We start from the raw sequence: 72,089 nt of genomic DNA on the forward strand, positions 1-72,089 counted from the left end.
TCCATGCATCAAACTGTGTGGATGTGACTTTTAAAGGTAAAGAAACCCAGTAAAGTACTTTGTGCAAAATTAGTTGTAGTTTCAGTGTAACTCAACACGATATTTGGCATTAGACCATTTTAGACCTATTTGTGTAAGTCTAATTGTTAAATTATAACATTATTTACTCTAAAATATGCAGTTAATATAGTTATTAAATCAGAATAAATATGTACATAATACAGTCTGAGATATAATTGGGCAATTGACACAATAAGAAAGTAAATGATCAGCACCGAAGGCAGAGCTCTGATCAGTTCAGACCACTGTAAGACAGCACAATATATGTTAGTACATACGAATACTTTTTTTAGACAATAGCAATACATTATCTGTCTGTTTTATCAGTAAAACATAAGGTAATTCCAAATAAAATGAGAAAATATTAACCTTTTTTCTTTTTGAAACTTTTATATATTTTCTTATAGGAGTTACTTTAATACAATATCATTACATATAGCAGAATCCCATGGAGTCAGTAGTTCATAGATTAGTACTAAGCTAACTGCCCATGCGAGCCATTTTAAGCCTAGCCAATTATCCCTTGTGAGACGCAAACCCTACACCATGTGTTTGTAAGGCAAGCACCTTAACCATTAGGCCACCAACCAGTAGCAAAAATAAACAATGACAAAATCAGATATAAAATATGTAGCAATAGATATCTATTGTTTATACAGCTTGGTCTGTATTGTTGTTCGGACTCTTGTGTTTTTTTCAAAATTAGATATATTGAATGCATGTGTAAAATCCAATACAGAGAAATATCGTACTGTCTGTGCAGAAAGCAGCATCTTATTACAAGTTTCCAACTTTTATCAGATGACAGATGAATATATGACAAATAAGTAACTCCTTGCTTTATGACTCCTGTGTTATACATTAACATCATGCTAAACATATACCAAACATAAATAATATGCCTACATGTTTTAGTTGGGAGGTCTAGACATACCATATTTTATTCCTCAATCATGCTGACTTAGAATAAATCTTCTTGTAAATTATTCATACTAAGCGCTTTTACAACAATGGGCTATTCTCCTAAATGTATTCGATTTAACAGGAAACTGGAATATTTAATAAAGTGATGTGACAGGAATATGCACTGGACGTAAGTCAAATTGTATACAGGCATTTAAATATTCACTGAAAGAAAATGCAAATCTGACAGAATTTCTTTATTTGTTCTAAGTATTGTTGACTGTGTAGGTGAAATAGCAACTCTGAAACATTTCATGTGTCACAAGCTGATGTATCATTATAACAGCTTTTATATTTATTAGACTTTATGATTTTACTGCAATGGATCACTGTGCAACAAGTAACAAATTCAGTTACTCAAAAAATGTATAGATTTGTATCAATAAAACAAGGTCTTTGTCTTCATATTTGACTGAAGAAAATTTGTTGCGGTGTTTCCATATTTTGCAGTGCAGACATCAGTATCATATGTTTTAAGAGCCATGGTAGCAGTGCTGAGGCATGTCATGAAAGTTTTAATTTAGAAAATAGTAATATGCATTGGAGCTTTAGAATAGCCTCAGTACAAAACGTAGATAGGGATTAATTTTCTACAGAAATACCTTGTCCCTTTTGGTTTATGGAAATCAACAAATTACACTTTCTTTTAGTATGTGATTCAAGAGAAGGTGAAGTTAGTAAGAGAACCCCAGGAATGGTGGTAAGAGAACCCCATGAATTAGACCATTCCCCATAAGTATGTTCCTTTAGGGTTGTACAGAAAGAAAAAAGAAGAAAGATGAAAGGCAACTCAGTAATCCTGAATAAGTTCAACCAATACTGCTGTTCTTTATAAATACAGCAAACAGGTATCTGCTATTCAGATTAACAAGAAACATAATAACTACTAACTGTAGTAGTTAAAGGGCCATTTTAGGGAGGGACTAAAAGAATTTAGTTTATCTTGTCCTGGTGCTTGCCCTAGGCGTGAGTGCGTGCGTGTGTGTGTGCCTTCTGTGGAAGGTTGGGCGCTGGTCTGGCAACTCAACACTGTAAAACTCCACTGCCGATTATGAATGGACAGGTGATTCGCTGTGGCGACCCCTGACAGGGAAAAGCTGACAGAAGAAGAAGGTTAACTGTATTTTGTAACCATATATGTTCTCATGGGGTTTGCACATCTGTAAGTAATAATAAAGCCATAAATCCTTACTTTGTGAATATTTTTGTGACTCTGTTAAGTATAAATAATGTGAGAACTCAAAATACCTTGCTATGTATTTTACCTGGCAAGAAATTATCATAAATAGATTGATTAATGGAAATTATGTTTTACTTCTGTGAATGTTGGGATTCTATAATTATTACTTCACTTATAGTTTGAACAGGTAGAAGGGCAGACGTGTGATGCACAACTAACACAAGTGAATACTAAACTGCAACTCTGTTGTTACACACTTATTGTTATGCATGGATTCTGAGGGTACTGAATGTCATAGAATTCACTTAACTCAAGACAAAGTGATCATGATGTAAGAATACAGAACAGCAGAGTGTTGGGAGACAGGATCCCTGCATTGTGCCTATCAATAGACCTTGCTGGCTCCCAAAGTGTTGCATGTGTTTTCTGTGCTAAAATTGTGTGATATTGAGCTGTCATCTGTCTGTGTAGTCATTATTGACTTAGCTGGATGTGTGGCTTGTCTGCAGATGTGGTTCTTGTTAAATTGTTGGAACTGTTACATTTGTTTTGGAGACAGTGTGCTGGATGTGGCTGTTTTCTGCATTGCCAGCTATGCTAGATGCGATTGGTGGAGGCCTGACTTTTGTATGTGGAGTTGTCAGATTCGTTATGGAATTTTTCTGTTGGTCGGAGGGACCAACCTGGGACTTTGGTGTTGCAAGTAGTGCTGGAGATGCTGTTGTTGAGGAGATGCTGACAGTGTGGATGGTGAGGACTGTGGAGAGCTGTTGAGCTGGTAAGCCATTCGGGTTGTGCAGTTGTGCTGGTTGCAGATTCTGTTGATCGGAGGGAATCCAACTGGGAGTTTTTTTTTTTGCCGGTGTTGGAATGGAGTTGGAAGCGATGTGGAGGGATAGGATAAATTGTGCATGGAGAGGGAACTCGTGACTTCGGTTGTCGGTGTCGGACTCTGCTGTTTTTTTGTGCTCTTTTTTCTTGTTTATCTGTTTATGTTGTATATGTGGCACCTGTATGTTGTGTATGAGCTTATTATGTGTATGACAGCTTTGAGAAATGTGATTTAGTTCGCCGTGCAATTCTTGTGTACAATCTGAATGACAATAACATTTTACTGTTACTGTTACATCAGTGAATTTCAGGGTTGGCTTTTTTAACCAGTCAGACATATATATTTACAGATGTAAGTGGTAAAGATTAATTACAGACTAATAGTGTCACCCTTAGGAATAGAAAGCTCTCAATATAACATCTCTGCACTACCTGATATAAAACACTGCAGGATTACTGTCCAAAATAATAAAGTACCTGCTTATAAATCTTCCTTGAACACACAAATGTCAGTCTGTAACAAAACTTCAACAAGAAATGTCAGGTTTCTCTTGAACAATCTATTGTTATTTTTATTAAGTGCCATTTAAATCCCATAGATGAAAGGTAGAGAGGAAAAAAGAACATATAAATTTACCCAAATTATGATGACCCCTCTACACGGCAAAAAAAAAAAAAAAGAAAAACAAACAAAAAAAAAAAACAAATGAGATATGTCACTTGTTGGAAGCTTTTAGATGGTTAGTTCAACAAGTTAGCAACTCCTGATCCAGCCTGCCATTCACAAATTGTAATTTTTCCTTCAGTCATCTGGCATGAAACTTTTATAATCTGAACAAATTCAGTGATTTTCCAAACTACAACAGAGATGCACTTGGAACTTCAGCATAATGAAGGCTCTGGCCCAGATGACTTCTTCAGATTCAATTAATTTGCCTCCCCTCAGCAGTCCATGCTTTCATGAACAGGTAATGTACTTCCATACAAAAGCAAAATATAACTGTACTGTTTTGGACTTGGGCCTACTTTTCCTTTATATTTTAGCCAAATAAATATTCCCCTTGAACCCACTTCCTACAGAAATATCTCCCTCATGGACATGACCTACCTACTCTTTATGTTCATGTGGGCAGGCATTTTTCAACCTGTTTTTATTTTGTTTAATATGATAGTTTTTACTTTATCTACACAGACTGTGAACAAATACTCTGTTAAACTTAAATCACATTAATTATCTCAAATTCCAGCCACTATCTGGACACTGAAAAGGAGACTGACAAACTATACTGCTTTATCTATATTGACATTTGCATTACAGTGCAGTGGTAGAGCAGTAGCATTGTCACCTCACAATAAGAAGTTCTCCAGTTCAATTCTCGGTTGGGCTGCCTTGTGTGCAAGTCTGCATGTCCTCCCTGCATTCATGTGGATTTCCTTCAGGTGCTCCTGTTTCCTCCTATGTTACAAAGTTGGACTTTCCTGGTAAACAAATGTTAAATATAAATAAATTACCTAACATTCGCATTGACCTATACTATTTATTCAAAGTACACCATTTTGATCTGGCAATAATTCATTTACAAAGGGGTACATGCAAAGGTTTTCCCTTGTTGCCCATCTTATATCCCTAGCAATAAAGCCATTGCTGTATCACATCAGATTCCTATTGACATCAGACTGTGCCAGACCTTGGCGTAGCCGTTCATCCTGATGATATGCTTCTTAGTGCAAAACATTTGACATAAAACTTTCCTGGCTTCTGGACAACCATTTCTGGATTCCAGTCACTTTCTGGATGCTTTAATTTTTCTAAGCTCTCAGTTTTAGAGAATAATAAAGTCCAACTGTAAGATATTTAAACAAAACATTATTCTGATTGGGGGATGTAAATACATACTATCTTTTTGTGGGTACCATTTGTCTCATCACGTAGGACACGTATGAGGCAAATATAAATACTGTGAATATTTTTACAACTTGCTTATACAACTATACAGATATACCCACCAAATTTGCCTGAGAATTATGATTTCAATAATTGTTTATTTGTTTGTATGTATGTATGTATGTATATATATATATATATATATATATATATATATATATATATATATGTATATAAATAGATATACATATACATATACATATACATATACATATACATACATACACATGTTTCAAGCACGGGAATTAATGCCCTTCTAGCTTGCCAATATACCAAAACACTTGTTCCCACATTAAGTGACCAGGCTGTTCTTAAAAATATCTAAACTAGCTCTTGCTTTAATGTAATTTGGTATTCTGTTCCACGCATCAGCTGCTCTCTCAGAGAACCAGTTAGTACACTTCTCATTCCTATAGAACCTTCTACATAGGTTCACAAATCCAAGTGCAGGGCTGCTTTCAGTTGAGATAGGAACTCACGTTATATATAAAATAGTCACAGTCCAAACAAAGGCGTGATATTCCAGTGGCAATGAAATGAAAGTAAAAAGTTCCAAAAAGTCAGCTCATAAAACAAACATGAAATTTATTAAAACGAGTAAGCGCTTTCGCCAAAGGCTTCTTCAGACTCTTAAACAAAGACAAACACCATGAAAAACCTTTTTAAAAACATCCAATACTCATCATTGGTCAAGTCACATCACATGTTCTATTCACTTAAAGGTACAAGGACTGGCGTAATTATATCTACACTTGTGAATCTATTGCACTCATAAAATGGTAAAATATACATCAGGGTGTATAAACCAATACAATTCATGCATATACATGGTAGACGTCAAGACCCAATATGAAAATATAGTATACTGAACTATAAACAATATCTCCATACGATCCTGTATGAATTTAAACTCGGCGCTCTCAGAACATGTTTGTTTCATTAGAGTTGAAAAACAACAAATATGCACACATCGCACTGGCTCAATAGTTAGCAAATAACTGCCTTGGGTGAAATTTCAATGCCCCTAGAACATGCTCGTTTCATCAGGATTAAAAACATCATTGATGCAAGGATCGCACTTTCTCAACACTTTACATATACACTGGCTCAATAGTTAGCAGATAACTGCCTTAGATGAAGTTTCAATACCTTTACAACATGTTCGTTTCATCAGGATTAAAAACTACATTGGCGTAAAGATCACACTTTCTCAACACTTTACATAAAGCCTGGATCTCAAGTCTTTCATATACATAATGTTCATAACTTTATAACTGCTTTACATTTATAAACTTACTACTTAAAAGTCAAACTCACTGTGCACAATTCGCTTACTACGCGTGTTCACCTGACTGTGTGCAAAATGTTGGATGCGGTAGAACGCTGCTATGCGTGCATACGTATTAGTTGATTCGTAAGGAATCATAAAAACAAACAGTGATTAACTCGCCGTAAACTTACGGCCTTAAAATTGCCAAATCTATAAGAAATAGTTATTATAACAAATGCGTATCTATTAGAAGGTATCTCAAAAGTATTTCGTAAGTATGCAAATACAAAAAAGTAATAAAAATAAATAGAACTAAAATGCATAATTCAAAAAGCAATAACAGATAAAAATATGATAAAATACAGGCATTAGGACAGCAGCGCAAAGGGTTTTAGGGTCTAAATCCTTGATGAAAACAGTGCTTTAATACAATCATAATAAACCAAAATTCACTATAACATAGTGCGCTCTATGAACTAGACGACATCTACAAACAAAGTGTGCCCTATTATTATTATTATTATACAGTCTAGGGTCCTATTAATCATCTTAAGGAATTAAAGAGCTAAAAAATATATATATATATATCTCCCATACACAATGTATTGTAAAATCAAGTAGCGCATTGAAAAACTAATTTAGATAGTATTACCATAGTATTTAAATAATATTTATTAAGAATTTAACACCCATAATATAATAAAAGGTCCCCTAAGGGTATTTGAGGAGAAACATATCTCAAAACACTTAAATGATTAATACATTTTTATAAGTAACAGTATTCTTAATCAAGGAATAATAAATTAAAATATTTATTATATAAATGTTTATATCAAGTATCTAACTAAGCTTTATAGATTTATTAGTGTGAATTATAGGTCTGGGGTATTCACTGGTGGGTTCTCCAAAGCTCTTAAAAGCCAAGTATAGTCAGTGGGAACTCTCTTCATCTCCGTAACCTCCTGCTTTTTAAAAATGGCTTTAAATGTACTTTATCATTAAGGCCAGGTGGTCTGTCAGATCTCAACCTTATAATCCATCTTGTTTCTTGTTCTAAGGTTCTGTTTATTAAATCTCCACCCCTGAAGCCTTCAAATACACACTGAATAATACAAAATTTAAAGTTATGAGTGATGCCTGACAATCTTTTGTGCCTGGCTAAGGCATTGGTTTCAGTACCCACTCTGATGTGGTATATGTGTTCCCTGATCCTTTCTTTGAGTGATCTGTTAGTTTTCCCTATATAATAACTATTACATGCTGAACAAGTTGCTAGATATATCACGTTCTTGCTTTCACAGTTTGTATTAGTTTTAAAGTTATAAATACGTCCTGTGCTAGGGTGTTCAAAAGTAGTTTCTTTATTGATGTATATACATTGATTGCAATGACCACAAGGTACGGTGTTCCTATCATCTATTAACCTATCTTTTGATCGATATTTGGGTCTACATAGAATGCTTTTCAAGTTGGGAAGATTTTTATAGGCTATACTCGGTGCTGGGCCTACTATCTCACTGACTTCCCTATCTGACTTCAGAATTCCCCAGTGTCTATTCATAGAACTTTTCAACTGTAGATCCAACTTACTAAAAGTGAGGTTGGCTCTCACATCATTTACCGAGGATCTCACAGAATTTGTTGATGCTTCTTGTGCCATAAAATAGGGTTTCGCAGAACTTGGCCTTAGACTATCCACTAAATTGATAGTGTCTGATATTTCTTTTTCTTTGTATCCTCTCTCTAAAAATCTCTCCTTCATATCATTGATACCTGCAAAGTAATTCTCTTGCTGTGAATTTAATCTGGATACTCTCATAAATTGTCCTTTAAGGACATTTTGGAAAACATGTCCAGGGTGCATGCTCTGTCTATGTAATATATTATTCCTTTGGCAATCTTTCCTGTAGATCGTTGTGTTGATCAAGCCATTAGTCATCCTAAATACTTCTACATCCAAGTACGGTAGACTACTAACTGAAAAGTTCATGGTGAATTTAAGAAAGTCCATGGTATTATTCAGGTATGAAACAAAGTTTAATAAGGAGGACTCATCTCCCATCCATATAAAAAAGAGATCGTCCACGAAACGACAATACATTGCAACGTATTCTTTGTATGACGAATTCTCAAAAAGGTAAATGTCTTCCCATCTTGCCATAACCAAGTTGGCGTAGCTATTGGCACAGGATGTGCCCATAGCTACGCCATCCTTCTGTAAATATATGACTTCTTGAAATGCAAAGGCATTGTTAGTCAGAATGGTCTCAAGTAACAAAGCAGTTAGGTCAATCTTCCTGACCGAGAAATCTGAATGTTCTTTCAAGTATTCAGTAATTAGTCTTATACCAGTGTCATTGGGGATTACAGTAAACAAACTAACTACATCAAGTGTCACAAAAAAATAGTGCTGCTGTTCCCTCAAAGAATGTGTTTGGGAGTATAAATCCAAGAGAAATTGTTTACTATCTTTCAGGATTTTCTTATTTTCACTAACCAAGGGTCTTAGTACACTTTCTAAATAAATGGAAAGAGGTTCAGTTACCCACCCCTGACCTGCAACAATAGGCCTGAATGGTGGGTTTTTACTGTTCTTATGGACTTTAGGAAGTCCTTGTATGATCGGAATGGTGGGATTTTTCACCTTTAGGTATTCATAAAGTTCTTGTGTTATATCCTGTGACATCACTAAATCATCTAAAGTATTATAAACACTAAAAACCATCTCATTCAAAATATCTTTAGTCAGTTTGGTATATGTATTTCTATCCTCAAGCATCTGAAACATCTTGTCAGTATAGTATGTATAATCCATGATGACCACAGGGCCACCTTTATCTGCTGGCCTTATTACAATAGAATTATCATTTCTCAAAGATTGTACAGCTTGCCTTTGTTTATAATTCAAATTGCGTCCATGTTTCGATGGTAATTTCTCCTGGTAAGTTCTATATACATCTTCTTCTAATACATTCCCAAACACTTCAATAGTTGGATGTAGTTGAGGGACAAAGGTACTGTTTGGACGATGTCTATTCATTTCTATGCTGTTATCAAATTGACCAAAATCTAATCTGAGTTGTAAGTTGCGAATATACATTTTTGTTTCTATGATAGTATCTACTAAGTCACACCTTTTTGTGGGAATAAAACCCAAACCTTTACTCAGAACCTGCTCTTCATATTCATTTAGTACTCTTCCAGATAAATTCATAATTAACGATTTTGCCTCCCCCACATTTTCTTTATTGTGGGGCCTGTTAGCTCTTGCTCGTCTATTGACCCTTTCCTCTTCTGTCTCCCCCTGCTTGTCGACCTTCTTTTGTCCAAAAAATGATTTTGGGCTATAGGGAGGGGGGCAGGAAGTCTGCTTGAATTTAAAATCAGACTATTGGATTTTGGTCTGACCACAGCTGCACCTGATCTCTGTACATCGGTAATGCAGCCTGTTAGACTCTCCCCTAAATCAATGTGTATCTCCCTTCCATTACTTTGTGTGCGAGAGGGACTATTTGTCTCTGTCTCTAGAGTGTTAGGTTCTGTAGGCTGCTGTTCAGGCCCTACATTCTTATTTGAATCTAGCATACAGGAACTATCACTCTGTCTATTTTCTGAGATCAGATTATTAGATGGTCTGCTTTCTATATTGTTATTATGTAAATATCTATCAGAATTATTTATGGGTGTTGTTAATATAGCACTCCCATAACTTTTACCTGTTATGCCTAGAGGTCTCTGGGGCACTTTTGAATCATTGTTAGAATACAAATTTGGAGGTGTCTCCCTAGGCCAGGTGAAAACATTGTTGTTTTTAAAATCACGTAAATCCCTAACAATTTTCGCTTTTTTCTGGTCTAACATCCGTTTTTCTAAAAACAGTACATCCTCTATGACTTTCCTTAATTTATCCATGCATATTTCATTATCAACATGTTTACATTCAAAGTCTTTAAATAAATTGTTAACAGTCATTCTTAGTCTCTCCTCTTCAGGCAGGTGAAACTCGATTAAGAGCTTCATATAGCTGAAGCTCAGCTCTAAATTTAACTGCTGCCAACGGTACAAAAGGTCTGGCATTGAGGTGCCAGATGTAGGCATCTTTAATATTCGTAGCCCACGAGGTATAATTCGCTTGCTTAAACAAACTTCAAAATAATGTCTCTGAACCTGTAATTTAATTAATTTAGTAAAGACAGTCTCCAGGTCATGTAGGTCTTTGGAGATATCCAAGTTACTCACATCAAAATGGTTGTCAGTCTTTCCATCTACAACTGGATTAAAGTCCATTAGTAAATTTGTATTTCCAGAAACACATGTCTTAAACCTGTCCAGGACACTTGAAGTATGATCCAAAACGCGTGGTACATAAGGCAGTTCAATATTAACATTACTTTCATTCGCCATCCTCACCTCCTGCAGCGCTGACAAAACAAATAACAGTAACACAAATCCAAGTGCAGGGCTGCTTTCAGTTGAGATAGGAACTCACGTTATATATAAAATAGTCACAGTCCAAACAAAGGCGTGATATTCCAGTGGCAATGAAATGAAAGTAAAAAGTTCCAAAAAGTCAGCTCATAAAACAAACATGAAATTTATTAAAACGAGTAAGCGCTTTCGCCAAAGGCTTCTTCAGACTCTTAAAACAAAGACAAACACCATGAAAAACCTTTTTAAAACCATCCAATACTCATCATTGGTCTAGTCACATCACATGTTCTATTCACTTAAAGGTACAAGGGCTGGCGTAATTTAAATACACCAGTAAATCTAATGCACTCATAAAATAGTAAAATACACATCAGGGTGTATAAACCCATACAGTTCATGCATAAACATGGTAGGCGTCAAAACCCAATATGAAATTATAGTTTACTGAACTGTAAACAATATCTCCATACAATCCTGCATGAATTTAAACTCAATGCTCTCAGAAAATGTTTGTTTCATTAGGGTTGAAAAACAACAAATGTGCATACATCACACTGGCTCAACAGCTAGCAGATAACTGCCTTGGGTGAAATTTCAATGCCCTTAGAACATGCTCGTTACATCAGAATTAAAAACAACATTAATGCAGAGATCGCACTTTCTCAACACTTTACATATACACTGGCTCAATAGTTAGCAGATAACTGCCTTAGATGAAGTTTCAATACCTTTACAACATGTTCGTTTCATCAGGATTAAAAACTACATTGGCGTAAAGATCACACTTTCTCAACACTTTACATAAAGCCTGGATCTCAAGTCTTTCATATACATAATGTTCATAACTTTATAACTGCTTTACATTTATAAACTTACTACTTAAAAGTCAAACTCACTGTGCACAATTCGCTTACTACGCGTGTTCACCTGACTGTGTGCAAAATGTTGGATGCGGTAGAACGCTGCTATGCGTGCATACGTATTTGTTGATTCGTAAGGAATCATAAAAACATTCACGGATCAACTCGCCGTAAACTTACGGCCTTAAATTTGCCAGATCTATAAGAAATAATTATTATAACAAATGCATTATCTATTAGAAGGTATCTCAAAAGTATTTCGTAAGTATGCAAATACAAAAAAGTAATAAAAATAAATAGAACTAAAATGCATAATTCAAAAAGCAATAACAGATAAAAATATGATAAAATACAGGCATTAGGACAGCAGCGCAAAGGGTTTTAGGGTCTAAATCCTTGATGAAAACAGTGCTTTAATACAATCATAATAAACCAAAATTCACTATAACATAGTGCGCTCTATGAACTAGACGACATCTACAAACAAAGTGTGCCCTATTATTATTATTATTATACAGTCTAGGGGTCCTATTAATCATCTTAAGGAATTAAAGAGCTAAAAAATATATATATATATATATCTCCCATACACAATGTATCAGGGAACACATATACCACATCAGAGTGGGTACTGAAACCAATGCCTTAGCCAGGCACAAAAGATTGTCAGGCATCACTCATAACTTTAAATTTTGTATTATTCAGTGTGTATTTGAAGGCTTCAGGGGTGGAGATTTAATAAACAGAACCTTAGAACAAGAAACAAGATGGATTATAAGGTTGAGATCTGACAGACCACCTGGCCTTAATGATAAAGTACATTTAAAGCCATTTTTAAAAAGCAGGAGGTTACGGAGATGAAGAGAGTTCCCACTGACTATACTTGGCTTTTAAGAGCTTTGGAGAACCCACCAGTGAATACCCCAGACCTATAATTCACACTAATAAATCTATAAAGCTTAGTTAGATACTTGATATAAACATTTATATAATAAATATTTTAATTTATTATTCCTTGATTAAGAATACTGTTACTTATAAAAATGTATTAATCATTTAAGTGTTTTTGAGATATGTTTCTCCTCAAATACCCTTAGGGGACCTTTTATTATATTATGGGTGTTAAATTCTTAATAAATATTATTTAAATACTATGGTAATACTATCTAAATTAGTTTTTCAATGCGCTACTTGATTTTACAATACATTGTGTATGGGAGATATATATATATATATTTTTTAGCTCTTTAATTCCTTAAGATGATTAATAGGACCCCTAGACTGTATAATAATAATAATAATAGGGCACACTTTGTTTGTAGATGTCGTCTAGTTCATAGAGCGCACTATGTTATAGTGAATTTTGGTTTATTATGATTGTATTAAAGCACTGTTTTCATCAAGGATTTAGACCCTAAAACCCTTTGCGCTGCTGTCCTAATGCCTGTATTTTATCATATTTTTATCTGTTATTGCTTTTTGAATTATGCATTTTAGTTCTATTTATTTTTATTACTTTTTTGTATTTGCATACTTACGAAATACTTTTGAGATACCTTCTAATAGATACGCATTTGTTATAATAACTATTTCTTATAGATTTGGCAATTTTAAGGCCGTAAGTTTACGGCGAGTTAATCACTGTTTGTTTTTATGATTCCTTACGAATCAACTAATACGTATGCACGCATAGCAGCGTTCTACCGCATCCAACATTTTGCACACAGTCAGGTGAACACGCGTAGTGCTTAATTGTGTACAGTGAGTTTGACTTTTAAGTAGTAAGTTTATAAATGTAAAGCAGTTATAAAGTTATGAACATTATGTATATGAAAGACTTGAGATCCAGGCTTTATGTAAAGTGTTGAGAAAGTGTGATCTTTACGCCAATGTAGTTTTTAATCCTGATGAAACGAACATGTTGTAAAGGTATTGAAACTTCATCTAAGGCAGTTATCTGCTAACTATTGAGCCAGTGTATATGTAAAGTGTTGAGAAAGTGCGATCCTTGCATCAATGATGTTTTTAATCCTGATGAAACGAGCATGTTCTAGGGGCATTGAAATTTCACCCAAGGCAGTTATTTGCTAACTATTGAGCCAGTGCGATGTGTGCATATTTGTTGTTTTTCAACTCTAATGAAACAAACATGTTCTGAGAGCATTGAGTTTAAATTCATACAGGATCGTATGGAGATATTGTTTATAGTTCAGTATACTATATTTTCATATTGGGTCTTGACGTCTACCATGTATATGCATGAATTGTATTGGTTTATACACCCTGATGTATATTTTACCATTTTATGAGTGCAATAGATTCACAAGTGTAGATATAATTACGCCAGTCCTTGTACCTTTAAGTGAATAGAACATGTGATGTGACTTGACCAATGATGAGTATTGGATGTTTTTAAAAAGGTTTTTCATGGTGTTTGTCTTTGTTTAAGAGTCTGAAGAAGCCTTTGGCGAAAGCGCTTACTCGTTTTAATAAATTTCATGTTTGTTTTATGAGCTGACTTTTTGGAACTTTTTACTTTCATTTCATTGCCACTGGAATATCACGCCTTTGTTTGGACTCTGACTTCTACATAGGTTGTCTGATGATTCTCTAGTACTTTAATGTAATTTGGTAGTCTGTTCCATGCATCAGTTACTCTGTCACAGAACCAGTTAGTGCACTTCTCATTCCTATAGAACCTTCTACATTGGTTATCTGATGATTCTCTAGTACTTTAATGTAATTTGGTAGTCTGTTCCATGCATCAGTTACTCTGTCACAGAACCAGTTAGTGTACTTCTCATTCCTATAGAACCTTCTACATAGGTTGTCTGATGATTCTCTAGTACTTTAATGTAATTTGGTAGTCTGTTCCATGCATCAGTTACTCTATCAGAGAACCAGTTAGTGCACTTCTCATTCTTATAGAACCTTCTACATAGGTTATCTGATGATTCTCTAGTACTTTAATGTAATTTGGTGTCTGTTCCATGCATCAGTTACTCTGTCAGAGAACCAGTTAGTACACTTCTCATTCCTATAGAACCTTCTACATAGGTTGTCTGATGATTCTCTAGTACTTTAATGTAATTTGGTGTCTGTTCCATGCATCAGTTACTCTGTCAGAGAACCAGTTAGTGCACTTCTCATTCCTATAGAACCTTCTACATAGGTTGTCTGATGATTCTCTAGTACTTTAATGTAATTTGGTAGTCTGTTCCATGCATCAGTTACTCTGTCACAGAACCAGTTAGTGCACTTCTCATTCCTATAGAACCTTCTACATAGGTTATCTGATGATTCTCTAGTACTTTAATGTAATTTGGTAGTCTGTTCCATGCATCAGTTACTCTGTCACAGAACCAGTTAGTACACTTCTCATTCCTATAGAACCTTCTACATAGGTTGTCTGATGATTCTCTAGTACTTTAATGTAATTTGGTGTCTGTTCCATGCATCAGTTACTCTGTCACAGAACCAGTTAGTGCACTTCTCATTCCTATAGAACCTTCTACATAGGTTATCTGATGATTCTCTAGTACTTTAATGTAATTTGGTAGTCTGTTCCATGCATCAGTTACTCTGTCACAGAACCAGTTAGTGCACTTCTCATTCCTATAGAACCTTCTACATAGGTTATCTGATGATTCTCTAGTACTTTAATGTAATTTGGTAGTCTGTTCCATGCATCAGTTACTCTGTCACAGAACCAGTTAGTGCACTTCTCATTCCTATAGAACCTTCTACATAGGTTGTCTGATGATTCTCTAGTACTTTAATGTAATTTGGTGTCTGTTCCATGCATCAGTTACTCTGTCACAGAACCAGTTAGTGCACTTCTCATTCCTATAGAACCTTCTACACAGGTTGTCTGATGATTCTCTAGTACTTTAATGTAATTTGGTAGTCTGTTCCATGCAACAGTTACTCTGTCAGAGAACCAGTTAGTGCACTTCTCATTCCTATAGAACCTTCTACATAGGTTATCTGATGATTCTCTAGTACTTTAATGTAGTTTGGTGTCTGCTCCATGCATCAGTTACTCTGTCAGAACCAGTTAGTGCACTTCTCATTCCTATAGAACCTTCTACATAGGTTGTCTGATGATTCTCTAGAACTTTAATGTAATTTGGTAGTCTGTTCCATGCATCAGTTACTCTGTCACAGAACCAGTTAGTGCACTTCTCATTCCTATAGAACCTTCTACACAGGTTATCTGATGATTCTCTAGTACTTTAATGTAATTTGGTAGTCTGTTCCATGCATCAGTTACTCTGTCATAGAACCAGTTAGTGCACTTCTCATTCCTATAGAACCTTCTACATAGGTTGTCTGATGATTCTCTAGTACTTTAATGTAATTTGGTAGTCTGTTCCATACATCAGTTACTCTGTCAGAGAACCAGTTAGTGCACTTCTCATTCCTATAGAACCTTCTACATAGGTTGTCTGATGATTCTCTAGTACTTTAATGTAATTTGGTAGTCTGTTCCATGCATCAGTTACTCTGTCAGTGAACCAGTTAGTGCACTTCTCGTTCCTATAGAACCTTCTACATGGGTTGTCTGATGATTCTCTAGTACTTTAATGTAATTTGGTAGTCTGTTCCATGCATCAGTTACTCTGTCATAGAACCAGTTAGTACACTTCTCATTCCTATAGAATCTCCTACGTAGGTTATCTGATGATTCTCTAGTACTTTTTGTTAACCCCAAACATTCCCAGAGGTAGTTGTCCCTAAGTGCCCTATATACCTGAATAAGATATCCTTTTAGATATCTGTAAGAGACACTGTACAAGTTCAGATATTTTAGTCTTTCATAACAACTTAGATTTTCACATCCATGGATGCCCTTGGTATATTTCCTCTGTACTCTTTCCAGTTTATTCATGCATGTTTTCTTATAGGGTTTCCATATTGTTATTCCATACTCAAGTTTGGGTCTAATATAGCTAACAAACAATGACTTCATTATTTTTGATTTCCTAGACTTTATACATCTTTTTATACACCCTATAGTTCTATAACTATCATTACCCAATTGGTTGATACTTACCATGTCCTATTTGTAAGCCATGCAGCTATCCATCTTATCAACAGTACATCAATACAAGTTGTACTAATTTATTGATCAGTATTTTGTGTATGACCCTGTCAAATGCTGAAGTTAAATCTATATAAATCACATCCCAGCACAATTTTTCATTCATAGTTGTTATTATATTGTGTTAGAACATCATGTTACAGGTGGTAATAGATCTATTTTCAGCATATGCATGCTGATATATGGTTTCAAGTCCCAACCTATCCAGTTCTGACAATAACTTATCCAGTATTACCTTCTCCATTATTTTTCCACAACATGAAAGTAGACTTAGGGGTCTATAAGATTCTGGGTTTGTCCTACTCCCCTTTTCCTTAAAGACAGATTTAATAAGTGCATGTCTCCAATCTTGAGGAACCTCCCCATATTCATATGACCTAGTTAATAATAGATATAATGGTAGTGTAAGTTCTTGTTGAAGTATTCTCAGGTCATTGTTACTTATTCTGTCTCCTACCGGCACTTTGTTTGGATCTAGTTTGCACAGTTCTTTTTCAATATAATCTAATTTGATTCCAGTATCAGGGCTTACCTGGATGTCACTAGGACAACTTACCACCCCTTTTGTGGAGCCAAACTCTTTTGCATAAGATTTTGTAAATATATCTATAATCTTTTGATCAATCGATATTGTGTGTATCAATTTGTGTATTTTTATACATCTTTATATAGATATACATGCAATGTTTTTTCATACAATTTTAAAACAACCATACACAATGGCTAACCATTTTTTATATATTTGTGTGATTCCTTTTTGTGCATATCGTGTTTGTGCATATCCTATTTGCTCATATCTTATGTGTACATATCAGGTTTGTACATATGACGATTGCTCCTATCATGTCTGTGTATATCATGTTTGTACATATCCTGTTTGTACATATCTGATCTGTGCATATCCTGCTTATGAATAGAATGTTTGTGCATATCCTGTTTGTACATATCATGTTTGTACATATCTTGTTTGTGCATATCGTGTTTGTACATATTGTGTTTGTACATATCTTGTTTGTGCATATCCTGTTTGTACATATCATGTTTGTACATATCTTGTGTGTGCATTTCCTGTTTGTACATATTATGTTTGTACATATCTTGTTTGTGCATATCCTGTTTGCACATATCATGTTTGTGCATATCATGTTTGTGCATATCCTATTTGCTCATATCTTACGTGTACATATCAGGTTTGTACATATGATGATTGCTCCTGTCATGTCTGTGTATATCATGTTTGTACATATCCTGTTTGTACATATCTGATCTGTGCATATGCTGCTTATGAATAGAATGTTTGTGCATATCCTGTTTGTACATATCATGTTTGTACATATCTTGTTTGTGCATATCGTGTTTGTACATATCGTGTTTATACATATCTTATTTGTGCGTATCCTGTTTGTACATATCATGTTTGTACATATCTTGTGTGTGCATATCCTGTTTGTACATATTATGTTTGTACATATCTTATTTGTGCATATCCTGTTTGCACATATCATGTTTGTGCATATCATGTTTGTGCATATCCTATTTGCTCATATCTTACGTGTACATATCAGGTTTGTACATATGATGATTGCTCTTATCATGTCTGTGTATATCATGTTTGTGCATATCCTGTTTGTGCATATCTGACGTGTGCATATCAGGTTTGTACATATCTGACGTGTGCATATCCTGTTTGTACATATCATGTTTGTACATATCTTGTTTGTGCATATCCTGTTTGTACATATCATGTTTGTACATATCTTGTTTGTGCATATACTGTTTGTACATATCTTATGTGTGCGTGGGTTCATAGAAGGTTACTAGGATAATGCCCCTAGGGCTTTTACAAGACTATTCATGTAAAATCCTGCATACCCTTATTGACCATATTTAGATGGTCTCTGTTAGCTGAGTGATTCTTTGATCAGCACCAACTGCTCATGTCCATGAGGGATAAAGGTGCCACTCCTGGATGAATTTACAGTCACCCATCCAGTTGTCAAGGTTGCTCTTGAATAGGGTCATTGAGGAGCTCTGCTTCACATGGAGTGGGAGCTTATTCCAAAGGAGTGGTTATTGCCAGGAGATATATCTGTCTCTCAAGCATGCTCTGTTAATGTCACAGGTTAGGACGAGATCCCTGGAGTGAGTTATTTTCAACCCATTTGATTTGTGGATGTGCACCAATTTCATTAGGGCAGGGTATGAGACTGCTCTGCAGATGAGGAACAGGCCACCTCTCAGCAGCCTGTATGATGCAGAGTACAGTGACAGGACTTCCAGTCTTTCCATGTAAGTCATGTTATGGAGGCCCTGGATTCTGTTGGTAAGAAACCTATGTGGTGTCTCCAGTTGCTGCAGGTGTCTGGTGAGGTACATACAGAAGGAAGCATTGTACTCAATTAGTGGTTTGATAAGGGTCAAGTACAGTGGAGCAATAACCTCTCTGGTCTTGGAAGCAATGCCTTTATTTATGAGATGCACAATGTAGAATACTTTTCTTACCACTATGGACACATGGTGATCAAAGTTTAGATTGCTATCAACAAAACTAGTACCAAAGCTCAAACCGATAAACCAAAAACAAGGCAAAATGCAGCTGCTGGAAACTGTAGTCTGATGAAATGACCAATTTAGATTGCTATCAACCTGTGTTTCTAAGTCTTGCAACACTGCATTTTAGCTTAGAGGAGTGCTATCTATGTCATAATTAGCAGGGGCTACTTCTTTGCCAAAGGTGATGATGAGGCATTTTTTTGCATTAAGTTTTAGTCCGTGAGTTTGGCACCAATCATTTGTCTGTGTCAGCCCTTTCTGTAACATGTTAACATATCCGGGGACTCTATGATTGTGCCCAGTTTATAGTCATCTGCAAACTTGGTAAGCCACAGGCCATCTACTGTCACCTGGACTTCAGAGAACTAGATTCCAAACAGCAGTGGGCCCAACACAGATACTTGCGGTACCCCACTCGTAACTGGTCTACTGGTGGAGGTGGACTCTCTAACTATGACAGTGTGTGTTCTGTCGGTGAGCCAGCTGAATATCCATCTAGTAATGTATCGATTAATGCCCAGCTGGGGGAGTTTCTCTATGATACCTGAATGGGGAATTGTGACAAAAGTCTTGATTAAATCTAGATAGGCAGTATGTACTGATTTGCCCTCATCCAAGGCTTTTGTGACATTCTCAAATAAGTCCACCAGGTTTATTAAGCAAGATCTACCCTTGAGAAAGCCAAACTGAGTCAGGTCAAGAGTTTGAAGATTGCCTATGTCCTTGTGGATAAGGTCTATGATGATTCTTTCCATGGCCTTGCAGATAAGGCTGGTTAGGCTTATGGGTTGATAGTTCCTAGGGTCAGTTGATGGACCTTCTTTGTGCAATGGCTTACTGTTGCTCCTTTCCACTCTGATACAATAAAGCCAGTTTTCAGGCTATGTGTGGTTCTGCAAGGTCTTGTTTTAGATAGTAGCATCCTGGGATGTTATCTGATCCCATAGAGGCTGTGCTTTTGGCCTTGGACAGTGCTTGTATGACCTATTCTTTGGAGATACTCAGTACAGAACTGGTGTTGGGAATGCTTTGGGATTTGTCAGGTGGGAAAAGGTGAGTGAAGTTATTGCCAAATCTGTCAGCTAGTGGGTCAGCAATCGCCTCAAGTTCAGTGTGAGTGGTACCATTTGTTATAAGTTTGGCACACAGCTGGCCATTCCCTCCTAGGTTTCGGAGGTAGATAAAGAATGCCTTATGATTGTCTTTAGCTAGGGATGTTAACTTAGACTTGTAGCTAGCCTTAGAGAACTTCACAAGATATCCAATTTGCTTGTTCAAGCTGCGGAGGTTGTTCTTCATCTGCTGAGTTAGCTCACTCCTCTACCTAGATATCAGTCTCTTTCTTTTGTTGTATAAATTATTTATACTTACAGTCCACTAGGGTGGCTTTTTTTTTTTTTTTTTTTTTTTTTTTTGGGAAGACCTGGTTTTGTTCCTGTTAGGCACAGCCATTTCACTGCATTTGTTTAAGTGGCTATATAGGGCAATTGTGTATTCCTCTGCATAGGCGTCATTGTTGTCGATGTTGTCAGGGACCTTGAAACTTTTTATACCATTGCTCAGTAAGCAATAGTTTGCTTTGCAGAAATTTTAAATTTTTATTCTCCTGTACAGGTGTCAGGTTTGAGCTTTACTTCAAATGAGACAGATTTATGGTCTGACCTTACCAGGGAGGGCAAAACACAGGGGGTAGAGCAGTGACCCCTCACATTAGTGATCACTAGGTACAGGATATTTGAGCCCCTTGTGGGGATGTGAACCAACTGTTCCAGGGCATTTGAATTAACAAAGTCCAGGAACCTAGTAGCGATTGTGTTTGTGCTCATGTAAGTCACCTGATTGATAAAAGGATAGGTGAAATCTCTCATGAACAAGGTGTCTGGATGTATATTGAGCAACTCTAGTAAGTCCAGGTAGGCAGTGTGATCCACCTGGTTCATGGTCAGCATGAAAAGGTATTTTTCCTATAGTTAATTGGACCTGGAGTAGTTCAAGAGAGTCATACTGTTTCACCAGTCTTGAGGTGTACTTGGATTTAATAAAAATAGATACACCTCCAACTTTGGTTCTTTCATGCTTGTTTTGGGGTCTGAACATTTGAAAGGTACTGCAGTCTTGTACAGCTGAGGTGCACTCGGTGGCCTTAAGCCAAGTCTCAGTGACTGCACAAATGTCAGCATCTTCCAAGGTGAGGAGTGCTTCCAGGGAGTGCAGTTTATTGTTTATGCTCCTGGCATTAATCAGCGTGACCTGCACAAATGTCAGCATCTTCCAAGGTGTTGAGTGCTTCCAGGGAGTGCAGTTTACTGTTTATGCTCCTGGCATTAATCAGCGTGACCTGCACAAATGTCAGCATCTTCCACGGTGAGGAGGCTTCCAGGGAGTGCAGTTTACTGTTTATGCTCCTGGCATTAATCAGCGTGACCTGCACAAATGTCAGCATCTTCCACGGTGAGGAGGCTTCCAGGGAGTGCAGTTTACTGTTTATGCTCCTGGCATTAATCAGCGTGACCTGCACAAATGTCAGCATCTTTCAAGGTGAGGAGTGCTTCCAGGGAGGGCAGTTTACTGTTTATGCTCCTGGCATTAATCAGCCGGACACTCAGTTTGTCTTTAGTGGAGTTTTTACACTGGAAGTTTTGTTGTTTGGACATTGCCTAAAACGGCACTATGGGGGAGGCAAGCATTTTTGCCAGTATCTGAAAACCTTGAGGAGACAGGTGAAGGCCATCTCTGGCAAGGCAGCATGGACTGTTGATCATGTCTTCCCAGGCAGACAATTGCTAGACCCGGTGTGACACCAGAAGCTAATCCAATTATTGAAAATAATCATTTTGTCTGTATTGTGGCTGCATCCTCGGTGAAGGTAGAATGCTGCTTAGGGCTAGGGACATACCTACCTGTTACACATGATCTAAGAGTTTGATCATGTCTCTCTTCATATAGTCCAGAGAGGTACATTTCAAGTCATTCACTCCAACACGTACTATGACAGAGTCATAACGGTTCAATATCATATGAGTGAATCGCACAAATTGCGAATACTTATAATATTAAACATACTGGACCTCAAAGTGCTTTTTCTGAGATTGCGGTACAGCGAAAAATAGGATACTTGCCCTTTCTTCACTGTAGTGCAATCTTGGAGTTGGAATATATATATTTAGCAGGGGTATGGGGGCCCAGCCCCCCACAATAGGAAGTTTGAGGTCCAGTAATTTCAATACTGTGAGCATTTGCAATTTGTGCGATTCACTCATGCGATATAGACCCAGTCATAACAATACTTGCTGCTGAGGGACTTGAGTGTGTATGTGATTTTATGGATCCTAGCACCTGATAGGCAGCTGAACATGACCTTCTCTCTGTTCAGTCTGGTGAGGGGAACATCTGTGTGTCACTATATAGTCACCTACAACCAGAACATTTGGTTTTGAGAAATTTTGCTTTAGGGGCTTAATTGTTGAGACACTGATATTTGCGTTATGTGTAGTGGTGGATTCTGTTCATGTACCAGTATGTGTACGTTGTTTGCACTTCAGAGGTCTCTGGAATTTTTGGTAGACTCTTAGTGAGTACTTCTGCATATGTGGGTTTATGTGTCTTGACCTTCTCTTGTGTGAGAAGGGAAGGTGTGTGTGCTGACAACCTGTTGTATGTCTTTGTTATGTGAGAGGTCTGATTCTAATTTCATAGTATAGTTACACCTCTCACATACTATATCTTTTTGCTTTAGGAGCAAGTGGTTGTCAGTATACATGAGACAATTACTATATTGCCTCAGGATGCCCATGTCAATCAGGTTGGCTGGAGAAATGGTGGGGAACTGTCTGTCCATTATGGCAGGTATAAACTGTAGTGATTAGTGGGAATGAGCTATTGGTCCAGGATCTGCTTGTGAGACTAACAAGGGCAGGTATTCTGTGGAAGGCTAAGGGTGGAAGACTGCGTCAACACCTCAGAATGTGGAGTTGAGCTGCTCATCGGGTAGCAATATGAACTGCATTGTGCACAGTCAGGCAGTGGAGCTAAGGAGGGTTCTGTAGCAGTTGTGAAGGGAAAATTGTTATTTCTAAGCATTTGTGTCTATACACAGCAGTGGTAAGCCCCATTGCATGGTGTGCAACTTTGTACAAACACAGTGCTTAAATACAAGTGAAATTAAACAGTTTAAAGACAAACTAGTCAGTGGGAGAGCCCTACACTGAGCCTTATTCCAACAATCCCGACTCAGATGTGTCCTGGGCTGCACACATCTGCCACAAGGGTGCAGGAGGGCCTTCTTAATGTAGGATGGCTGGTTTCACTGTTCAATTTATGCCAAACAGCCTAGATTCAGCAGATCCAAATCTAGCCTCTGCTATGAACTACATAAGTACTAGGATTTCAAAGTGCAGAAAAAGCAGTCAAACCAGCAAAAACAGCAAAAAATGAAAGAGCAGTTGAGCAAAATAGTGTTCAAAAAGTGCAATGCAGCTTAAAATATACTTATTTTTTTCTGATCACAGAGGATGCCTTGCTTGTGCATTTTCTGTTTGTGCATATCCTGTTTGCACACATCTTATTTGTACATATCATGTCTCTGTTTATCATGTTTGTACATATCCTGTTTGTACAAATCTGATGTGTGCATATCCTGTTTGTGTATCTCTGATGTGTGCATATCCTGTTTGTGCATATCTGATCTGTGCGTATCATGTTTATAAATATCATGTCTGTGAATATCCTGTTTGTGCATATCTGATGTGTGCATATCTTGTTTGTGCATTATCTGATGTTTCATATCCTGTTTATGAATATCATATTTGTGCATATCTTGTTTGTGCACATTTTATTTGTACATATCATGTTTGTGCATATCCTGTTTATGGATATCATGTTTGTGCATATCTGATCTGTGCTTATCCTGTTTATGAATATCATGTTTGTGCATATCCTGTTTATGAATATAGTGTTTGTGCATATTCTGTTTGTACATATCTGATGTGTGCATATCCTGTTTGTACATAGCTGATGTGTGCATATTCTGTTTATAGGTTCATAGTTTCATAGGTTGGTACTGAGCTATCTGCCTGAAGGCATATATTAGCCCAGCCACATTGTGCGGTATTCACCGCCCCTTTAGTAGTTCCCTAGACCCTTGTACTAGCAGCTAGTACCCTTGGCCCCTATCTAGTAGTGCTGTTGGTGATCCCCAGTGTGAACTTTCTGTTACCCATCCACTCATCAAGGTTCCTCTTGAAGAGTGATAGTGAGGGGCTCTGTCTTATGTAGATCGGGACCCTGTTCCATAGTAAGGGAAGTCTCTGCGAAGGGAATCTATCCCTCCAGCATGTTTTATTCATTGTTGTGTTGAGGTTTATATCCCTAGAGTGTGTAGCTTGAGTAGATTTGGTTTTGCTAAGATGGAGCATGTTCAACAATTCTGGGTTGGACATCGCTCTATACGTTAGACAGAGACCGCCTCTGAGAAAGCAGTATGCAACAGAGAACAGTCTTAGCTTTTTCAATTGTGCTGCATAGGGCAACTGTTTGAGGCCAGTAATTCTCTTGGTTAGGTACCTCTGTGGTCTCTCCAGCTGCTGGAGATGTCTAGCCAGGTACATTCCAATTGGTGCATTGTACTCAATAATGGGTCTGATGAGGGAAGAGTAGAGGGGCACCATTACATCCTTAGATCTTGATGCGAACCCTTTCATGATCAGATGGGTCACATAGAAGGATTTTCTAGCCACTTTGGTAACATGGTTATCAAAGGAAAGCTGGCTATCTACTTGGGTCCCTAGATCCCTTATTTCTTCTTCAGATTTCAGGGGATTACCTCCTATGTTGTAGTTTGTGGGTACTCTGTTTTTTCCAAAGGGGATTACTACACATTTTTTTATTTAGCTTGAGACCATGGCTTTGACACCATGCATCAGTCTCATTTAGGCCCTTTTGGAAGATCTCCATGTCAGCCGGAGACTCTATTATAGCACCCAGTTTGCAGTTGTCCGCAAACATAGTCAGCCACAGCCCTTCAGTGCTTGCCTGTACTTCTGAGAAGTATATGCCAAACAGGAGGGGCCCCAGGACAGAGCCCTGAGGCACACCACTTGTTACTGGTCTGGATTTGGACATAGATCCCACTACTCTTACTTTATGGGATCTGTCTGAGAGCCAGTTTGTGATCCATCTTGTGATATAAGGGTTTATGCCCAGGCTGGTGAGCTTATCAATAATACCCGAATGGAGAATGGTGTCAAATACTTTAGTAAGGTCAAGTAAGCCATGTGTACCTCCTTTCCCTTATCTATAGCCTGAGTAACTGTCTCAAAGAAATCCACCAGGTTCAGGAGGCATGATCTGCCCTTGACGAAGCCGAACTGTGTGGGGTCCAGCGACTGGAGGTTCCCAATCTCTCCATTTATGAGTTCCATAATGATTTGCTCCATAGCCTTACAGATCAGACTGGTCAGGCTTATTGGTTGGTAGTTCCCAGGGTCAGTTGTGGCCCCACCCTTGTGTAGCGGGACCACCATTGCCGTGCGCTATTCTCTGGGCACATATCCTGTGGAGAGGCTGAGACTGAACAGGGTATTAAGATGTGGGGTTAATTCCTTTTGGAGCTTGCGTATGACACAGCCTGGGCCACCATCTGGTCCCATGGAGGCAGTGTTTTTAGCTTTAGATAGAGCCTTTTTAACCAACATATCAGTAATAATTAGACTTACACAATCCCCAGGAATGGTAATAAGCCCGGTAGGTGGTGAGGGGGGAGAGAAATTTGCACTGAGCCTGTCAGCCAAGATGTTGGCAATGTCAGAAGGGTCAGTGTATTTTGTTCCATTTTACATGTTTGTGCAAATCCTGTTTATGAATATCATGTTTGTGCATATCCTCTTTGTGCATATCTGACATGTGCATATCCTGTTTGTGCACATGTCATTTGTACATATCATGTTGCACATATCATGTCTCTGTATATCCTGTTTGTGCATATCTGATGTGTGCATATCCTGTTTATCCTGTTTATGAATATCATGCTTTTGCATATCATGTTTGTGCATATCTAATGTGTGCATATCCTGTTTGTGTATATCTGATCTGTGCATATCCTGTTTGTGCATATCTGATCTGTGCATATCCTGTTTGTATATATCTGATGTGTGCATATCCTGTTTGTGTAGATCTGATGTGTGCATATCCTGTTTGTGCATATCTGGTGTGTGCATATTCTGTTTGTACATATCTGATGTGTGCATATCCTGTTTGTACATATCTGACGTGTGCATATCCTGTTTATGAAAATCATGTCTGTGCATATCTGATGTGTGCATATCCTGCTTGTGCATATCCTGTTTGTGCATATGTGATGTGTGTGTATCCTGTTTATGAATATCATGTTTGCGCAAATCCTGTTTGTGCATATCTGATGTGTGCATATCCTGTTTGTGCACATCTTATTTGTACATATCATGTTGTGCATATCATGTCTCTGTATATCTTGTTTGTGCATATTTGATGTGTACATATCCTGTTTATTCAGTTTATGAATATCATGTCTGTGCATATCCTATTTGTGCATATCTGATGTGTGCATATCCTGTTTGTGTATATCTGATGTGAGCATATCTTGATTGTGCATATCTGATGTGTGCATATCCTGTTTATGAAAATCACATCTGTGCATATCTGATGTGTGCATATCCTGTTTGTACATATATCTGATGTGTGCATATCCTGTTTGTGCATATCTGATGTGTGCATATCCTGATTGTGCATATCTGATGTGGGCATATCCTGTTTATGAATATCATGTTTGCACATATCCTGTTTGTGCATATCTGACGTGTGCATATCCTGTTTGTTCACATCTTATTTGTACATATCATGTTGTGCATATCATGTCTCTGTATATCCTGTTTGTGCATATTTGATGTGTGCATATCCTGTTTATCCTGTTTATGAATATCATGTCTGTGCATATCCTATTTGTGCATATCTGATGTGTGCATATCCTGTTTTTGTATATCTAATGTGAGCATATCTTGTTTGTGCATATCTGTGTGCATATCCTGTTTGTGCATATCTGATGTGTGCATATCCTCTTTGTGCATATCTGATGTGTGCATAACCTCTTTGTGCATATCCTGTTTGTGCACATCTTATTTGTACATATCATGTTGTGCATATCATGTCTCTGTATATCCCGTTTGTGCATATCTTGTTTGTGCATATCTGATGTGTGCATATCCTGTTTATGAATATCATGTTTGTGCATATCCTGTTTGTGCATATCTGATGTGTGCATATCCTGTTTGTGCATATCTGATGTGTGCATATCCTGTTTGTGTATATCTGATGTGTACATATCCTGTGTGTGCATATCTGATGTGTGCGTATCCTGTTTATGAATATCATGTTTGTGTATATCTGATGTGTGCATATCCTGTTTATGAATATCATGTGTTTGCATATTTTGTTTGTACATATCATGTTCGTTAAACTGGGTTTAATATGTAGTTATGTTTCAAAGGTTTGGAATATGATTGCAGGCATGTGGAAATATTTTGCAGAACTGAATGCTTTACGGCAGCTTTTGGCCATATTAAGTGGTGACTATGATGATCTGCAACATGCAAAATTCAACTGAAATGGCAAAATGTACAGATTGTGCAGTTGACAGAATAGGGATAGAGCTAGGACTTATGCACATTCAGGGGTGTCCCCTTCAGTATTCATCTCTGGAATATCAGTGAATCAAAGTAAAGACAATTACATAATGTATGGCAGGAAAACCTAGAGGTACAAATTTCATAAAGTATTTAAAATAAGATTTTACATGGACTGAATAATGAATGTCAAGCATGACTAAGTAGGTAAATGTTATACATCTAAAAAAGTCCCCCTTTAAGATGTACATCGACAGTCCAGGCTTTCAGTGATGCCTGTTGGTGGTGTGAGAGTGAAGCAAGTTTGGTACAGTGATGTGATTTGGTACATTCATGAAGTACAGAGCTTATATCATGTTCTAGCAGACACGTTTATGAGGTCCACATGTGTCATCCTCTCCCCAATTGATGCTATGACATTTTGGCTATTCACTGTTACTGATATTAATTATAATTTGTGTATGACATTGTATGCTTTGGAGGAAGCAGTTACTGCTTTAACAAGACAAATCTCATTCAACAACCTTCACAAGGAGGTAAACTGCACCTGCATTAGGGACGGTTTTTAACCACTGAACTACCTGGATGTTAGCTTTCTGTCTTTCTTTGGCTGCCTCCAACTTTCAGTGTTTAATTACACCTAGTATGTATTACCTTTGTGTTACTTTTGTGCATATTGCACATTATATGCTAGCTGAATGCTGGTATAACAGGTAAGGACTTCTCCTCATGGGTGTAATATACAGGATAGGTAAGGACTTCTCCTCGCGGGTGTAATATACAGGACAGGTAAGGACTTCTCCTCACAGGTGTAATATACAGGACAGGTAAGGACTTCTCCTCGTGGGTGTAATATACAGGAAAGGTAAGGACTTCTCCTCGTGGGTGTAATATACAGGACAGGTAAGGACTTCTCCTCGCGGGTGTAATATACAGGACAGGTAAGGACTTCTCCTCGCGGGTGTAATATACAGGACAGGTAAGGACTTCTCCTTGCGGGTGTAATATACAGGACAGGTAAGGACTTCTCTTCACGGGTGTAATATACAGGACAGGTAAGGACTTCTCCTCCCGGGTGTAATATATACAGGATTTGATTCTCATCTTTGATAATTGAAATTGGCTTAACATGGCCCACAAGGACAGCTAGGCTAGTACTTACCTGTAGAGATTTACCTATAATATATTGTAGCAGTACTTTATTTTCAAACTTCTAACTGCTTTCTGCAAAATTTTCTGTATCTTATCTATTTTTCAAAAACAGATACCAAATAGTAAGTACATGGAATAAAAAGCATGCATTTTCACTTCCTGCTACTGATCTTTGGACTCATTTTCATAGTTACACTTGAAAGATTCATGCCCAGAGAAGTCGTAACTGGATGTAGATGCCCGCCATCACTTGTAATGTGTTTCCTTATATATATATATATATATATATATATATATATATATATATATATATATATATATATAGGGGTACTGAATGCCATAACTGGATGTAGCTGAATGACAAACACTGCCCGCCATCCCTTGTAATGTGTTTCCTTATATATACGGGTACTGAATGTCATAACTGGATGTAGATGTCCACCATCCCCTGTAATGTGTTTCCTTATATATGGGGGTACTGAATGTCGTAACTGGATGTAGATGCCCGCCATCCCTTGTAATGTGTTTCATTATATATAGGGGTACTGAAAGTTGTAACTGGATGTAGATGAATGACAAACACTGCCCACCATCCCTTGTAATGTGTTTCCTAATATATATATATATATATATATATATATATATATATATATATATATGTATATAGGAGCACTGAATGTTGTAACTGGATGTAGATGCCCGCCATCACTTGTAATGTGTTTCCTTATATATATATATATATATATATATATATATATATATATATATATATATATGTTGGTACTGAATGTCATAACTAGATGTAGATGAATGACGAACACTGCCCGCCATCCCCTGTAATGTGTTTCCTTATATATATAGGGGTACTGAATGTCGTAACTGGATGTAGATGCCCGCCATCCCCTGTAGTGTGTTTCCTTATATATCGGGGTACTGAATGTCGTAACTAGATGTAGATGCCCGCCATCCCCTGTAATGTGTTTCCTTATATATATAGGGGTACTGAATGTCATAACTGGATGTAGATGCCTGCCATCCCCTCTAATGTGTTTGCTTATATATAGGGGTACTGAGTGTTGTAACTGGATGTAGATGAATGACAAACACTGCCTGCCATCTGTTGTAATGTGTTTCCTAATATATATAGGGGTACTGAATGTCGTAACTGGATGTAGATGCCTGCCATCTCTTGTAATGTGTTTCCTTATATATGGGGGTACTGATTTTCGTAACTGTATGTAGATGCCCGCCATCCCCTGTAGTGTGTTTCCTTATATATGGGGGTACTGAATGTCATAACTGAATGTAGATGCCCGCCATCCCCTGTAATGTGTTTCCTTATATATTGGGGTACTGAATGTTGTAACTGGATGTAGATGCCCACCATCCCCTGTAATGTGTTTCCTTATATATATTGGGGTACTGAATGTCATAACTGGATGTAGATGCCCACCATCCCCTGTAATGTGTTTCCTTATATATGGGGGTACTGAATGTCGTAACTGTATGTAGATGCCCGCCATCCCTTGTAATGTCTTTCCTTATATATACGGGTACTGAATGTCGTAACTGGATGTAGATGCCCGCCATCCCCTGTAATGTGTTTCCTTATATATGGGGGTACTGAATGTCATAACTGGATGTAGATGCCCGCCATCCCCTGTAATGTGTTTCCTTATATATGTATGGGTACTGAATGTCGTAACTGGATGTAGATGCCCGCCATCCCCTGTAATGTGTTTCCTTATATATGTAGGGGTACTGAATGTCGTAACTGGATGTAGATGCCCGCCATCCCCTATAATGTGTTTCCTTATATATGTAGGGGTACTGAATGTCGTAACTGGATGTAGATGAATGACAAACACTGCCTGCCATCCGTTGTAATGTGTTTCCTAATATATATAGGGGTACTGAATGTCGTAACTGAATGTAGATGCCCGCCATCCCTTGTAATGTGTTTCCTTATATATGGGGGTACTGAATGTCGTAACTGGATGTAGATGCCCGCCATCCCCTGTAATGTGTTTCCTTATATACGGGGGTACTGAATGTCGTAACTGGATGTAGATGCCCGCCATCCCCTGTAATGTGTTTCCTTATATATGTAGTGGTTCTGAATGTCGTAACTGGATGTAGATGCCCGCTATCCCCTTTAATGTGTTTCCTAATATATAGGGGTACTGAATGTCGTAACTGGATGTAGATGCCCACCATCCCCTGTAATGTGTTTCCTTATATATATATATATATATATATATATATATATATATATATATATATAGGGGTACTGAATGTCGTAACTGGATGTAGATGCCCGCCATCCCTTGTAATGTGCCACAAACGATAACGTAACTCCAGGCGAGTAAAGTGTCCATTACCAGATAAGAAATAACAGTCCACAAGCTCATATACGGTAACTAAGACACAGGCAGGCTTCTTAAAACTCCAAAAATCAACAGCAAAAAGTTCTATTCGTAAAATAACTCAAAATTCCCAATTAAACTTAGATGAACGTTCTTTATTAGGTACAGTTAGCGCTTTCACTTCCTCGGCTTCATCAGACAGATGCCCGCCATCCCCAGTAATGTGTCTCCTTATATATTGGGGTACTGAATGTTGTAACTGGATGTAGATGCCCGTCATCCCTTGTAATGTGCTTCCTTATATATGGGGGTACTGAATGTCCTAACTGTATGTAGATGCCCGCCATCCCTTGTAATGTCTTTCCTTATATATACGGGTACTGAATGTCGTAACTGGATGTAGATGCCCGCCATCCCTTGTAATGTGTTTCCTTATATATGGGGGTACAGAATAAGAATGGGAGTGTCATTACCTATAATTATATATTGCATATATAACTGCTATGCTTTGTTCTTGTTGATGTAGATGTTTCAAATAAGAAATATTCTCATTTTGTTTTCACTGTATTGTTGTTCTTTTTTTATCCTTGGTTGATCAGGTTAGTCCTACTACAGGTGGTGGCATCTCTTCATAAGAGACCTGAGGCAGCATGTATACTGCTTGGGAAACTTTAGCCAGCACATTAGGGAACTCCAAGTACTCTTTCTGAGTTTTTTTTTTACATCCATAGGCACTACCACCAACTCATGCAGATGGAGTTTTGGTTTAACTGGTCATCTGAAGGATAACCCAACCTTTATGTTGTACTGCTGTATCAAAAATTGATCTGCCTTGTACAGGAAAAGAACGCACAGCCTTCTGCACCAAAGGTGAATGTCTTACCGTTTGTGCCACTGACAGCTGTTTTTTGGACATAGGCACTCCAACAGTTCTGATAAATTGCTGTACAATGCTTGCAGAAATGTGCCCTTTAAAATGTCAGAAAGAAACTGTGTTGTGTCATTTCCCTTCTAATTAAGAAAACACATCACAAGACTAACTCTGGAGTGTCTGCATCTTCCCCTAGAATCTGTAAAATCAAGCAATCAGAACCAGAATGAATGATGTCAGGAGGAAATAATATATTTATTTTAAATTAGATGACACTAATAATTTCTTTCTCATCACTGATAGGGAAACATTACACAGGCATGCTAGCTAAATACTTTGGTCCCTTCCCAATTATGCCCCAACACTTTACTCCCCTCACAATACGTATCATACCTCTGAACTGTCCAGATTTTCACAGAATGCCCAAATTCTTGCCTCATATTTTTCATGTATTCCTCATAAAATTTTAGTTTTTTTCACAACTCACTGGGATGATCTGAGCATTGAACTCACTAAATAATGACATACATTTAAGTTTCAGACTTCAAATCCTTCAGAAATTGTATGTTAAAACTAACCATATTACACTAACAACTTTCTAAGTTTATAACAGCAATATATAAAATACGTCCGTATTTTTAGGCCTTTGTCCCCCCATTTTTTTCAGACTTTGTACAGATTTCTTTCACTAAGAGGTCGAGAGGTATGAATCAGTTCCATACAGTGATCTCTGTTTTCCAGTTTTAAGACTCACAATCTGTGAGATAATAGTCTCTTCAGTATAAGATTTTATTTATTTTACATTTGTGGGAAAGTCCTACTGGACACAGGTCCATTTTCAGCGGAGGCCCAGGCAGAAAAGCTCCAAAATACAATACATGTGAGAAATATAAGGATACATATAAGCATACAGTAAAGTAGAGATTAACAAACTCGAAGTAAACATTGCAAAAAGTACATAAGTCAACATTGAAACAGCACTTGATTTTTTTTTTTTTTTGATAAAAACATGAAATTGCAGTTTAGGCATAGATGATATGAAGGGTAAAAGCAGGCCAGTAATAATGTTTATTGACATAAGATATTTGGTTGAGGCAATAGGTAATGTTTGCCAGTATTATAGAAGATATATATTAGTTCAGTAAAGTAAATATCAACAGTTTAACAAACTTTCCTGGGGAAAACTGGTGACCCTTATCAGGATCCTTGCAACAGTGGTATGGCTTAACCTGGGGGGGTACCATGAGCAAAGCCAGTTATTTAAATAGTTGGTTTTCAGGAGTGTTTTTAAATTGCACAGTAGAGGTAGTAGAAGTTATGTGAGATGTTATGTAAGATCTATATACTTTTTTATTTACGATTTGTTCACTGAGTAAGTGGGCATCTATTGACCCTTTTCAGTCATCACCCAAGCTCAAAGAGCAGAAAAATACATTGTAGTCTTTCCAATCAAAAGGGCGGCCACGGTGGTGTAGCAGTTAGTGTTGCTGCCTCACAGCAAGCGGTTCTCTGGTTCAATTCTCTGTGGGGGTGCCTTCTGTGCAGAGTCTGAATGTCCTCCCTGTGGTTGCATGGGTTTCCTTCAGATGCTCCAGTTTCCTCCCACATCCCTAAAAACATGTAGTAGGTGGATTGGACACTCTAAATTGGCCCTAGGTGTGAGTGCGTGCATGTGTGTGCCTTCTGTGGAAGGTTGGGTGCCGGGCTGGCAACTCGACACCATAAAACTCCACTGCCAATCATGAGTGGACAGATGATCCGCTGTGGTGACCCCTAACTGGGAAAAGCCGAAAGTAGAAGAAGTCTTTCCAATCAAAACTGAATGAGTACATAGCAGCATATAGAAAGGAAGATATATAGTCAGACTGCATTGACAGAAAAAAAAAATCAATGCAAGCTAAGAAATGCAAAGCAGTGCAATCATATATATATATATATATATATATAATACATAAACTCCTATAATCATATTGTATTAAAGATTTAAATTCAGTGTAGTGTAGCTGTTTCTCTAATAATGAAGTTACTTTAACATTTAATCACAAAAATAAATCCATTGTTATACCAACACATAACTTCACTTCATCTGTTCAAGTTTACTTTGACTGTATTAAAGCAATAACCCACGGCTGGGTGTGGGTAATGCTGGATTTACCCATGGTTGGCGTGGTTTGGTCACGAGGGTATAGTGACTAAACCACGCCAACCATGGGTAAATCCAGCATTACCCACACCCAGCCGTGAGTTATTGCTATTATACAATGGTGTTAGTTTTGTGTTGTGTTATGTTTGTGTTGTTGTTTAGATTTTTGTTTGCTTTACTTTGTATTCTTCCACTTTTTGTGAGATAAAATAGTCCACACTTTTACGTCATGTTTACTGTTTATTTTACTTGTTTTTTTTAACTTAAATACAAGTTATTATTAATTTTTCAAGAGATCTTAGTAAAAAATGAAGGGATGTATAACAGGGGTGCGTGCTTATTAATGTGGTGTCCGTAGTGTTGCCCAATCTGTTTTAAGTGCAGGGAAGCTGTTTTTGTACCTCTTAAATGCAGGGAAGTATAAGTGTCAGGGAGAACATACTGTAATTGCCTTTTTTATTTGGTGTTCATAGGTTCATAGGTAGGTACTAGGCTATCTGCCTGAGGGCATTTATAAGCCTAGCCAGAGTGTGTTGGCGTTCGCTGCCCCATTGATTAATTAACTGAGCCTCTGAAGTGATCCCAGGGGTGTATTTTCTGTTACCCATCCACTCGTCAAGGTTTCTCTTGAAGAGTGTTAGTGAGGGGCTTTGCCTGATGTAATCTGGAATTTTGTTCCAAAGCATGGGGAATCTCTGTGACAGGAATTTATCCCTCTAGCATGTTCTATTTATTGTTGTGGCAAGGTTTAGCTCACTAGAGCGTGTGGCTCGCAGTGACTTGTATTTCTTTAGGTGGAGCATGTCCATCAATTCTGAGTTGGACATAGCTTTGTAAGTCAGGCAGAGATCACCTCTGAGTCAGCGATATGCCACTGAGTACAGCCAGAATTTTTTCATTCGGGCTGCATAGGACATATGTTGGAGACCAGTAATCCTCTTGGTGAGGTACTTTTGTGGTCTTTCCAGCTGTTGTAAGTGTCTTGTGAGGTACATCCCAAATGGGGCATTGTACTCAAAGACGGGTCTTATGAGTGATGAGTAGAGGGGCACTATAACCTCTTTATTTCTAGATGCAAACCCTTTAGTAATTAGATGGGCCACAGAGAAGGATTTCCTAACTACTTTGGCAATATGATTGTCAAAGGAGAGATTACTATCTACCTGGGTCCCAAGATCTCTTATTACCTCTTCTGTATTAAGGGGGCTGCCACCTATGTGGTAATTCATGGGTGTTTTATTTTTCCCAAACAGGATGACTATGCATTTTTTGGCATTTAGCTTGAGGCCATGACTTTGACACCAGGTGTCTGTCTCAGTAAGGCCCTTTTGGAGGATGTCCGTGTCAGCTGGAGAGTCAATTATGGCTCCCAGTTTGCAGTCATCAGCGAACTTAGTTAGTCATAGTCCTCCCGAGTTTGCCTGTACATCTGAGACTTCTCAGACTTATGCTGAACAGTAGGGGTCCCAGGACTGAGCCTTGTGGGATACCACTTGTGACTGGTTTAGACTCAGACCTGGAGCCTGCTATTCTTATTGTGTGAGTTCTGTCTGTAAGCCAGTTGGCAACCCATCTCATGACGTAGGGGTTTATGTTCAGGCTGGTGAGTTTTTCTGTAATACCTGAGTGGGGAATGGTGTCGAAAGCCTTGGTGAGGTCAAGGTAGGCTGTGTGAACCACCTTTCCCTCATCTATGGCCTTGGTGACTGTCTTGAAGAAGTCAACCAGGTTTAGTAGGCATGATCTGCCCTTAACAAAGCAGAACTGGGTTGGGTCAAGTGTTTGGAGGTTCCCCATGTCTTTGTTAATGAGTTCCATGATGATGCGCTCCATAGCCTTGCAGACCAGACTAGTCAGGCTTATGGGGGGATAGTTACCAGGGTCAGTTGTGGCCCCTCCTTTGTGGAGAGGAATAACTGTTGTTGTGCGCCTTTCTATGGGCACATAGCCTATGGAGAGGCTGAGGTTGAACAGCATGTATAGGTGGGGGGTTAGTTCGTTCTGTAGTTCATGCCAGATGCAGCCTGGGACACCATGTGGTCCAATTGACGCTGTGTTTTTGGCTTTTGAAAGGGCTGTTTTCACCTGCTTCTGTGATTTGTGGGACACTACACTTTTCCGGTATTGTTGTGGGCCCTTTTGGAGGTAAGAGGGGGAGGGGGGTGAAGTTTGCACTGAGTCTATCTGCCAGGATGTTGGCAATATCAGTAGGTTCAGTATATTTTGTGCTATTTTGCACAAGTTCAGTGCGTATCTGCGAGTTGCCACTTAGATTCTTAACATAGCTAAAGAAGGCTTTGTGGTTATCTTTCGAATCCTTGGCTATTTTTCTTTCTTTCTGGTGTAGTTATTAATGTTGTTTTATTTAGTAAATGTATATGAAGCTACAGTGTGTATGAAAAGGATAGCTTTCAAACTTTTAGTTTTTTGGCTAAAGCCAGAGTTAATGAGATACAAAGATTCATAATCAGTGATGATATTTTTTTTAAATGATTTTGTTACTTTTGTATAGTAATGTAGCTTTCAATCTGTTGTTGCGTGCGGGTAACGTGTTAAACTTAATCACTTACAGGGGCTCTCAGTAAGTGGCAATTATCTTTTTCTATAAAGGTTTTATGTTACTTTTGCATAGTAACGTAGGTTAGAAAGCCGGGCAGTTATCATGTACTTGTATGCGTGTAAGGTGTTTTTAAAGGTTTTTTTTTTATTTAAGATGTGCGGTATTTGTTTTGTTTGTAAAATAAAGTTGTCAGTAGTTGGAAATTGTATTGTGCTTGCAGGTTAGGTGTTTTACGCAAGGTTTTGTTCATTTGAAGTTGTGGCTGCATGATACATTAGCAGCCGTACTTCTTGCTTAGGTTACCTTCGATTTACAATGTGCACGCTGCTTGAATTGGCCAATCAGCATGCACGTTTGTCGTGTCTGCCGATATCTCATTGTATAATTACTTTTAACACACACAGACACACACACACACACACACACACACACACACACACACACACACACACACACACACACACGCACACGCGCACACACACACGCACACACGCATGCACGCGCACAAACACACACACGCACACACGCACACACACACACACACACACACACACACACACACACACACAAACATATATGGACACCGGCACAAACACATACAAACACACAGGCACAGGCACACACACACACACACACACACACAGACACACACAGACACACACAGACACACAGACACACGCACACACACACACACAGACATATATGGACACAGGCACAAACACATACAAACACACACACACACACACAGACAAACACACAGATACACACACACACACACACACACACACACACACACACACACACACACACACACACACACACACACACACACACACACACACACACACACACACACACACACACACACACACACACACACACACACACACACAGACAAACACACAGACAGACACACACACACACACACACACACACACACACACACAGACAAACACACATACACACGCACACACACACACACACACACACACACACACACACACACACACACACACACACACACACACACACACACACACATATAAAGTGTATTATCACCTTTTCCCCCCACCACTTTTTTCTCTTCACTATAGAAAATACAGATACAAACAGGAGTCGCATAATTAACATGCAGAAAAGTATTTATTTATTAGTTATTTTAGTTATTTTAGTTTTTTAATGGGGTAGTACACTGATCACTATAGACAATGCCCAGGTGAACAGATTCACAAAAGAAAAAAAAAGAACAAATTCACAAACACAAAGTAATCACAAGAGATAGATAATACTGTAGACAATTGATGCAATATGTAAATAATATCAAATGTGAATTAATTTTAGTTGTAAATCTGATATGGAAACAGCAGCTGAGAATAAAGGTTCCAAGTAGAAGTGATGCAGGACAGGAGGGAGTTAGGTTATTTGTCCAGTGGAAAAGCACTTGCAGTCTGATCTTTGATGAAGGTGTCTTTTGAGTTGAACTCTCTAGGTGGGGAAAGACGAGACTTATTTAAAGTGAAGGGCCAAATGCTCCACTCAACAGGCTGAGCAATGAAAATGAATGGTTAGTTGCCTGTCATGTATCAAGATATGCAACATCACTAGAGCCCTCCAATCCCTTCACCCAAGATACTCATATGACCTGGTCATTGTGCACACTGGAGTGAATGATTTGTGATGTACCTCTTTGAATGAAGAGAGAGACATTGTGGAGCTCTCAGGATATGCTTCTGGGAAGGATGTAAAAGTAGCATAGACCAGTACCTTACTATTACAAAGAATGATACTGCAATGCAAACAAAAAATAATCAACTATAATTATTGGCTTAACTACCTGTGTCATTCTAGGGGATCCAGTACATATTAGCCTGGGATGAAATGGCTGAGAACCCCAACTGTCTTGATAGAGATGACCTGCATCTCTCTCCTTATGACTTCCATGCATTGACTAAGACATTTTCTTCACCCCTAGTGCCTTTTTTGGCAAAGTCAGTTTCATCAAACATAGCAAATCACAATCTGCTCACTGTCTAAAGAAAACGTTGCAGTCCTTATAGGCATTCCTAAACCTTGAAGATATTGATATATATGTGTAGTTACTGAATCATGGTTTTAGAACTGTATAACCACCAGCACCGTATAGGAACTAGAACTAGAACTAGAACCATATAGGATTTTACACCCTACCACTCCATCAGCTACACACACAAATCAGACATTGTAACTGGTCGAGGTGTATCTTTATTGTTGAGAAACCCTCCAAATTCATAATCCAGGAAGATGTCATAGAACTAATCCACATTCTTATTATAGCTTTGTAGGTGTTTACAAGGCTAATGACCACAAAGGCCTGTTTAAGTCTAGTCATGCATCCCAAATCTCTGACAAGTTCTGGTACCCTTAATAAGTGTAAGCAGGAGCTTGGGAGATGAAACATTTACAAGCAGGGGCTTGGGAGAAAAACCATATACAGACTGCCTGTTTCAATTAGAGAAATAGGTGCCAAGCCAGGGATGAATTTCCTATTCCCCGTCCAGCTGTCCAAGTTGCACTTGAATTGGGTTGGGGAGGAACTCTGCTTCACATGGATGGGGAACCTGTTCCAGAGAAGAGGTAGTCTCTGGGATACATACCTGTCTCTCCAGCAGGTGTGTGAATGATGCAACATCAGTGATCCAGAAATCAAAAAGACATTTTTAGCTATGAGGAAAACCAAATCTTTATGGCAGTCCTTAGGTTACATGGCAAATGCCTTTTTGGAAAAAGGGACCCAAGCAAGCTGAGAGGGCAAAGACCTGGAACCAAGTGGTTATGGGTATAAATGCTGTTAGCAGAAGTATTCTCACATTAAACGCAGTGCAAAAAAGAGAGTCAGTGATATGGTATGACATGAGTGTGATGGCAAGGCAGGTGGTGATAGCACTACTGAGGGGAGACATCATGAGGAATACCTCCTCGCAGTTCAGGGGGATGACTGTAAAACACTTCAGTCTCCTAATTCTCCACACAACATAAACTTATACAACTTCTCACAACTAATAAACTCTACTTCCAGGCCCTCAAATCACTTCTCTTCTGGTAGTACTCTTTCTGGATTCTTGTTTCACACCCCCCAATATAGCTCTGACAACGGTACCCTACCTGACACTCTTAGCGATCAGCTTCCCACTTTCAATCGTCACCTTCCCTCAACCTTACAACTATCCCGCTCTTAAATCTCTTCCCAGTCTCTCAAAAACTCCAGCCCTGAAAAGTTCTCCAGCTCTCTAAAACACACAAACTGGAGTCCTCTAAAAGTGCTCTCCCTAGATAATACAGTAGCCTACTTGAATACTACATTCTTAACCTGTTAAATATCCTTGCTCTCTCCAGAACTAAAAGAATTAAAAGTAAAACTGTCCCACGATTAAGCAAAGAAACTACAACCATTATGCATCTCCGTGACAAAGCTTGGAAACATTACCAGAAAAATAAAACCCATACCACCCTGACTGAATATAAGCTACTATGTAACAAAGTAAAAACAAACTTGTTGTGTCTGACCACAAATCTTACTTCTCCACCCGTCAAAATAGCCACAAGTCCAACCCCAAAAATTCTGGAATGGCATCTCCACCCTCCTCAATCTTGGCAAAAGAGACAACCCATGCCCTGACCCAAATGTCCCAGACTTCTCCTTAGCCACCCAATTTAACTCCTTCTTTATTAATTCTATAGCCAAACTAACTACTTCCTTCCTTAACAAAGCATCACTTCCACTTCCTCCTATCTCTCCTTCCCTTAACACTACCACCTCCCACCCCCCTGCCTTCACTATCAAACCCATTCCTATCTCCACCATAAAAAACTCCTTCAGAAACTGAAACCATGCTCACTTGCCCCTGATGACCTTCCTTCCTACTTCCTCAAAATGGCTGCCGATGCCGTCGCCTTTCCCATCTCCATTCTAACAAACCGCTCAATCCTAGAAAACTATGTACCCCTCCTCTGGGAAAAGGCCTATATCATTCCCTTTCACAAAGAAGGTAACAACAACATTCCCAATTGAAAACTATGTACCCCTCCTCTGGGAAAAGACCTATATCATTCCCCTTCACAAAGGAGGTAATAACAACACCCATCTCCATTCTAATAAACCGCTCAATCCAGGAAAACTATGAACCCTTCCTCTGGAAAAGGCCTGTATCATTCCCCTTCACAAAGGAGGTAATAACAACATTCCCAGTTTCCAGCCAATCACTATCTTATTCCCTGTCTCAAAAGTTCTAGAAACGTGTATCCACTTCAACTTTTACCCTACCTTACAGACAACCACCTACTTACCCACACAACATGGTTTTAGACCTGGCCACAGTACCACAACTGCTCTCCTCTCCTTCCTTGAAACCGTCAACAAAGCCTGGGATTCCAACTGTCTAGTGTCCACCCTGCTTCTGGACTTATCTAAGATCTTTGACACTATCTCCCATAACCTTCTCCTATCTAAACTCTCTAATTTAAACCTATCCCACTCTTCTGTCAACTGAATTTCTAGTTACCTCTCTGACAGGCAACAAGCTATCAAATGGAAAAAAGCCACCTCCTCCTTCCTTAATACACCTACAGGCGTACCACAGAGCCCCATATTGGGTCCCCTGCTGTTCAACATTTTCATAAATGAATTCCACCAAAACATTCCTAGTGGTAAAACGATTCAATATGCAGATGACTCTATGATAATCTGCTCTGCCACTTCCTCTGCCACTCTCTTAAAACTAACTCAGGATGCTTTCTCTTATACCTTTGTATTGTCTTCATATTATATTGCTGTTCATGGACTCTATTGAAAATGGGCTCTTCTTGGCCCAGTGGACTATCCTGGTAAACAAACTGTAAAATAAAAAATAAATAAATAAATAAAGACACATGCTAATGGCATTCACATAATCGGACATGGCGTGGATATTGGCTATTACTCATGTCTACAGAATCAATAGAGATTTGGTCAGAAGGTTGGTTTGACCAGTGTAACATATTTCTTTATTGAAATGAATGGTGGCGAACCCTCCATTTCTGCCCATAATGATATTGAACATGGGGTGCATAACTGTTAAACACACCTCATTACACAACATACAGTAGCGATCACCAGTATCTGAATGGTAATGTGTTCAAGTAATTCCTTTACAGTGTCAGCAGCAGAAACAAGCAGGTCCACTACATCAGCAAAGTTAGAATATATCAGCAGCAGACAGAAGGATGGTGCTGATAATGATAATATGCCAATATTTATGGCACAGCCTGAGGAAAGTGGTACACAGTCACCACGTTTAGTGGCAGTGGCAGTATCTTACACCCTGCAACATGCTAGCAACTCTGCAGGAAGTGACACTGGATTATAAAGTCAAATAGATGGTGACATTACACTACAGGTTGTACAGGGAAAAAATCCAAGCACGTCAACACTAGTGTCTCCAGACCTACAGGAACATCTTCTGGATGATGCACAAATTCAGGGGTAGCAGTGTCCATAGTGACACCTTTAAAAGAGGTGCAAGATACAAGCATATGTTGTGGCTACTTCAGGAAACAAGTAAAGCATTTGCTGCCTAACAGTGAATGTGCCATGATGTTGTTAAGGATTAGTGACCGCCACAGTGAGTTGGTTGGAAATGGTCAGAATCCTCCAGTGTGTATGTGAAGATTACGATTGCTGCAAGAAAATGGTAGAGATTAGCAATAAGGCTGTGATCACATTGGTCCATGGTATGGTGGCCCACCAAGCATTAGTGGCCTCCACCATTCGTAAACCAAATAGGAGTCAGTGTTGAAAGAGAAAGGGGATGGGGTACTGTCCAGACCTGTGGGGACAGAGCAAATCACACTACAAGTCCATCTCAAGATGGTAGTGGAAATAGTAGGGTGGACCACACACAGTTACATTAGCATTCATTTACACATAGCAAACCCTCTCATTCAAGGTCCTGGTTCAGCATCACTGTGACATCAGTGTATATGGAATCAGTTGCATCAAGTAAGTCACCATTCAGCTCTCATGACATGATCTCCTTGAGAACACATGCAGCTTCACCTGCCCTCGATTTAGTAGGCTTCAATTATTTCACATATGATCTTGATCTGCTTTGACTCAGACTGCACATTTCATGCACTTAACAGTATGAAGCAGCACATTTGACTATCATACCTTTCAATACAATGATGCCAATGTTTAACTTCAAATAGGTTCTGAGGTTCTTAAGTAAGTACTAGGCTAGCTGCCTGTCTGGGAAAATACAAGCATAGATAACTTCTCCTTTCATGCTTGAATTAGCTTATTCCTTATGGTTATTGAATGGCCTTACCTATCCCATGGTTGATAATTATATTTTACCCCTAAGGAAAATAACTGGATTATTTCTACTCAGATATCTGAGCTGTTTGGCTGGCTGCTATCTACCTGTAATCAAATGCATTACAAGCTGAGTTAAACTTGTAGTATTACAGATAGTACTGCATTTTATATTTCTGTTTAATTATTTGTTTCATTGAATATTGTGGTCTCTCTATCTCTGCAGTTACTCCACTACAACTGTAGCAAACTGGTTTCATTGGGGGTTATTGTTGTTTTAACTTCTTTGATATTTGATGTTTAACTCTTACTCTACAGGGTTTCTCTGTGCTTATAAGTGTTAGTCACATATCTTTGAATTTATTTCTGCTCAAATATCTGAGCTGTTTGGCTGGCTGCTATCTACCTGCAATCAACTGTATTACAAGCTGAGTTAAGTACAAACTTGCAGTGTTACAGATAGTACTGCATTTTATTCTTCTGTTTGTTTCATTGAATATTGTCGTCTCTCTGTCTCTCAGCACTTAGCCCGCTACAAGTGTAGCAAATGGTTTCATTGGGGGTTATTGTTGTTTTCACTTCTTTGATATTCGGTGTTTAACTCTTAGCCTAGAGGGTTTCTCTGTGCTTATAACTGTTTGTCACGTAGCTGTGAATGTATTTCTGCTCAAATATCTGAGCTGTTTGACTGGCTGCAATCTACCTGCAATCAACTGTATTACAAGCTGAGTTAAGTATAAACTTGCAGTGTTGCAGATAGTACTGCATTTTATTTTTCTGTGTAATTATTTGTTTCCTTGAATATTGTGGTCTCTGTGTCTCTCCACAGTTAGTTTTCCACTCTCCCTCCCTGTTCTTGTTGTGGTTTGTGTTTGAACACTCCTTCTGGGTCCATCTCATTTGCTCACTCAACTGAGTACAGTGAGATCATATTTTGATTTCTGGCACTCCTACTACTCCCATCTCTTCAGCTCTATCCACTGTGTACAGAGAGAGCATTTAGGAAGGACAACCCCTGTAGTCCCTTAATCGTGCTGTATTCCATCCCTCTTCACTAAAAAAAACTTTATTCAGCTGCTCTTACTGTAACTGTCTTCTATCTTCTTTATTACCCTAGTTTGCTGTTCTGTGTGCTCTTATGTGTTCAAGTGCTCTTATTCTGCACTTATTACTGCTTGTTAGTAGCCTGATTAAATTTGTCTGCTATTCTATGTGTCTTAGTTTTGGTTTTAGCACTTGTGCTTCAGGCCAGTTATTTTACATTTAAGGTTTTTGTGGACAAACCCTGCTTTCCCATAGTCTACCAAGTATTCAGAGCACTGCATTTTTGTGAATTTGTACAGAGCTGATATAGCAAAGAGTTAAACTCTCCTGACTGCGAACAGAGTTGGAACCTTTTCCCATCTTATATTCCAAAATGATAAGTACACTTTCTGCAACTCAGTCTGCACTGTTCTGTGTTTATATATTTGCTGTATTTTTATGTCCTTTATTGTTGTTTGCACTGTTCTGTGTTTATACATTTGCTGTATTTTTATGTCATTTATTGTTGTCTGCACTGTTCTGTGTTTATATATTTGCTGTATTTTTATGTCCTTTATTGTTGTCTGCATTGTTCTGTGTTTATACATTTGCTGTATTTTTATGTCCTTTATTGTTGTCTGGACTGTTCTGCATTTATACATTTGCTGCATTTTTATGTCCTTTATTGTTGTCTGCACTTTGTTTCTCTGAGTAGTTCAGAAGCTAGTATCAAGTGATGGTTGTTGAGCCAGTCAGTCTTAACTGTTTGTCATTGCCTGAGGTATTTTCTGTGTTGTACTTCCATTGCTAGAATCTCCTTGTGTTCTGTCTGAGTGTGCTTCTCAAACAATCTGGAAATATACAGCTGATAAGTATATTTTTTGGCACTTTTTAACTGTTCAGAGTTCTGCACTGTCTTAATCTTTGCTTGACTGAATTCTTTATATATCTGCTAGCATTGTTTTCTGATACTCAAAGTGCCTCCATTTTAATTTTGTCCTAATTTACTGCTTTATGCACTTGTTTTTAGTTGTTTTTTAATTTGACTGAATTCTTTATATATCTGCTAGCATTGTTTTCTGATGCTCAAAGTACCTCCATTTTAATTTTGTCCTAATTTACTGCTTTATGCACTTGTTTTTAGTTGTTTTTTAATTTAATTGCATTTATTTAAACAGTATTTGCTTTAATACTGCTACACACTCAAATGTGCTAGCTTGCACTGCATTTGAATTGTTTTTACTGTTGTTTTAGCTGATTTTCTGTAAAAAAAAGTTCTAAGCTTGTTTCCCACCTTTCCTGTAACTAGTCTAGCCCAGATACAGGTTTGCTGTATCCTGGACTGTTTATAAGCTTCTGAGCCCACCCCAAGTCATTCTGTGTTGGAGGGAAGCCTTCTAGCTTATCAATGGGAGTGGTAAGCACTTGGTAGCCTATCTACCACAAGCAGAGTGGTTTTTGGCCCAAAAGTTGTACATTATTGTCTGTTTGAGCTGTTTTTCCATCCCCTTTAACTTTCTGGTTTAAAATCCTGCATTTGTGAGGGTTTACACTTGTTTAAGCTCCACCTAGCGGTGCCGAGCTGAGGTAAACTATAATTTGTGCCAGTTTTTCCCTTAGATCTTGCTGGTTCTTTCTTTCTTGGACTTCAAATACCTTTATCATTTTGCACTTCAACAGGTTTTTGAAGCAATTATTGAAGCACACCTAAGTGCCATCAGCACTAGCTGTTCTTCACGGAAATAGCTCCAGTACTTAGTAGTTATGACCACCCCTCTTGGTATGTTTAAAAGGCAGCTCACTGTGCTTTATCCTATTAACCTGGTGCACTTGGGAATTCTGAGGCAGTGTAGCAACTGCCTCATGCACACAGACAACCCTCTCCTCTTACCTCCCAGCACTCAGACTTGTGAGAGATGCACTTATATCACCAAATTGGAAGCTACACACTCTCCAGCAAAGACCAGACTAGCTGGTCAAGAGGAGAAGGTCAACACCTGCACCACACCACATGGAACACATAGACCTCCAGAACGCCCACTATCACATCTATCACATAAAAACACAAACCACACACCCACCTTCATGGAGGCTCTCAATAAAAATGTACCCAAACAGCAGAGACCTCCAAGACAGAAATGCACTTGACCAGCACAACACAGCACAAACTACAGGACACATAGCTCACCTCCACAGTGTGCTACTCAACTTAATTTCCTAAGGCTAAACACCTTGCCCAATACACTAATCATAGGTGACTCAATAGTGAGGCACACAAATGTCCATCTCACTAGGTTGAATAAGGAGAAGGTAACAGTCAGCTGTCTAGCAGGTGCCAGAATCCGACACATAACACACGCACTCAGGTCACTCCACAACAAGTACAAGTATGACTCGGTCATTGTCCATGTGGGTGTGAATGACCTGAGATGCACCTCCCTGAACTACATGAAAAGAGACATGGTGGAGCTCTCGGATTATGTGACCCAAGCAGGTATGACCCTATCATTGAACAATATCCTACCATCACCCAGAATGATACCGCAGTACAAACAAAAGATGATTGACTTCAACAATTGGCTAAGTTTCTGGTGTCATTCTAAGGAGATCCAGTATCTGTCTGCGTGGGATGACATGATTGACAGACCTTGATGCTTTGCCAGAGATGGCCTGCATCTGTCACCCATGGGCTTCCGGGTACTGGCTAAGGCTCTTGCCACCATTATAGTGCCTTTTTTAGGTGGTATTCCAAAGACCAAATTACCACTGTAACAGCTATAAATAAATGCAATCTGAGGGTCATGCTGCTCAAAGCTAGAAGTTTAAATCTCAAGATGCACACGCTCAAAGCACTACTCAAAATGGAGAACATCGGCATTTGTGCTGTAATGGAGACCTGGTTTAAAGTGGCAGAAAGTACCCCTGCACTACCAGGCTATAACTCTTTCCACACCTGTCAACCCTGAAACAAGGACTATAGCTCCAAAGGCAGTGGTGTCTCCATATTCATAAAGGATATGCACACCTCCAGCCTAGTAGCCCAGCATAATGCATCTGAGATACTTCAGGTACAACTAACATTGGGTAAGATGGCAATCCAGGTCATAGCCTGCTATAGGTCCCCATACATGTCCCTAGACTCTCACTTCACATTCCTAAGCACCCTGGAATCTATCAAGGTCCAACCCAACACTCTCATACTAGGAGACTTCAACTACCCCTCCATCAACTAGGAAAACTACTCAAATACCAATACACTGGCCCAATGCTTCCTGGAATTCATCAATTCCAATACCCTGGACCAGCTCATTCTGAGCCCACTAGAAAAAGCAACATCCTTGACCTGGTTATTACTAACATGGGTGACCTTTGCTCTACACCAGTAGTCAATTCCTCTCTGGTCAGATCTGATCATAAACTAATCACCATGGAAATCCACATCTCTCCCACACCCCTCGCAAAGGTAACCACCTTGAAAAACTTCTCCAAAGCTGACTTTGGGCTCCTAAAAACAGAAGTGGCTAATTTTACGGCACCCATGCCAATGGAAAATAGCTGCATGTCTGCCGAATCATACACCAATGCACTGTACGAACATATACATAAATGCATGAAACTAGCCATACCCAACAGAACCAAGACACTCTCCTCTAAAAAAAGGAAGCCGATCTGGTGGTCCTCTGCCATTAATAAACTCTGCAACAGAAGGAAGAAACTGTTGCAGAAAAAGGTGAAGTCCTAAGACTGGAAAAACTCTTTCATTAGCCTCAACAAAAAGTTGAGATCCCTCATCAAATCCTCTAAAGCCAGCTAAGAAGGCAGAATTGCGGCAGACACTAGAAACAATCACAAAGACTTCAATAGTTGTATCAAGAACATCCATAACAATACCCAGATTTGCTCTGAATTACTGCACAATGGTGCCTCCTATACTGAGCCAACAGATATTGCCAACATACTGGCAGAGAGATTAAGTGCCAACTTTACTATTATTTGCCCCTAAAGGACCAATCACAATACCACAAGAATGTCAGGCACCTAGCATTACTGCAGCACAGGTTAAAGCTGCATTGACAAGGCCAAGAATACAGCTTCCATGGGACCTGATAATATCCCTGGCTGTGTTCTACATGAACTGCAAAGTGAACTGGCACCACATCTTTGTGCACTGTTCAGTCACAGCCACACCTCAGGCTTTGTCCCTACCGAATGGCACACTGCTACAGTCACCCTCTCCATAAAGGGGGAGCAACTACAGACCCTGAGAATTATTGCCCCATTAGCCTGACGAGTCTGATATGTAAATCTATGGAGCACATCATCATGGACCTGATTACCAAAGATATAGGAAATCTCCAAACTCTAGACCCCATGTAATTTGGCTTTGTGAAAGGGAGATCATGCCTGCTCAACCTGGTTGACTTCTTTGAGTCAGTCACCAGGGCTGTGGATGAAGGTAAGGCAGTGCATACAGCCTACCTCAATTTGGCCAAGGCCTTTGATACCATTCCTTACTCAGAAATTATTGCTAAACTCATCAAACTAGGCATCAACCCCTATATTACTAGGTGGGTCGCAAATTGGCTCGCAGACAGAACACATAGTAAGAAAGGAGTAGACTCCAAGTCAGACAGATGACCATCACAAGTGGAGTCCCACAGGGATCAGTCCTGGGTCCTCTCCTATTTAGCATCTACTTGTTAGAAGTCCAGACTAACACAAAGGGACTCTGGCTGACCAAGTTCACAGATGACTTCAAGCTGGGAGCCATTATTAACTCCCCAAGTGATGCAGACATCCTACAGAAAGGCCTCACTGAGACCAATGACTGGTGTCAAAACTATGGCCTTAAGCTCAATGCCAAAAAGTGTTCATCATCCCCTTTGATAAAAACTCAGTTTCCACTTATTACCACATCAATGGGAGCCCACTGAACACTGAAGGTGTTATAAGAGATCTGGGGACACAGGTTCACAGAGTGTATATTAAATCAGTGAACACTTAAAAAAGTTAATGCTGATTTATTGACCCTCTTTCGGCAAAAGATGAAAATCTGGGAAAAAAAATTGCTGGGCCGTTTAAGGGACTTTGCCATTTCTTTCATTGTGGTGCAATCCTGGAGTTGGTATATTTAAGTAGGGGGTGTGTGAAATCTCCCAGTTTATTTATTGTTTTGAAGTTTTTTGGGTTTTTTTTTGGTGGAACAGTGATTTTTTTTCCCTGGGAAAAAAATATCTGTTCCAAGTGTTCAGGATTTTCAGCTTTCACTGAAAGAGGGTCGATAAATCACAGTTTGCTTTTTTAAACGTTTGCTGATTTAACATAGACCCGGTTGACAGCAACCTCTCCTTCAACCATCACATTTCCACTGTGGTCAGAAAGTCTTTCTGTGTGGTACATCTCATTACCAAGGGTTTTGCATCCAGGAAGAAAGAGGTAATTGTTTCTCTCCTCTTCCCTCATTAGACCAATAATTGAGTATAATTCCCCATTTGGCATGTAATTCACTAGACACCTGCAACAGCTGGAGAGGATACAGAAGTACCTCATGAAGAGGATCCTAGGCATTAAGCACATGTCCTACACAGACAGACTCAAAAGATTCCAGCTATTCTCTGTCTCATATCGCCTACTTAGAGGCGATCTTTGCCTGACTTACAAAGCCATATCTGACCCAGCTCTGTTAAAAATGCTACACCTAAAGAAATCCCAATCCCTCTGCACCACATGCTCCAGAGACCTCAACCTCATTACCACAATTAACAGAACATGCTGGAGGGACAAGTTCCTCACCCAGAGACTGCCCATGCTCTGGAATACACTTCCCATACATGTCAATCAGAGCACCTTGCTGTCCCTCTTCAAGAGAAATCTTGATGAGTGGATGGGAAATAGAAAATTCACCCAGGGGATAACTCCAGTGGCTCTACTTGATTGAGGCACTGGGAACTAACATCAGGTGGCACGATGCCAGGGTAATCCTATGGACTAGGCTTGTAAAGGTTCCAGGGCCATTAATATAGTACATACATATGAACCTACAAACCTATGAACCTATGACCTATGAACCTATGCCATAGATAATTTAATGAGATCCATGTATGGAATAAAGCATTTAGGAGATGCTTCTGTTCATTAATCTATAGTCCCAAGTTATGAACAGTGATGAATTTGTTTTATGTGGCTGGGGTATCCTCCACAAGATATACCTGTCCCACCAAACCATTTTGTTACTGTTGCAGAAAAGGTTTAGATCTCTAGATTGAGTATGTATCATGCCATTTGGCTTGCTGCTGCGTGGTGAATAAATCAGTATTTGGTGAGAAAAAGCCTTTTATGGCACACAAAGGTCCATGTAGGACATATTGTTTAGGCCTTTCATCCTTTTAATAAGATATCTGTGTGAGTGTTCCAGTTGTTGCTTGTGTCTAGACAGATACATGCCATAGGGGGTGTTATGCTAATGAGGGCTAAGTAACAGTGAGGGGGGGCAATGACACTCTTAGATCAAGATACAATCCCTTTGTTTATAAGCTGCACAATATAGAGGGAATTTCTTACAAGAATGGGCAGATGTTGGCTAAATATTAGGTCTCTAACCACATAAGTTCTCAAATACTGAACATCTGGGTCAACTGTTAGGGGCGTATTGTCAGTGTTGTAGTTCTCTAGGGTAGATGACTTCCCAAGGATACAATAATGCATTTTTTTGATATTTAGTTTCATTCCTTGATTTTGGTGCCAGTTATTTATTTGGGAAAAACCTTCCTGTAGGATGGCTAAGTCATTTCACAATTCTATTGCTGCAAACTTAGTCAGCCTTAGTCCTTTGGTACTGGCTTTTACTTCAGAAAAGTAGCTGCTAAACAGGGGAGATCCCAGCAAAGAACCCCAGAGGACTTCACACTAATGTCTGGTCTCTTTATAGAGGTAACTTACCCTATTTTAATTTCCTGTCTCGTACCTGTGAGCCAGTTGATAATTCAGTGATGACACAAGAGTTTATTTCCAGTTTATTTTTCTTGCATCAGGAATTTGTCAAAAGCTTTGGCCAGGTTCACTTATGTGGCATGTACCACTTTGCTTTCAAAGTCAACCAGGTTTATTAAACATGACCTGTCCTTGATGAATTCAAGCGGAGATGGGTCCAGGATTTGAAGGTTCCATATGACTTGATCATTTAGTTCCATGATAATTCTTTCCATGGCTTTGTATATGATGCTGGTCAGACTTATTGGTTTGAACTGTCAGGGTCTCTGGAAGGTCCTCCTTTATGCAGAGGAATGACTGTAGCAGTTTTTTTTTCCATTCACTTGGTAGAAAACCAGTATGGAGGCTAAGACTGAACATTGTTGTTAAGGGTGTGGCTGAGGCTGAACAGTGTTGTTAGGGGTGTGACTGAGACTGAACAGTGTTGTTAGAGATGTGGCTAAATTATGCTTCATACTATTTAAGGTGCATCGAGGGATATTGTAAGAACCCATTGATGCAGTATTTTTAGCTTTTGTTAGAAATTTTAGGACATGGTTTTGTATGAAAGCTGGAGGCAAGCCAGTTTCAGGTATATCTTTGGGGAACAGAAGGAGGGCAGAGAAGGTAAAGTTAGAGCTAAATTTATCAGCCCGTAGGCTCGCTATATCTTCAGCCTCAGTGTAGGTCAGATTGTTCAGAAGACTGCATGTTGTGCTTTTGAGATTAGAAACATAACGAAAAAAGTTCTTGGGATTATCTTTGACTGTCGTTTTTAGATTCACACTTGGTTTGGGTGGATTTTATTAAGCTCCTGAGTTGTTTGTTTATTTCAGTGACAAGGGTTTAACGTTCTGGAAATTACTTTTCTTACTTTTGGTCAACATTCTTTCCCCTTTATTGTAAATCTTGTTAATATTATGGTTCCACCATGTAATTTCTGTAATTTTATTAAGCTCCTGAGTTGTTTGTTTATTTCAGTGACAAGGGTTTAACGTTCTGGAAATTACTTTTCTTACTTTTGGTCAACATTCTTTCCCCTTTATTGTAAATCTTGTTAATATTATGGTTCCACCATGTAATTTCTTAATAAAAATAAAAGCAATAAAATAACTGTAGAATGAATAGTTGCACAATGAAACCCAGTATTAAGACACTTTGTATGCGCACGTATTTCATTTCAGTAATGGTAGAGCTTAAAATTAAAGAAAATAATCTTGAAAGATATAGGGCATAACATGCAAATTGCACAGATTTCACCATTAATGACCTATCCCTCATCAAGAGTTTGAATTCAGCAATGGTATGGCTGACAATTGCACAAAACATAAAACAAATATTACATGCTATTAAGAGACACACATCTGAAAAAAAAAAAGATTTCAAGATTATCCAACTATCTACACATGCACTGTTGCCACTACACCCTCAGCACTGCACAACTGATGATTGCATTTCTGAGGGCACAACTTGTGTATGAAATCATTTCTAATATGTAAAAAAAAAAAAACCCAGAAAACATTGCATAATAAAGAATAGCATGTGATACATTTTCCATTCAAGTGCATGGCATGATCTCATGTTGAATGCAAATTTAGATATTTAAATACAGACAATTTGGCAAATTTAACACAGTTAAATACTGAAATAGCACGTTTTATTAAATATACAATTCCTGAAGACTCAGTGCATACATACTTAAGTTCAATCCTTAAGCAAAACAGCTAAAAAATGTAATTATTCATTTCATGATATCACTGGACTGATGTCAGTGAGCAGTCAAGCATGACTTTTATAAACAGTAATATGAGTACCTGCGCTGAAAAAAAAGTATTTAAAAATAAGAGGGAATGTGTGATAAACATTGACAGTGCAGCATGCACCACACAGCATCATCCTCAGATATCACTGCAGGCATCAGTTATACTCTTTGTGTTTTTTACAAGAAAGAAAACATTAACCTGAATGTCATTGGATGGCACGGTGTTGCAGTGGTAGTGTTGTCACCTCACAGCAAGAGGTTTTCAGTTTGATTCTCAGCTGGGATGCCTTCTGTGTGGAGTCTGCATGTCCTCCCTGAATTTGTGTGGGTTTCCTCCAGGTGCTCCGCGTTCCTCCCATGTTACAAAGACATGCAACTTGAGCATTTCTCCCCAGGCCTCCCCTGAAAATTGGCTTGTTCCAAGTCAGACTTTCCCAGTTAACAAATTTAAAATAAATGGCCTCTAGTTCTGGTATAGATGTTGCCACTTTACTTGCTCGGCCATATGCGATGACCAAGCCTGCCGCATGGAGTCCCTTACTACTGCTGCTGGCTGGCCATCATTAACCATGTAGGACCTGTACTGGGAGTTGCAGTGACAGCATGGGGTCACTTCACCACCAAACCATCAAATGATCATGTTGTGTAGAATGCAACATGCGGTAAACATCCTGCATTCTGTATCTAGGTCAAAGGAAGGGCACCCCCAAACTCAGACTGGCTTTTCAAAATGACAAATTAGTCTGGGACATGGATGCATTAAAACTGTTTTCCATAGCCCTCTCAGATTTCTCACTGACGCCATGAGCCAAGGCTATAGTGGATATCCTATATCACCTGAAAAAGACAAAAAAAAAACAGAACAGAAGGGGCAGACCAAACAAAGGACAACTGGTTTAGTATTAAGCAATACATTTTATTGTAGATAATTAAATGATTAAAAAAAAATCCACTTGTCACCAAAATAACCACTGGACATCCTACATTGCAAAAACAGGTGATAAATGAGCTGATGCAACAGAGATGGGAATCATGTGCACTGCCAGGATGCGAGGCAGACACTTTGCTGATGCTGCTCCATGCATCACACACTACCTGACACAGATATGGGAATCACGTGCACTGCCAGGTTGCAGGGCAGACACTTTGCTGATGCTCCTCCATGCATCGCACACTACCTGACACAAATATGTGAAACATGTGCACTGGCAGGATGCAAGGCAGACACTTTGCTGATGCTGCTCCATGCATTGCACACTACCTGACACAGATATGGAAATCATGTGCACTGCCAGGATACGGGGCAGACACTTTGCTGATGCTCCTCCATGCATCGCACACTACCTGACACAGATATGTGAAACATGTGCTCTGGCAGGATGCAAGGCAGACACTTTGCTGATGCTGCTCCATGCATCGCACACTACCTGACACAGATATGTGAATTATGTCCACTGCCAGGATGCGGGGCAGACACTTTGCTGATGCTCCTCCATGCATCGCATACCACCTGACAGTTGCTGGAATGGTAGCTCTTCCAGTTGCAGTACTGCTCCCCCTGTATACCAGAGGGGGCCCTTCTTGCAACATGGGCGCAGTCTGTCACACCAAATGTGTCATGGGAAATGTGCCATCCCATAAAAGGCATGCTTAGTCCAAGAATGATCTTGAGAAGATACTGGTCAAATAGGTACACTCATCCACATGTGCACAGAATATGTCCAGAAACCAAAGTATTTCTGAGACAGATGCCTGCAAAATACATCACATGCCCCAGGCTGTCATGCAAGATCACCATAGCAAGTAGAGTGAGGACTATACATACCTTAGTGTCCAAAGGGATAACAAGGCCACATATACCCCAGTACCTATGTGGGGACCATACATGTCTTGCTAAGACCCTTCCCTTACAATATCCCTGCCCACTCTGGACATAGCAATGATTTTGTGATTATCAAAATTATGATGAGTTATTCTCTGTCTGTATCTTCACCTTCTTGGTCATTGAGTGCTGCTGAGAGCCTGTGGTTTTGGCTTGGCTAAGACAAGCAGCTCATAACAGAAAATAACAATACCAGCAGCAAGACACAGCATCTTCGATTGCAAAGTAGAAAAGCTGTGTCTCCGTCTTTTATAACCAATCTGTGCACAGTATGGAAATGTGTCAAAATATGACTATAAATCACAAATAGGCAGGAAAAGGACTTCCATGCACATGAGGTTTTATATAATTTCTCATTTCATCTCATTCTTGTTTAATGTGCTTAGGTTTATACACAACCATCACACATTAGAGGAAATGGCCTGTATGAATCCATCCTTTGCTGTGCTTAGGAGTGAACAGCCCCTGTTGCCTTAACACATTCACATAATGAACATTTATACCACCCTATATTGTGCAATTTGTTAAGCTCAACCCCAGCAGCAGATTTATCCATATAAAACTGATAAATTTCCAAACACCGTTCCATTCTTTTTCTACTGTATTCTTCCCTCATCAGGCCAATAACTGAGTACAATGCCCCTTTTGAAATGTACCTTGCCAAGCACCTGCAGCAGTTGTAGAGACCACAAAAGTTCCTCATAAGGAAAATTCAAGGTCTTCAGCATCTTTCCTATGTGGATCAGTTGAAATCACTGTCACTTTATTCTGCTTCATACAGACTACTCAGAGGCGATCTCTGCCTTGCGTATAGGGCAATCTCTGACCCTGCTTTATTGGAAATGCTGCATGTCCACCAGTCAAATGGCACATGGGTTACTCGCTGTAAAGACTTAACCTGGTATGTGACATTATTAGAACCTTCTGAAGGACAAATTTGTCTGCCAGAGGTTACCACACATTTGGAACACACTGCCACTTTGTGTCAAACAGAGCACCTCATTGACCTTCTTCAAACACAATCTGGACGATTGGATGGGTAACCGTAAATTCACCCTGGGGGTTTTACCTGTCTCCCTCTTGGACAGGGGCAATAACTGCTGATTGTGGAAATAAAGGTAGCTTCACTAGGCTTGTAAAGGCCATTAGCCTAGAAACTTCCTATGATCCTATACGAGTTCAAGAAAAAATAAATGATAGTATTTATGTTTCTTATGTGTCGTGATATCACCCTGATATTACTACTTTTGGTATTGAGCATGGTGAGGATTCATGTAACACTGCTTGTTTTAGAAAATTTGGTGCATGGAATGGTAAAACAAGATTTTAATCTACAGTTTTGTATAGCCTTTTAATTCTTCCTGAGGTAAATAAATCCCGACTTTGTTTTTTTTTTTTTTTCGTGCCTACCGTTCCACCTATGTTTACTATTATTTAACTTAAAATTTAATAAAACTATGTCTCAAAAAAGAGGAAGAATGTAAAAAAGAAGAAGAAACAAGAGACTGAAAAGAAATATCCCTTTCTGGTAGGGCTTCCAACGAGTCCAGGGTTTGCTACTGCCCTGGACCAGCTTCAGTTATTTGCACTTCAGGATGTGCTTGTTTGGCAACAACGTTTCTGATTTCATTGACTTATTTTGTGCAAAATATGATGCATTGTGTACACTCTGCCCTTATCAGCTTTCATCCTTTCCATGCCTGAATCCATGTCAATCATGTTTTCATCAGTGGGGTAACACACATAAGGAACGTTGCACAACCGGCAGATAACAAACCTGTGTACTCATTTTACAGGGTTCATTTTCATTAAGCTGTTACAAGCTGCATTAAACAAAGAATTACAAACATGTCAGCTGTGCTGTTTTGCTGTATGTCTGCAGTTAATGAATGCTAAAAATCAAGAAAAATTGTGATTCCATCACCTCAACTAATATAAAAACATCTGCTGTTCTCTGAAGACATTTGATAAGAACTTTGCTGTCTTTAATCTTCATGCTGCAGGTTTCTAAACAGTGCTTTCTTTAAATGCTTTTTGATATTTTTTAAACTGTCCTTTATTTTTTGTGATAATTTTGATAGAATTCAGCAGTAGTGAGGGATACCCTTAAATGGCTTCCGTAATAATCCATGAAAAACTGACAGCACGCTGATGATACAAACTACATAACCTTATCAAACTTCACAGATGCGAAATCCTCTTTTATTATATAAATACTTCCAAGATGCTCCTTTCCTATAGCTTCTATATGCAGTCATGTAGATAAAATAACATGGAATGTGCTCTTATTTTTTAAGTATAGTCATCTCAGCTCAACTTATTTGGTTTCTTTTTTCATACACCTGATGGTTTCATTACCGGTCATAATGAGTGTCAATCAGTCTGATATGTTCCCTGCTTCTAACTGCCTTATTTCATGCCCACTTCTTTATGAAAGCTACCATGGAGTCTGCTGTTAAGAATAATGAAACTCCAATATATCAGGCATAAAATGCCTCCAAACAGTTTCATCAGTGAAATGCTTTCTGAAATTACCTCTGCAAAGTTCTCTGAGATTTTGTCATCATTACAGAACACAGAAAGTTGTTAAATTTGCTTTAAGTTTGGTAAAAGTTGGAAGAAATATATTTAGCACTTGTGAATCGTTACATCTGTTATTGTGAAATAACATAAAACTTTAGCTCAGACAGCCAACTAAAGCAAATAAATTTATGCAAGCCATTAATATTTAAACTGCTTCTCAGCTTTAAACCAATATTCAACATTTACCCCACTATCTATTTTTACAAATCAACCATTCCCTAATAAATATCAAGTTTATACAAAATATTACTCTTAATAGTAAAAGTGTATGTGGTCACACCTTTTAATAGGTCTATTTTTCAAATGTATTTGTAAATTTATCTTGAATAATAATTCTCCCTTCAATTAGTCACCTTATTAACCATAATAAAAATTAGGAAAGAAGAAACAGGATAGTGTTTCAGGGATAGAAAGCAATGGAATACAGAGCCAATGTGTTACCATTGACTGTACCAGTATAGCATAAACAATGCATGCTATATAAACGTTTGGCATGCACAACTCTTTGCCAGGCACAGAAAGTTGTTTATACTAGATGCTGAGCTTTAATATTCATTTGTGCATGAGGTGTATAGAATAAATCATTCCCTTCACAGTACCTTGGAGACATTTTAAGAATTACCAGTGTGAGAAAAAAATATTACCATGCATAGATATATGACATGGATGCCTGAGAATGATGGATGGATGTCTTTGCGAAATCTAAAAACTTAAGTGGCAAAAAATCACAATATGTGATAGAAATATTGTATTTCATCACAAATGATTCACTTTAAGCAGTATTAATTCAAGGGGGGAAACTAGCAAGTCGTTTAACACCTTACTTAATTGGGGAATTAAATCTCTATAAATAGAGATATAGCAGAAGAGCAATTGCAACAACATTAGCAGGAAATACATGAGGAACAGTTGTGTTAATTAAACTTATTTTAAGAAATGACCAAGTTATACTTCTGGGTCTATGGCAACAGCATGAAATTCCAAAGGCATAGGATGCTGGCCTATAAAGTGTGAATACCTCTGTGCTAGGTACGTATAGCCTGACCATCCCAGAGTAAACCACTGACAGAAATATGTCTATGGTATGAGTAATAAGTAAATTATAATGAAGTGAGTTCAGGATATGAGGCAGGAAGGAAAGAACCAATATCTGTCTGCTGCATAAAAAGAATTTAAAGTGATTTTTCACTGTTTTCTAATCTTACCTTTGTACCATAGAATGGGGGTGCAAAAGCCAAACAGCACAGTTACCCATTCATTAGAGAGTATTTTAATGAGAAAAACACTTTTTAAAAATATGATTTTCATTCACTGATGTCTCTGAGGAAATATAGTAAACATTAAGCTTAGTGGCATCATTGTAGGAAAAATGTGTACTGCATCATGCAAAATGGTGTCCCAGTTAAAGTCAATGGGCGCAACACATGCTACCCCAAGGTAGCGTCACAGCAGTAAATGCTAAATTTATTCAAGCCATGGTTTATCAAATGTTTACAGAGTTTTTTTTATGAAAAAATCTGACCAAATGTCTAACTATAGATAAATGTAATAAATGTAAAAATGTATCACAGCACTTGATTCATAAAATGCTGTGATGAGCAACCTAACATCAGAAAATCACTTTAGGATGGGATAAGGTTAAGTATATAACACTTTAGTAACTTAGTACTGGTTAAGTATGTAACACTTTAGTAACTTAGTACTGGTTAAATATGTAAAACTTTAGTAACTTAATACTGGTTAAGTATTTAAAACTTAAGTAACTTATTGCTGATTAAGTATATAAATGGCATTAATAATTATATATTCTCTACTGTCTTGTTATGCACAAATAATTATTAAGTAAGGCATTATGTCATCTATTAATAATGGATTAGCTCCAAACAAAGGGTTCATGCACTTTAAAGCTTTAGCCGACTGTAACAGGATGCCATACTGGAAATCTGAATTCAGTATTTTGAGCCACAAATCTACAATAGCCTATGTGCAATCCATAAGAAGTAACAGTGTACTGTAAACATAATTAACATACTGAAAGCACTGTGTGCAATCCATAAGGAGTAACAGTGTGCTGTAAACATAATTAACGTACTGAAAGTACTGTGTGCAATCCATAAGAAGTAACCGTGTGCTGTAAACATAATTAACGTACTGAAAGCACTGTGTGCAATCCATAAGGAGTAACAGTGTGCTGTAAACATAATTAACGTACTGAAAGCACCGTGTGCAATCCATAAGGAGTAAGTGTGTTGTAAACATAATTAATGTACTGAAAGCACTGTGTGCAATCCATAAGGAGTAACAGTGTGCTGTAAACATAATTAATGTACTGAAAGCGCTGTGTGCAGTCCATAAGGAGTAACAGTGTACTGTAAACATAATTAACGTACTGAAAGCACTGTGTGCAATTCATAAGGAGTAACACTGTGCTGTAAACATAACTAATGTATTGAAAGCACTGTGTGCAGTCCATAAGGAGTAACAGTGTGCTGTAAACATAATTAATGTACTGAAAGCACTGTGTGCAATCTATAAGGAGTAACAGTGTACTATAAACATAATTAACGTACTGAAAGCACTGTGTGCAATCCATAAGGAGTAACAGTGTACTGTAAACATAATTAACATACTGAAAGCACTGTGCGCAATCCATAAGAAGTAACCGTGTACTGTAAACATAATTAACATACTGAAAGCACTGTGTGCAATCCATAAGGAGTAACAGTGTGCTGTAAACATAATTAACGTACTGAAAGTACTGTGTGCAATCCATAAGAAGTAACCGTGTGCTGTAAACATAATTAACGTACTGAAAGCACTGTGTGCAATCCATAAGGAGTAACAGTGTGCTGTAAACATAATTAACGTACTGAAAGCACCGTGTGCAATCCATAAGGAGTAAGTGTGTTGTAAACATAATTAATGTACTGAAAGCACTGTGTGCAATCCATAAGGAGTAACAGTGTGCTGTAAACATAATTAATGTACTGAAAGCGCTGTGTGCAATCCATAAGGAGTAACAGTGTACTGTAAACATAATTAACGTACTGAAAGCACTGTGTGCAATTCATAAGGAGTAACACTGTGCTGTAAACATAACTAATGTATTGAAAGCACTGTGTGCAGTCCATAAGGAGTAACAGTGTGCTGTAAACATAATTAATGTACTGAAAGCACTGTGTGCAATCTATAAGGAGTAACAGTGTACTATAAACATAATTAACGTACTGAAAGCACTGTGTGCAATCCATAAGGAGTAACAGTGTACTGTAAACATAATTAACGTACTGAAAGCACTGTGTGCAATCCATAAGGAGTAACCATTTACTATAAACATAATTAACATACTGAAAGCACTGTGTGCAATCCATAAGGAGTAACAGTGTACTGTAAACATAATTAACGTACTGAAAGCACTGTGTGCAATCCATAAGGAGTAACTGTGTACTGTGAACTTAATTAACATACTGAAAGCATTCTTCCACACTTCTTCTTCGTTTGGCTTTTCCCAGTTAGGGGTCGCCACAGCGGAACCCCTGTCCGCTAATGATTGGCAGTAGCTTTTTTCAGTGCTGAGGTGCCAGCCCAATGCCCAACCTTCAACAAAGGCATGCCCATACATGCATGTCTTTTGAATGCCAATCGACCATGGGGAGGACATGCAGACTCCACACAGAAGGCACACCAGCCGAGAATCGAATGGGAGAACCTCTTGCAGCATTCTTCCATACTCCCACTACTAATTCCAGGAATCATATTCCCCAGAGAAAAAGGTGTTTCTTTATCTTGTGCTCCCTTCATGTCCATCAGCCACTTCCAATCAGACTTCAGCTAATTTATTCCTGAGGTTGGGGACCTTCCCTCTATATTCTCAGGGCAAACATTGTCTGGAGAAACTGGCAGTCATGTCAGCTTCAAGTGCTGTAGTGCTCTTGCTAGCATCCCAGTAATGGGGGATATTTTGTATAAAGGCCCTAACTCCTCCCTTGAATGGGGATATGGGGTACCTATGTCACCATAGAGACTACCTATGCTTCTCTATAAGCTTGTGTATGCTCTTTTACAAGGCTAACAAGGCTACCAGCATCAACATCAGTGACACGCTTACATTGCCTCTGCCCCTTCAACTGGAGTCTAGCCTTACCCTCTAGCACTGGCCAGGTCAGAACCTATGGCATAAGCCATCCAGGAATCACCCCCCCCCCCACAAGGGCAATGCAGACCTCCTACCACTCTTTTATGCATCAGAGGTAATAAAACTCGAGTCATTTGGGTTGTGGTTAAGGCTTTATCCCTCAATGCCAGCAACACAGAGGGAGATAAAGGAATTCTCTGAGATATCACAGTTTTGGGCTCAACATATATTTCTCTCTCATAGTGTTTTCATTTCAACAGTTCCAAGGATCAGACTTGCTATCGTTGAAGTTAACCACTGTGCTGATCTGGTAAAATGTGTCAGTAAAATCATCTTTGTTGCAATGTTTGCATAAACATAAAAGAAACAAAACTGAATCAGTGAGCATGCTTCTTGTCTTAACCTCTCTTGGATGTTTTTTCAGCCAGAAAGATGTGATAATACAATGTATTACTCACATTAGAAATCATTCTTTTAATAAAGGACAAACTACTTTAGATGCTACTTTGCATTATTATTTTCCAGTTTTATTCTATTTCATTTTTAGCATATGTCTGAAAATATTCTATCCTGATTATTTTTAGATTTGCACTTGGCAAACAAAGTACTACATCTGAGATCCTGGAAGTGTCTTATCTTGATGTACATCAGTGAATAGAACCGTGTCTTGGGGATGAAATGCTTTTATTTTCATGTGGCTTGGAGGTGAAACCATGGCTCCCTGGCCAATACCTTCATAGCCATGAAACAATCTTTTTTCATAAAATTAATTTTAATTGAAATATTTGGAGAAGACAGAAAACAAAAAAGAAAGGTTACATAGGTTCATACGTCATTACTAGGCTATCAACCCCAGGGGGCCTTTTTAAGTCTAGCAATGTGTTGGTGGCCAAGCATTTATATGCTGCCTCCCTCTAACGGAGACATACTTGCTAGACCAGGAGAAAATTTTCGTTTCCCCATCCACTGATCCAAGTTATGCTTGAATTGGTTTAGGAAAGATCTCTGATTCACATGGATGGGAGGTCCATTTCAGAGACGGGGTAGTCTCTGAGACTCATACCTGTCCTTTCAACATGATGTATTTATGTTGCAGATGAGGTTTATGTCCCTAGGTTGGATAATTCTGATGTTCTATGTTTACCAGATGTGCAACAGGTCTGTCACAGCAGGATCAGAGGATGCATTGTAGGTCAGCCATAGATCACTTATCAGCATCTATAGGAAACTGCATACAGGAACAGAGTTTTGAAGCAGCCCATGTATTGTTTAGAGCATGTATTCTTTTTTGTGATGAACCTCTCTAGATACTCCATTTGTTGAATATGCAAGCTTGGGTACATACCAATGGGGATATTGTACTTAAAGATTGGTCTGATGATGGCTGAGTTCAGTGGAACGATGATATCCTGGCACCTAAATGCCATCCTCTTTCTCAGAAGTTATGCAACATAGAAAGATTTCTTTACCACCATAGATGTGTGATGGTCAAAAGTCAGGTTTCTGCTTACATGCATTCCCAAATACTTGACCATTGGGCCCATTCTTAGGGATGTATTGTCAATGCGGTAGTTTCTAGGGGTAGCCATCTTCCCAAAGGATGCTATTATATTTCTTGGCATTGAGTTTTAGACTGTGGCTCTGGCACCAGCTATTAGTCTGCATCAGGCCTTCCTGGAAGATATTTGTTATTTGTGTCGCTACTGGATTCTATGACTGTGCCTAGTTTGCAATCATCTGTAAACTTGGTCTGTCACAGGCCCTTAATGTTGGCGTTGACTTCAAGGGTAAATGTCAAAAAGAAGTGGCCCCAGCACCTAGCTTTGTGGGACTCCACTGTTGACTGTCCTCTTTGTGGAGGTAGCATCCGCTATCTTATATTTTTTCCTATGTGTGAACCTAAGATGCCTGACTGGGGTATTGTAGCAAATGCTTTAGCCAGATCAAAGTAGGCAAGTATACATGACTTCACCCTTGTCGAAGAACTCTATCAAACTGAGTTGGCATTATCTGTCCTTGACAAAACCAAACTTGGTTGGGTCAACTACCTGAAGGTTTCCTGTGTCATTGTTTATCATTTCCATGGTAATTATTTCATTGCATTTTTTATTATTTGATTATTTCATTGCATATGAATCTTATCAGACTTATGGGTCTGAAGTTACCTAGGTCCACAGATGACCCACCCTTGTGCCAAAGTACGACAGTAGCAGTTTCTATTTACTTGGCCTGAAGCCTGCTGGAAGGTTATGGTTAAACAGTCATTCTATGGGTCCAGATAGGTTGTGTTTCATGCTATTAAGGAGGTATCCTGGGATATATTCAGGGCCCAGTGGTACAATGTTCTAGTCTTTACAGAGTGCATTGAGGACCTGTTCCCTAGTGACAACTGGGAGAGTTATACTTCAGAGTATTTACTGAGGGGTGTTGGGGAGGAGGAAGGGGTAAAATTGGAGTTAATTTTGTTAACCAGTAGATGTGTTGTACCTTATGCCTTTTTTAATTTCTCCAAGACTTTTTGGTTTCCAATACCACGACGGGAATGAACCCCATCCCTATTTCAAAGTACGATTAAAGTTCATGAAATTAGTATTGTTTCAATCTTTGATGTTAGCCAAAAGTGCTCTTTGCAGCATCCACAATTTGCCCAGAACTGACTCCTTCTACAGGTCATACAAAAATACATGTATCGGTAACATATCAAAGTACGATTGTAAATTGTTTTTTATGAGACCAATTGCTCATACTGCTGGTATTTTATGACTTTGTGTGTTCTGTACATAAGACACTGTAGTCACTGGGTGTAGCAATTTCAATGATTAATGCTACTTTTGCCCTCTTTTCCTGGATGCCTATATCTGGTTTTCTCACATCTATGTTTTTAAATATTGGTAGTGGGTAATCCCATGTGATATTAACATTATCATTTTCTATAATGCTTTTTCACTCATGTTTCCAATCCTTCTCAGCTAATTCAGTATTGTAATGTTTGCACAATCCCCACTGCAGAAGTATTGCCACATTATTATGCCTTCCAGTATACAGTCCTTCTGACATTAGAGTATCACACCCAGTAACAAAACATGCAACTGTTTCCAGTTCTGTTTTACAAAACCTGCATTTGTCTGTTTCTCCAACATATTCAATGGACTTTGTAAACCAGTGTATACATAGTCCACTATCCTTGGCCGCCAATATTAACCTTTTGTCTTTTGGTTTAAATTCACCTCTCCTTAAACATTCCTGTGTTAAATCATAATCTGTATGAGGTTGTTCCAGGAGTTTTCTGAACTTGCAATTATATTTATGCATTTTTCATGTTTCTTGCCTTCTCATCTCTCCCCTCTTGCCTTCTCATCTCTCCTTCACCTTATATTCCTTCTTTTGTTTTTTTGGCACATTCAGTTTCTGCCTGATTTTTATCTACTTCTGGTTTGAATTCCATCCCACTTGATGCCAATATGCTTCTGTAAACTAAGCAGGAAAGTCATCTTAAGACTTGTTCTCCTCATGTTTTAAAGCTTTCAGTATGTTTGGATCTTGTGAAGTCAACAAATAAATATACAGTCCTACGATTGCAGATCTATACAAGTAATCCATTTTAAGGAGGCCCATACCTCCATCAAAATGGGGATTGCATAATCTTGGTATACACTGATTTTAATAAATCATTGAAAAGCATGAAGCACTTTTCTTGTTCTCCTATCCAGCTGATCCAGTACCTTCTATGACCAGTCAATCACCACAAAGCTATAAGTTAGAACAACAAGATCAAATCAGTTTATAGCTTGGACTTTGTTCCTCAATGTCAGAGTTGTTTTATGTAGTAATTTTAGTCTTCTAAAATATTCCTTACTAAGATTTATTCACATTTGTTCATGTTTTATTGTGGATCCTTCATCAATTCAAAAATATGTATACATTCCCTCTTGCTCAAGTTCTTTTAGATCATATTTCTGTCCAAAACTGATATGCCTCTATGTAGATGATTCCATTAAGAATGAGTTCAGCATATTGCTGTTTATTACCTTTGAGGATGAAGATAGAACTGAGGAATGCCCTGTGATTGCCCTTGGCCTGCGTGGCTATTTTAAACTAAATGTGGCTTTGTTAGAATTGATTTGTCCCTGGAGTTGCTTGTTTAGATTGAGGAGGATGTTGTTTTATCTCGCTGGGTACAACACTTTCTATTTTTGCCATGGTTTTCTTCCTTTTGTTATACACCCTAGTAATGTTGTGATTGCACTGCTGTGGCTTGTTTTTTTGAGTTTGTCCTTTGATTATTCTGGATGGGTGCAGATATCTCTATGCAGCCCTTAATGTGACCGTACAGGGGTTCAGTTCATAAGCAGTGGTGCTCTCTGGGTTTGGGGGAGTGGCTTGCAAGTTTGCTAGGGTGTCACTTGATAGTAGGAATTTGCTTTAGAATAATTCTTAAAAGTTCCAGGGTTAGCTGGGGTCATAAACTTTATTTTTATTTCAGTGGAGACAATGTAACTGTCTGACCTGACCAGAGAGAATATTACCCTGGGGTAGTGCAAACGTATGCCATGTGAGTGTTTGTTTTTGATGTAAATTGTGACAACTCCACCTTTTCTCCCTTCCTGTGCATTAGCTGGTCTTCATGTATGGAAGACATTTTAGCCCTGTACTGCCTCAGTGCTTTACATGGCTTTAAGCCATGTCTCAATAACTGCACATGTCTGCATTCTCCTCAGTGAGGAGAGCTTGGAGTTTGTGGAGTTTCTTGTTTAGACTCCTGGCATTGAGCAGTAATACTTTTAGATTTTATTGAGTTGGTTTTGCTATATTGGAAAGTTTATCATGTTGGCAATGTCTAAAAATGTCACTGTGAGGGTTGGAAAAAGTTTTAGCCAATATATGGAACCTTAAGGGGGACAGGTGCAGACCATTCCTGGCAAAGCAGTATGGTTTGTTAACCATATCCTTCTGAGCTGACAAATGTTGTACCCCATTTGAATCTCACCCCAAACTAAGCCAATTATTAAATTCAATTATCTTCTGTTCATTCTATGGCATTATTCTTGATGAAGGTAAAATGCTGCTCATTGCTAAGCTCATACTGGCTCGGGGGCACATAGTCTGAGATCTCTAACATGTCTCTCTTCACATAGTCCAGGGAAATACATCTCACATCATTTACACCCACCTGGACTTGTGACTCAGTGGCCTGAATGTGCACATGATCGGTCAAATCCTGGTCCCTGGTAGCCAACCAACTGTGACTGTCTCCTTACACAGCCTAGTTATTGAGGCACCTGTGTGTCTCACAATGGAGTCTCTTAAAACCAAAATATTGCATCGTCTGGTGGTTTGTCTTTTGGGCAAAGTAGCTGAAATGCCATAAGACATAGCTGCATGTGTTATTGTGGCTGTTGTTTTGGTAGAGTCATTTTGAGATTGCTGATATTACTTATGGTGAGTGCAATGTATGCGCTCCCCCTGGGGTTTAGCAAGATTACATCTGAGAGCCTCAGCTTGTGTGGATCTATGTGTCTGGTCCACACTGCGTATGGTGAGTGTAGTGTATGTTTCTAACAGCCTGTTTGGCATTATGAGTACTTGCATATGAGAGCCTAGCCTCCACTGACATTGTGCAACTACATCTCTCATATACTATTTCAGTTTGTGTAAGAATTAAATGGTTGTCAGTAAACATGAGACAATTGCCGCATTACTTCAGAATGCCCCTATTCACCCAAAAGGCTGTGAGGGTACTAGGAAAGTGCACATCTATGGAGATGGATCCTTATTACATCATCAACAAAGGGGATGGTACAAGAGATGGATCCTTATTACATCATCAGCAAAGGGGATGGTACAAGAGATGGATCCTTTTTACATCATCAGCAAAGGGGATGGTACAAGAGATGGATCCTTATTACATCATCAGCAAAGGGGGTGGTACAAGACAGGGTTAGAGCTGGCTAGCTTGGGTGCTGTAAGAGTGTAGACTACAATGAGGACTAACCAAGATCTAACTTTGCGTCTTCTCTCACCAAAGGCAAAAGAGTAGCACTAGTCGCAAGCTGATTCCAAAGAAGTTGTATTAACTCAGATGTTTTTAGGTTCAGTAAACTTCCTACTGTCTTTTCCTAGTAAATAACCTGCACAGAACCTACAGTAGTTAGATGTAACAGAAAGTCAAGTTGCACAAAGGCCCTGAAGAGGTTCTCAACAAAACCACAACTGGACCACTCAGTGAAATGCCAAAAACACGGCCCTGTCAGAAAGTATCAAGAACCCATGTATCCAGGTCCTTCTCGCACCAAGAACCTATGTACCCCCACTCCTTCTCTCACCAAGAACCTATGTACCCCCACTCCTTCTTTCACTTGGAGTGAAACAGAAGCTACAAACCTAAGCTGATTTCTGAAAAGCAGTTACTAGACTCAGTGACTGCTAGTCTAGTCACAGGTGTTACAGATTTGAAAAGTAAAGTGAAAAAAAGATTAATACTCAGAAATCTGTAGTGGTTACTAAGTGAATGGGATGGTAGAATGCAGAAGATAATTCAAGAATTAAGAGTCTAATGGGATGGCCATTCCAGCTGATCTCTCAGTGCCCAGCAGAATGAGTAGATAAGATGACACTGGAAGGAGAGTCCAAAGTCAGATTTATAATATGGGTGGGCAGCTCAAAAAGCTACCTGCTTTAAAAGCACAATAGGTGTGGGCTGGTGGCTGGGAAAAATTAAATGCAGTCAGACAACAGTCAGTGAACAGAAATGGGATTCCTTTCTAACTGACCCAAGCCAAGAATAATGTTGAAGTAAAAATAAAATTTAAAATAAAACAAATGTCAATATAAAAGTAATAAATATATTATTAAAACTAAAAAAATAATGTCAGTATGCAAACTGTAAATGAATAAATCCAATCCAAAATAAAAAGTAGTCAAACAACAGTAGCTGTAGGACAGTACTTCAGGGGAAAAGGAGAGAGAATTAAATGTTTTCTGTATCATTTTCAAGGATAAAGTTTGTAGTGTGCATTTATGCATGTAGGTGCACACACATGGATAAACATACACACACACACACACACACACACACACACACACACACACACACACACACACACACACACACACACACACACACACACACACACACACATACACACACAGCCACACACATGCAAACACGCACACACACATACACACACACACACACACACACACACACACACACACACACACACACACACAAACACACACACACACACACACACAAACACATTAGCAGTTCATAAGGCAGATACTGTGAATTGCAGTATCAAAATACACATAACCTAGGATTTAATAAAATCCATGAAGGCATCATGAAGAGCCTACATGGAATGCATCCTTGTACATGGCCATGGTTTCCTCTCAGCAGCATGCCATGCATATTAATGATGTCACACTGCCATAGGAACAGGGATACTGAATCGATGTAGGGAGAAGTGTAGAAGCTACCCGTGGTTGTGGATGCATACAGGGTGAGGCTCACTGTACTATGCCCCACTACTTTTGAAATGCTGAGAATTTATTTAAATGTGTAATACTTTATTTTTATGATTTTTTTCCTTTCTGTGTGTTTGCATGGCTTGGAACACAGCAGTGCCAAGCTGTGCTCATGTATACACAGCTGACACCTGTCAGACACCTAAAAATAGAAACCATATGTCATTAATTATCATAATTATGTATTTTTTTCTGTTTTTTTTTTTAATTGCTGTTTGCATGGCACTGTGCGGAGCACAGCAGAGCCCAACAGTGCTCATACATGCATAACTGACAGTTGCTATACATCTTAAAATAGAAACTGGATGGAATTAATTATATGTGTCTGGACTCATTTAAACATGTTTGTGCAGCATGCCACAGAGCTTAACAATGCTAACAAGTAGTCCAGTAGTATATTTGAAGGTATATGAATTTTCAGAATGCCCAAGTAGCTAAATGGGTAGAGATACAGCCTAATCCTTAATAGGTACTGGGTTTGAGACTGTAGCAGTCATGATATGTCTATAATGTAATTTATTATATATTTTTAATTTTAAAAACAACTTTGTGAAATATGGCACTGCTGCAATATGTCATGCACTGCTTGAACATGCTAATGGCTACTGCTGTTTGCGCGGTGCTATGCTTAGGTAAAACCTCGGTTGTGCAAGTTTCCTCACTTCTTATCTCTGCTTAGCTGGTTGCCATGCTGCTAAAAATGTGGCACTTTTTTGAATGTTGCTCAACGATGTGTAAGGGCAGAAAAATAGCCTATATTAAGGCCAATAGGTGGGAATTCTGCACCATTCATTGGAATCTTATCATCTGTTGATATGGCAGGCAGTGCTGGTGAAGATGCATGCTTTCAGGCACAGAGATGTGGTGTTCAGGAGTCCCGGGTCTTTGTTGGACTCCGGGTAAAAAATGATGAACCCAAGCTGATGTAGGGTGGTTTCCAGGGCTCAGAATGTAAGGCAGAGGCCTGAGACTGATTAGCCAGGAAGCACACCAGTGCTACTGGTATCCCCCACACATTTGAGCAGTGTTTCCACCATTTTGATGATCTGAAGAGGAGAAAGAGGGGAACCTTGGACACCTGAGTCCAAATGATATGAGCTGGAATGTACCAGAAATATGTAAGTATGTTTTCCACTGTTTTATCAAACTACAAGCTGAATGTCTGCAAAACTGTTATGCATAATGGTGTGCTTCACTTCCAACATCTGCAGCTGAGAGGGCTCACAATGTCAAGTACCATGCCGGGCAGCTGCCCAGGTTGCATTATGAGTGTGGTGAGTACGCATTTATTATGCTAACTGTACTGCAATAAGCAAAAAAAGAGTAAAGCATTTACTGCAATAAAGCATACACAATAAAAACTGTAGTGCAAGAAATGGGCAAGTAGAACTGCAGTGCAATAAATGGCCAATTAGAGGTGTAGTGCAATAAATGAACTATGTGACTGATATTGGCCTCGAGACAGTGTTACACTTAATTGCAACAACCTTACCACAGACAAGCAATGCATACAGCTCTACTGCAATGGTTATGACAATAATAATAAGTAAAATGATGTACAGCAGGATTGTGTTGTCATAACCATTGCAGTAGAGCGATATGCATTGCTTGTCTGTGGTAAGGTTGTTGCAATTACATGTAACATTGTCTCCAGGCCAATATCAGTCACATAATGCTCTCTGTTCCTCCTATTCCAAGTAATAAAGGTATATGAGTGAGGTAGCCCACTCTATGGGCAGATATTGTATGTGGACTTCACAGACTTTTATCAACAATGCCAATAAAGTGTTAAGCAGCTTTGCTGATTCCTAAAGAAATTTGTTCTAATAAATGCATGACTGTATTCCATGCATGAGTGCTCTACTGTCACTGCAGTCAAATATAATGGTGTAATAGTTCTAGAATACAAAATGAATTCACTCACATAATGCTCCCTTTTTCTCCACTCCAGGAACAAAAGGTATATTGTTGAATTTGCCTATGTTATGAGCAGATATGATTGTGCTAACATTTCAGACACTTATCAGCAATACTAATAAAGTGTTGAGCAGCATTGTTGATTTCTAAATAAATCTGTCTACATATTTCCTTAGTGCTGTTCTTACTTCTTCTAGGGTGGGGTCCTTTTCTTTTCTCATCATATACTGTTTCTGGGGCAGTACAGCTTCTGTGGGGTTTTCTGCATTCAGAAGCTGCTGGAAATACTCCTTCCATCAGCCTTTCATGTCCTATGGACTGGTGAGCAGCTTGTTGCTGGCATCCCTTATGAAGGGTGTCTGACTATCTTCTTTATCTTTCTGTCTTTGCTTTGCAACCTGATATAGTTTCTTTGTGCCACTTACTGAGTCACTTTCCAGAAGCTGGTTGAGTGCTTCCAATGTCCTATTCTTTGCTATTGCAACTTCTTTCTTAGCTTCGTTATTAGCCAACCAGTAGTCCTTCCTAGCCTGGTCAGTCTTTTCTATCTCTAATTTCTACCTGCACTCCTTCTTTCTTTTGATGACTTCCTGGACTTCTGCATTCCACCACCAACTTTCCTTATGTACCTTATTTCCATACCTGGCTTGGCCACATTTGTTTTCTGTAGTCCTAACATGTTGTGTTTTTAGGCATTGCCATTCTTGTTCAACTCCACCTATTTCCTCCTCTTCTTGGGATGCTAAAGCCCTAGGTAATTCCTTGAACTGTTGTACTTTCTCTCTTGCCAACTTCCAGATCTTCAGCCTGGTCTCTTTTGAACTTAGAGCCTTCGATGACCACTGCTTGCAGCTGATTGTGGCAACTAGTGGCTTATGCTGTGGGCTGACTGTTTCACTGGGGATGACTTTGCAATCATGGATTCCACACCAGTGCCTTTTCCTAACTAGGAGGAAGTCTACCTGAGTTGCATATTGGCTACTCTTGTATATGATCTTGTGACTGTCTCTCTTTTTTCAA

Source organism: Protopterus annectens, chromosome 12.part0 (genome assembly GCF_019279795.1).
Source record: "Protopterus annectens isolate FY-2018-M chromosome 12.part0, PAN1.0, whole genome shotgun sequence".
Taxonomy (NCBI): Eukaryota; Metazoa; Chordata; order Ceratodontiformes; family Protopteridae; genus Protopterus; species Protopterus annectens.